At 33.6% G+C, this 72089-nt stretch overlaps 3 protein-coding genes, 2 non-coding genes and 1 pseudogene across 7 annotated transcripts in view; 5 read left to right on the top strand and 1 right to left on the bottom strand.

Moving 5' to 3' along the window:
- Positions 1–1724, bottom strand: part of ArgRS-m (arginyl-tRNA synthetase, mitochondrial) — a 91466-nt gene extending 89742 nt beyond the window's left edge. For 2 of the 3 annotated variants that reach the window (XM_089106154.1, XM_089106156.1), the window contains exon 1: positions 1442–1543. In XM_089106154.1, the coding sequence (XP_088962280.1) occupies positions 1442–1519 (78 nt within the window). In that variant the 5' untranslated portion in view covers positions 1520–1543. Of the gene's footprint in view, positions 1–1441; positions 1544–1675 lie in introns of those variants that run through there. The other variant, XM_089106155.1, reaches the window with a different exon arrangement.
- Positions 1725–23940: 22216 nt separating this feature from the next.
- On the top strand, positions 23941–24104 carry LOC148940225 (U1 spliceosomal RNA). Its single transcript, XR_016143500.1, has one exon. It is a non-coding gene; the product is annotated as a U1 spliceosomal RNA (small nuclear RNA).
- A 668-nt stretch (positions 24105–24772) lies between these two features.
- LOC148940224 (U5 spliceosomal RNA) lies at positions 24773–24891 on the top strand (annotated as a pseudogene).
- A 4822-nt stretch (positions 24892–29713) lies between these two features.
- Positions 29714–30280, top strand: LOC148940223 (uncharacterized). The gene has a single exon (XM_089106101.1). It carries the CDS (start codon positions 29714–29716, stop codon positions 30278–30280), a length of 567 nt encoding a protein of 188 aa, XP_088962227.1.
- A 255-nt stretch (positions 30281–30535) lies between these two features.
- Positions 30536–30958, top strand: LOC148940222 (uncharacterized). Its single transcript, XM_089106100.1, has one exon. It carries the CDS (start codon positions 30536–30538, stop codon positions 30956–30958), a length of 423 nt encoding a protein of 140 aa, XP_088962226.1.
- Positions 30959–32178: 1220 nt separating this feature from the next.
- LOC148940221 (U2 spliceosomal RNA) lies at positions 32179–32366 on the top strand. Its single transcript, XR_016143502.1, has one exon. It is a non-coding gene; the product is annotated as a U2 spliceosomal RNA (small nuclear RNA).
- Positions 32367–72089: the final 39723 nt, after the last annotated feature.

Genomic DNA, 72089 nt, shown 5'->3' with positions numbered 1-72089 from the left:
AACAGGAATTGCATTTTCAGAACTAAGGCCAGAGAAAAAGAAACTGATAACTGAAAATTAAGGTAAAATGTTCTTTTGTCAAAATTTCAGTAGGTAAAGACCTGTCCTGTAGGCAAATTTCAGGACCCTCTAGAGGGAGAAGGATTGGGTAAATCTTTACCAAATCATATTATTGACTTAAAAATAAAGTGAATATACCACTCAATGCCTTTTTTTATGCTCTTTCCAAATATAATAATCATTTTTGTTGGAATTAATTTTACCCCCAACCCTATATACACCAATTCAGGGTATATATTTGCACATTAGGGGGGGGGGGCAAATTTTATTTCTGATGTAAATGGGAGGTAAATTTAAACTTTACCCCTCTCCCCCTAATGTGCAAATATATACCCTGAAATGGTATAGGTAAATATCTATCAAATCATATTATTGACTTACACATAAAGTGAATATACCACTCAATGCCTTTTTGGTAAATTTCTACCAAATCTTATTATTGACTTATGAATAAAATAAATATACCACTCAATGCCTTTTTTTATGCTGATTATGAATATAGTAATCATGTCTATTGGAAATGAATTTCAGCCCCCCCCCCCTATATATGCCAATTCAGGGTATATATTCCTACAACCTAACCTAACCCTGAATTGGCATATATAGGGGGGGGGGGCTGAAATTCATTTCCAATAGAAATGATTATTATATTCACAATCAGCATAAAAAAAGCATCAAATGGTGTATTCATATTATTCCTAACTCAATAATATGATTTGGTAGAAATTTACCACCTTTTTTTATGCTGATTACGAATATATTAATCATTTCTATTGGAAATGAATTTCATCCCCCCCCCTATATATGCCAATTCAGGGTATATATTTCTACATTAGGGGGGATGGTGGCAAATTTTCTTTGTGATGTAAATGGGAGGTAAGTTTAAACTTTAACCCCCCCCCTAATGTAGAAATATATACCCTGAATTGGCATATATAGGGGGGGGGGCTAAAACTCATTTCTGAAAGAAATGATTATTATATTCATAATCAGCATAAAAAAAGGCATTGTGTGATATATTCCCTAAATGCGCAAGTCAATAATATGATTTTGGTAGATATTTACCATGGTATATATACGGGTGAAGGTAAAATTAATTTCCAACAAAAATGATTATTATATTTGGAAAGAGCATAAAAAAAGGCACTGAGTGGTAGCCATTAGCCTATATTCACTTTAGATGTAAGTCAATAATATGATTTGGTAAAAATTTACCAAGGATTACATAAAAATGATGTCATTTTTCTTTTTGATAGATAATCTATCATCCATCCATCCTAGGGCAGAACTAAGGTAGATGGGCATGGAGTAGGCTAGACCTAACAGAATATCAATAACCCTATCAGTTCTAAGACCCATTCAAAGGCAATTAGAGACCAACCCCCAATAAAATGTTTTCTAAAATATATGACTGAAGTGAACATTTCCATAGGACTTGCAGGCAATTGAGACTGTTCATATTATGAGCTTTGCATAGCCTACTGGGAAAGCCCACTGTAATTGCAATGGGAATAGCCAAGATTTTTGGGTTTACTCATGACACAGAATGTGCATGCCAAACGGGGGACTTAATTCGCTTGGACTCGCAGCCGTAAATCCATTTGAATCTGCTTACAATATTCGAGATTTCTGCTCTGAATCGGTTTGCCATAGCAGCTATTAGATGCTAAATCCCTCAAAAATGCACAGGGCATTAACAGTGGAGCCATACAATTCTGGAACGAGCCGACGGACTGCAGTTTGAACTATTAACCCCGTAACAGTGACATACTATGCTCAATCGGCTTTTTATCAATGGTGTTAAAAATTATTATTTATTTGTAAATGACTCTTAGCTTCTAAAACACGCTCAAAAAACATTTACCAACTCTGTACACGCTCACTGGTACCAACTTTGATGGATATTTTAAAAGTAACAATGATACATGCTTGTAATATTTTAATTTAGAATGCATGTTTGATCACGTATTGTCCCCAAAAAAAATCATGAATCAAAAGAGTTGCAACTCGTCAATGAAAATAAAGTTTTAGGGGGTTTTTAAGCTATGTTTCCTAAATTGTTAAGCTATCATGGATCAAAAATGTATTAGTACCTTTTTACCTGTAAAATTTGATGGGTCTCAGGCCCCGTTTCTAGTACTGTAATCGTAGAGATCATAGGGAGCGCGCTAGCGGTGCCTAAGTAAAAACCGATGTGGTCACAATGTGTTTTTTTTTCTTTGACAGGCACTTCGTATCGAAGGAGTTGTCGTAGAAACTTCGAAAACGGTTCATTTGATTGGAAGTTGGGGTGGATAGTGCCCTTTTTAATAGTCGAAAGTGATTGGAGGGCAACTAGCCCTCCCCCCCCCCCGCCCATCATTCCCCCAAACACATCCAATCAAAATTTTGAGATAGCCATTTTGTTCAGCGTAGTTGTTTTCCAGATATAAAATATGTTTTTGAGGAGGATACTCCCTCACAACCCTCAGGGCAAGGGTTATAAGCTACGGCCTGAGGGCATATAAGGTTTTTATAGAAGGCGTTGTCGTAGAAACTTCAAAACAGACTCATTCGATTGGAAATTCAAAGGGCTAGTGCCCTTTTTAATGGTCGAAAGTGATTGGAGGTTAACTAGCCCCAAGCCCACCATTTCCCCAAACATATCTAATCAAAATTTTAAGAAAACCATTTTGTTCAGCATAGTTGATTTCCAGATAGAAATTATGTTTTTGAGGAGGCCACTCCCCCACAACCCTCAGGGCAAGGGTTTTAAGTTATGCCCTGGGGGCATATAATTTTTAAAGAAGGCATTGTCGTAGAAACTTCAAAAAAGCTCTTTCGATTGGAAATTCAAAGGGCTAGTGCCCTTTTTAATAATCGAAAGTGATTGAAGGGCAACTAGTCCCCCCCCCAAACTCATTATTCCCCCAAAAACATCCAATCAAAATTTTGAGATAGCCATTTTGTTCTGCGTAGTAGATTTCCAGATAGAAATATATTTTTGAGGAGGAAACTCCCCCACAACCTCAGGGAAAGGATTATAAGCTATGCCCTGGGGGCATATAAGGTTTTTATAGAAGGCGTTGGCGTAGAAACTTAAAAATAGGCTCATTCAATTGGAAATTCAAAGGGCTAGTGGCCTTTTTAATAGTCAAAAGTGATTGGAGTGCAAGTAGCCCCTTCACGCCCATCATTGCCCTAAACACATTCAATCAAAATTTTGAGATAGCCATTTTGTTCAGCGTAGTTGATTTCCAGATAGAAAATATGTTTTTGAGGAGGATACTCTCCAACAGCCCTTAGGGCAAGGGTTTTAAGTTATGCCCTGGGGAATATAAGGTTTTTATAGAAGGTGTTGTTGTAGAAACTTCAAAAAAAGCTCATTCGATTGGAAATTCAAAAGGCTAGTGCCCTTTTTAATAGTCGAAAGTGATTGGAGGGCAAATAGCCCCCCCACTCCGACGCCCATTGTTCCCCCAAACACATCCAATAAAAATTTTGAGATAGTTATTTTGTTCAGCGTAGTTGATTTCCAGATAGAAAATATGTTTTTGAGGAGGATACTCTCCCACAACCGTCAGGGCAAGGGTTATAAGTTATGCCCTGGGGGCATATAAGGTTTTTATTGAAATATTTGTCGTAGAAACTTGAAAAAGGGCTCATTCGATATGAAATTCAATAGGTTAGTACCCTTTTTAATAATCGAAAGTGATTTTTTTCCAGTGCATTTCGTATCGAAGGAGTTGTCGTGGGGACTTCGAAAGGGGCTCATTCGATTGAAAATAGAAAGGGCTCGTAGAGAGGGGGTCACTATTTCTGGGATAACATGATCACAGCCAATCAGAGGCCTACAGTCCCTGTACGAACAAGACCACATCCTCTTTCTAGGCCAATCATGGGAGTCAGAAATACTGGGAAATTGATTTGCATAATCGACAATGATGAAAATCTGACGGGGAATTTTAATGTATCATGAGGGGAATTAAGAAACAAAAAGGCTTCTCTACTTTAGTGTCAGAGATAAATTCTGGAATTAATATTCTTCCGAAGTCTTTATAACGCGTCTTGGCTCTTGAATTCATCTCTTGGATAACCTAGATTTAAAATATTTCTAAGTGCAATAGATACTGAGGGGAATGATTAAGACTTCACTTAGGGGAGAGATGAAGCATTTAATTTGCAATGTATATGCGATATGTAATTTAAAATTCTTTAGGCATAGAGATACATTCTGGAATTATTATTATTTTGAAGTCTTTATAACGCAACTTGGCATACATGTTAGAATATAAACACTAGTATCAATCTTTGGAGACGGTTAACGGTGACAAGAAGTTGTTGCGACTTAACTTGGCTTTACTTCACGGTTGTGTTCGATATAATACACAAATACCAATCGATCAGTGTTGCCAATATAAAATATGCTTTTAACAATGGAGCATGCTAAAAAGTTGAAACTAATAAAGCTGTAGATGCTAAGAAAAGAATTTCAATATAGAAATTCAGAACAGTCTTTAGAATTCTTAGAAATGAACTAGTGAGATGGTTATGGATTTGAACCATCAAGGACTGCAACCACCAATGACCCTAACCACCAAGGACCTCAACCTCCAAGGGCCTCCTCCCCCAACCTCCAAGGGCCACCCTCCCTCCAACATTATGGGCCCCCTCCATTTTTTTACACTTTTTTAAAGTTTTTTATCTCTTTTTATTTTTTGTAACATGGTATTTTTTCAACTTTTTTTTTGCATGTCTTCGAATGAGAATAAACATACTTAAAACATAAAAATTCACATTTAATATTTTCGAAAATCAAAATGAGAATGGTATAGATGTGTTAGTCATGACTTTTACTATTAGAAAAATAATGCTTGTAGTAGCACTTTTTTTGGACTAAAATTTTCTTGGACTTAGAAATTATTAACATTTTTTATACGTATCTTAAAATAACATGAAATATACATGCAGCTCTACCAATTGTACTCTATGCTTGCTCAAAGACACGATGCAGATTTCCCACTGGTACTCTATGGCCAGTTATCGACACTACCTAGTTTATTGCATGTTTTAAATCAGTATTTTTTACGCACTGGAAGGATAGACAAATAACTCATATCTTTAAAAAGTGAATATGAAGCATTTTAAGAAAGTTTGTTCACATGATAATATTCACATGATAATGTTCACATGATAGCATTGATTAATGACAAAGGAGAAGTATTTGAACTATGAAACAAGTACGAGTGGTAGCACTATTGGAAATGTATGCGTGCCTTGTCATGACAGTAAGGAATTAAATTTCTTTGGAGCACCAAAAAAATTCAACTCTTATGATGGTGGAGATGCGAGATTGAGATCTCCGGAGATGATTACACTCAAAGAGAATATCAACATAAAAATAATAGTTGATGAAAAGGGGCATCTTCTTACTAGTGCTTGTGGTAACATGTTATCTAGTGTTAAACCATATCGTCAGCTTTTGGGTATTAGCATTCAAATGAAAGCAAAGAGGAAAAAAAGGCCTACTCTTCTACTAATATCATAAACTATATCTTATCTACGTGCAGGAACTGTTACCTGTGTAAAAATAATGTGGTAATAGACAGTGAAATTGCTGGAAAAATAAAAAGGGCAATGGCAGAAAATATCACTAAGGAATATAAAGATGAATCGATGAAAAACAAAGTGCTAGCCAACGTTATTGCTACTATTGATCATATAGTCAATGAACCTAATAATGCCAAAGATGAAACGCATATTGAGCATTTAGGTGACTTACCAGTAAAAAGCGTGTATGACACAAAATGGCATAATGATTATTCTATTGATTACAAATTAAGAAAAGACAATAGCTACACTATCAAGAGAGAACATGACTAAGTATTTTATGGAACAGATTAAAAATGTCCAAAGTGTTCAATGACATTAATAATGTATAATAATGTATGTAACATATTTTTATGTCAATATTCTACATGTCATTATTTCAATAAAAATATTTTATGCATTACTTTCATATATTTCCATTATTTTTAGGATATGCTAGAACTTCAAACGTTTAGAATATCCACTAACACATCGGAGATGTAAGAAAAGGAATGTGCATACATCATATGTCGGATAGATAGGTTAACATGGAGAAAATCTAAGTATTAGAATGAATAAATTCATTATCAACACTTTTTGTCGGTTAGATCAGGATAAAATTTATAAAGATCTAAGTATCTGAGTGAATAGTTTCCTTATCAACACCCATTGCCGGATATGTCGGTTAACATTATCAAAACCTAAATGTCAGAGCGATTAAATTCTGTATCAAAATCTATTGTCAGACACATGGGATAACATTAACAAAATCTAAGTATCAGAATCAATAAATGTTACTATCAACATCTTTCTCAGATACATTGGATAAAATTGAATAAATCTAAGTATCATCTTGAACAAATTCTTTATCAACATCCTTTGTCGGATACGTTAGACAACATTTTCAAAATCTATGTATTATAGTGGATAGATTCCTTATCAACTTACTTTTGTCTGATACATCAGATGACATTCACAAAATCTAAGTATCAGAGTGAATAAATTCTTTATCCTCGTCTTTTGTATAAAATGCATGATAAAATTGAGAAAATCTAAGTATCAGAGTGGATAAATTCTTTATCAATGTCTTTTGACATATACGTTTGATAACACTGACATAATTTAAGTATCAAATTGAGCAAATTCTTTATTAGGATTCTTTATCAGTATCATTTGTCGGATGCATTGGATAACATTGACAAAATTTATGTATTAGAATGAATAAATTCTTTATCCTCATCCGTTGTCGGATATGTCATTATGAAAAAATTGTAAGTAAATAACACACTCTTTCTTGTATTCTCCTTTCGGATACACAATACAGACTTTTCATTCAAGAAATTATGAAAAAAATGTAATTTACATGTTTCATTTGCATGCAATATGTACCGAGAGTTCTACAACTCCTCCCCACAATGAATTTTACTGGTTTTATGACTCACCCCCACAATGAATTCAGATGGTATTAGGACTCATTCCCTTAGCCATAAGTCCATTCAACCTTGAGCAAAGGTATAAAAATTTGATGAAGTACTTCTCTACTTAAATACTACATTAGTAGCTTCCAAAATGATAGGACTGTATGACACAGAACTGATCGGTTTGAAAAAATCATCTTGTGGTGTTATATTTGAATGTGCATTTTTACTATTGTCTATGGAACTCAAAGAAATTGAATTTTATCATTGGATAAGAAACTATAATATGTTTGAGCATGATAAAATAATTTAGAGCAGTATATTATGTCGCATAAATAGACTGGGATTCGGCCGGAGTGATTACACAGATTAATAAAAATGGTCAGGAACTGAGATATTTTCAGCAAAAAGTCAATGGAATTTGCAGCCTTTTCGAGGTTGAAGCACTCTATGTAAAGGGTAATGTACCTACAGATAAATTTTGAATTCAAAAGTGTGACACTAGGATTCCCATTTTCAATCTAGAAGAATTTAAGTGTCCTAAATTTTGAAGGGGCTTATCACCGTCCTGAAGACGAGGTTAGGTTCTTCGCACAGTGGATACCTAAGGACAAACCTGATCGCAATAAGTGCATAAGACACGATAAAAACTATTTTATATCATAGGATCCTCGTTTCTGGAATTTTAACAGTGAACTTTAAGTACTATTTTTATGTAAATATATGTTTTTTTCGAAACCTCTTTTAATATGTTTAAAGAATAATATCTTTAAGCTTAACCCGTCTTTATTCTTTAGAACAGTTCTATTCATTCATTAAATTGTGAAGAAATTGTAGGTAATTAACAATCTCTTTCCTGAATTCACCTCTTGGATACACAATATAAAAATTTTATTCGAGAAATCATGAAAAAATTGTATGTAAGTAACAAACTCTTTATTGAATTCACCTCTTGGATAAAAAATAAGGTAATTTCATTCAAGAAATTATGAAAAAATTCTACGTAACAAACTCTTTCTTGAAGTCACCTCTTGGATACACGATGCAGAAATTTCATTCAAGGAATTATTAAACAATTCTAAGTAAGTAACAATCTCTTTCTTGAAATAACCTCTTGGATACACAATACGAAAATTCCATTCAAGAAATTATGAAAAAATTGTACGTAAGTAACAAACTCTATACTGATTTCACCTCTTGAATACACAATTTAGATATTTCATTCAAGAAATTATGAAAAAATCGCAATTAAGTAACAAACTCTTTATTGTTTTTACACCTTGAATACACAGTACGGAAATTTCAGTCAAGACATTATGAAAAAATTGTAAGTAAGAACAAATTATTTCTTGAAGGTACCTCTTGGATACACAATGCAGAAAATTCATTCAAGAAATTATGAAAAAAATTCTAAGTAAGTAACAATCTCTTTCTTGAATTCACGTCTTGGATACACAATATGGAAATTTCATTCAAGAAATTATGAAAAATTGTAAGTAAGTAACAAAATCTTTCCTGAAGTCACCTCTTGGATACACAATATGGTAATTTCATTCAAGAAGTTATGAAGAAATTGTAAGTAGATAAGAAATTATGTCTTGAAGTTACCTTTTGGATACACGATGCAGAAATTTAATTTAAGAAATTATGAAACAATTCTAAGTAAGTAACAAACTCTATATTGATTTCACCCCTTGGATACACAATACAGATATTTCATTCAAGAAATTATGAAAAAATCGCAATTAAGTAACAAACTCTTTATTGTTTTCACCTCTTGGATACACAATACGGAAATTTCATTCAAGAAATTATGAAAAAATTGTAAGTAAGTAAAAAACTCTTTCTTGAAGTCAGTTCCTGGATACACAATGCAGAAATTTCATTTAAGAAATTATGAAAAAATTGTAAGAAAGTAAAAAATTCTCTCTTGATTTTGCCTCCTGGATACACAATACAGACATTTCATTCAAGAAACAATGACAAGATTCTAAGCAAGTAACAAACTCTATATAGATTTCACCTCTTGGATACACAATACAGACATTTCGTTCAAGAAATTGTAAGAAATTATAAGTAAGTAAAAAACCCTTTCTTGAAGTCACCTCTTGGATGTACTATGCAGAAATTTCTTTCAATAAATTATGAAAAAATTCTAAGTAACAATCTCTTTCTTTAATTCACCTCTTGGATACACAGTACGGAAATTTCATTCAAGAAATTATAAAAAATCGCAAGTAAGTAACAAACTCTTTATTGTTTTTACCTCTTGGATACACAATACGGAAATTTCATTCAAGAAATTATGATGAAACTGTAAATAAGTAACAAATTTTTTCTTGAATTCACCTCCTGTACACAATACAGAAATTTCATTCAAGAAATTATGAAAAAATCGTAAGTAAGTAACATACTCTTTATTGTTTTCACCTCTTGGATACACAATACGGAAATTTCATTCAAGAAATTAGGATAAAATTGTAAGTAAGTAACAAATTCTTTCTTGAATTCATCTCCTGTACACAATACAGAAATTTCATTCAAGAAATTATGAAAAAATCGTAAGTAACTAACATATTCTTTATTGTTTTCATCTCTTGGATACACAATACAGAAAATTCATTCAAGAAACTAGGAAAAATTGTTAGTAATTAACAAATTCTTTCTTGAATTCACCTCCTGGATACACAATACAGACACATCATTCAAAAAATTATGACAAAATTCTAAGTAAGTAACAAACTCTTTCTTGAATTCACCTCTTGGATACACGATGCAGAAATTTCATTCAAGAAATTATAAAAATTTCTAAGTAAGTAAAAATCTCTTTCTTGAATTCACCTCTTGGATACACAATACTGAAATTTCATTCAAGAAATTATAAAAGATAGCAAGTAAGTAACAAACTCTTTATTGTTTTTACCTCTTAGATACACAATACGGAAATTTCATTCAAGAAATTATGATGAAACTGTAAGTAAGTAACAAATTCTTTCTTGAATTCGTCTCCAATACAAAATACAGACATTTCATTCAAGAAATTATGAAAAAATCGTAAGTAAGTAACATACTCTTTATTGTTTTCACCTCTTGGATACACAATACGGAAATTTCATTCAAGAAATTATGAAAAATTGTAAGTAAGTAACAAATTCTTTCTTGAATTCGCCTCCTATACACAATACAGACATTTCATTCAAGAAATTATAAAAATAGCAAGTAAGTAACAAACTCTTTATTGTTTTTACCTCTTGGATACACAATACGGAAATTTCATTCAAGAAATTATGAAAAATTGTATGTAAGTAAAAAACTCTTTCTTGAAGTCACCTCTTGGATACACAATGCAGAAACTTCATTCAAGAAATAGTGATAAAATTCTAAGTAAGTAACAAACTCTTTCTTGAATTCACCGTTTGGATGCAAAATACAGAAATTTAATTCAGAAAATTAAGAAAAAAATTGTAAACAAGCCCGTTCTTGAACTCGCTTCCTGGACAAATAATACAGTAATTTCACTTAAGAAATTATGAAAAAATTGTTGGTGACTAAAACACTCTTTTTTTATTTTACCTCCTGGATTAACAATACAGATATTTTATTCAAGAAATTATTAAAAATGGTAAGTAAGTAACAAACTCTTTCTTGAATACACCTCTTGGATACACAATACGAAAATTTCACTTCAAGAAATTATAAAAAAATGGTAAGTAAGTAACAAACTCTTTCCTGAATTCGCCTCTTGGATACACAACATAGAAATTTCATTCAAGGAATTATGAAAACATTGAAAGTAAGTAACAAACTCCTTCTTGAATTCACCTCTGGGATACACATTATACACATTTCATTCAAGAAATTATGAAAAAATGTAGGTAAGTAACAAACTTTTTCATGAATTCACCTCTTGGATACACAATACAGACATCTCATTCAAGAAATTATTAAAAAATTGTAAGTAGGTAACAAACTCTTTCTTGAATTCACCTCTTGCATACACAATACAGAAATTTCATTCATGAAATCATGAAAAAATTGTAAGGTAAGAAAATCATTTTTGAATTCACCTATTGAATACACAATACAGGAATTTCATTCACGAAATTATGAAAAAATTGTAAGTAAGTAAGTAACAAACTCTTTTTGAATTCACCTCTTGAATACACAATACAGAAATGTCATCCAAGAAACTATGAAAAAAATTGTAGTGCAGCCAAACGGCGAATTCAAGAAAGAGTTTGTTACTTACTTAGAATTTTGTCATAATTTCTTGAATGAAATGTCTGTATTGCGTATACAGGAGGCAAAGTTACTTACTTACAATTTTATAATAATTTCTTGAATGAAATTTCTGCATTGTGTATCCAAGAGGTGACTTCAAGAAAGAGTTTGTCACTTACTTACAATTTTTCATAATTTCTTGAATGAAATTTTCGCATTATGTATCCAAGAGGTAAAACAATAAGAATTTGTTGCTTACTTGTGATTTTGTCATTATTTCTTGAATGAAATATCTGTATTGTGTATCCAAGAGGTGATATCAATAAAGAGTCTGTTACTTACTTACAATTTTTTCATAATTTCTTGAATGAAATTTCCGTATTCTGTATCCAAGAGGTGAATTCAAGAAAGAGATTGTTACTTACTTAAAATTTTTTCATAATTTCTTGAATGACATTTCTGCATCGGGTATCCAAAAGGTGAGTTCAAGAAAGAGTTTGTTACTTACTTATAATTTTGTCATAATTTCTTGAATGAAATGTCTCTATTGTGTATCCAGGAGGTGAATTCAATAAAGAGTTTGTTACTTGCTTAGAATTTTGTCATAATTTCTTAAATAAATGTCTGTATTGTGTATCCAGGAGGCAAATTCAACAAAATAATTTTTTACTTACATACAATTTTTTTTTATAATTTCTTGAATGAAATTTCTGCATTGTTTATCCAAGAGGTGACTTCAAGAAAGAGTTTGTTACTTACTTACAATTATTTTAGTTTTTTTCGAATTAAATTTCTGTATTGTGTATCCAACAGGTGAAAACAATAAAGAGTTTGTTACTTACTTGCCATTTTTTCATAATTTCTTGAATGAGATATCTGTATTGCGTATCCAAGAGGTGAAATCAATTTAGAGTTTGTTACTTACTTATAATTTTTCCATAATTTCTTGAATGAAATTTCTCCATCGTGTATCCAAGAGGTTACTTCAAGAAAGAATTTGTTACTTACTTACATTTTTTCATAATTTCTTGAATGAAATTACCGTATTATGTATCCAAGAGGTGACTTTAAGAAAGAGTTTGTTACTTACTTACAATTTTTTCATAATTTCATGAATGAAATTTCCGTATTCTGTATCAAAGAGGTGGAAACAATAAAGAGTTTGTTACTTAGTTGCGGTTTTTTCATAATTTCTTGAATGAAATATCTGCATAGTGTATCCAAGACGTGAAATCAATATAGAGTTTGTTACTTACTTACAATTTTTTCATAATTGCTTAAATGAAATTTCTGTATTGTTTATCCATGAGGTGAATCCAGGAAAGAGATTGTTACTTACTTAGAATTTCTTTCATAATTTCTTGAATGAAATTTCTGCATCGTGTATCCAGGATGTGACTTCAAGAAAGAGTTAGTTACTTAGAATTTTTTCATAATTTTTTGAATGAAATCAACGTATTGTGCATCCAAGAGGTGAATTCAATAAAGAGTTTGTTACTGACTTACAATTTGTTCTTGATTTCTTGACTGAAATTTCTATATTTTGTATCCAAGAGGTGAATTCAAGGAAGAAATTGTTACTTACTTACAATTTCTACATAATTTAATGAATGAATAGAACTATTCTAAATAATAAAGACGGGTTAAGCTTAAAGATATTTATTCCTTAAACATATTAAAAGATTTTTGGAAAAAGAACACATATTTACATAAAAATAGTACTTATAGTTAACTGTTTAACATCCAGAAACAAATTTCCCATGATATAGAATAGTTTTTACCGTGTCTTATGCACTTATCGCTATCAGATATGTCCTTAGGTATCCACTGCGCGAAGAACCTAACCTCGTCTTCAGGACTGTGATAAGCCCCTTCAAATTTAGGACACTTAAATTCTTCTAGATTGAAAAGTGGAATCCTAGGGTCACACTTTTGAATTAAAACTTTATCTGTAGGTACATAACCCTTTACGTAGAGTGCTTCAATCCCGAAAAAGCTGCAAATTTCATTGACTTCCTCCTGAACATTTCTCAGTTCCTTGCCACTTTTATTAAGTGGTGTAATCACTCTATCGTAGAATCCCAGTCTGTTTATACGAAGTAATGTAGTACTCCACAAGCTTTTATCATACTCAAAGATATTATAGTTCACTATCCAATGATAACAGTCAATTTTATCGAGTTCCATAGACAATAGTAAAAATTCACATTCAAATATAACACCACAAGATGATTTTTTCAAACGGATAAGTTCTTTGTGATACATTCCTAACATCTATGAAGCTATTAATGTAGTATTCAAGTAGAGAAGTACTTCATCAAACTTTTATACCTTTGCTCAAGGTTGAATGGGGTTATGGCTAGGGGGTGAGTCCTAAAACCATCTGAATTCATTGTAGAGAGAAGTCATAAAACCCGTAGAACTCATTGCGGGGAGGAGTTATAGAATTCTCGGTATCTATTGCATGAAAATGAAGCCTGAAAATTACAATTTTTTAATAATTTCTTGAATGTAATTTTTTTTATTGTGTATCCAAGAGGTTAATACAAGAAAGAGTTTGTTACTTACTTACAATTTTTTCATAATGACATATCCGACACCGGATGATAATAAAGAATTTATTCATTCTAATACATAGATTTTGTCGATGTTATCCGAAGTATCCGACAAATGATATCGATAAAGTATGCTAATAAAGAATTTGTTCAATTTGATACTCAAATTATGTCAGTGTTATCAAACATATCTGTCAAAAGGCATTGATAATGCCTTTATTCACTCTGATACTTAGATTTTCTCAATTTTATCAAACATATCTGACAAAGCAAGTTGATAAAGAATTTATTCACTCTGATACTGAGATTTTGTGAATGTTATCTGATGCATCCGACAAAAAAGTCGATATAGAATTTATTCACTATGATACTTAGATTTGGTCAGTGTTATCAAACGTATCTGACAAAAGAGATTGATTAAGAATTTATTCACTCCGTCTCTATCAAACGTATCTGTCAAATGATATTGATAAAGAATTTATTATTCTGATGCTTTGATTTTCTCAATTTTATTCATTGTATCCGATAAAGATACTGATAGAAAAAATTTATTCACTCTGATACAAAAGGTGTTGATAATGAATTTATTCATTCTGATACTTAGATTTGCTCCATGTTAACCTATCTATCTGACATATGATGTATGCAAATTCCTTTTCTTACATCTCCAATGTTTTAGTGGATATTTTAAACGTTTGACGTTCTAGCATACCCTTAAAATAATGGAAATATATCAAAGTAATGCATAAAATATTTTTATTGAAATAGTGACAAGTAGAATATTAACATAAAAAGATGTTACATACATTATTACACATTATTAATTTCATTGAACAACTTTGGACATTTTTAATCTATTCCATAGAATCCTTCGTCCTGTTCTCTCTTGATACTGTAGCTATTGTCTTCTCTTAGTTCTTAATCAGTAGAATAATCATTATTCCATTTTGAGTCATACACACTTTTTACTGGTGTGTCACCTAAACGCTCAATATGCGTTTCATCTTTGGTATTATTAGGTTCATTGACTATATGATCAATAGTAGTAATAAAGTTTGCTGGCACTTTGTTTTTCATTGATTCATCTTTATATTCCTAAGATATGGTTAATGATATTAGTAGAAAAGTAGGCCTTTCTTTCCTTTTTGCTTTCATTTGAATGCTAATACCCGAAAACTGACGATATGGTTTAAGACTGGGTAACATGTTACCATAAGTACTAGCAAGAAGATGCCCCTCTTCATCAACTTTTATTTTTATGTTGGCATTCTCTTTGAGTGTAATCATCTCCGGAGATCTCAATCTCGCATATACACCATCATAAGAGCTAAATTTTTTTGGTGCTCCAAAGAAATTTAATTCCTTATTGTCATGACAATGCACGCATACATTTCCAATAGTGCTACCACTCATACTTGTTTCATAGTTCAAATACTTCTCCTTTGTCATTAATCAATGCTATCATGTGAACATTATCATGTGAATATTATCATGTGAACAAACTTTCTAAAAATGCTTCATCTTCACTTTTTTAAAGATATGAGTTATGTGTTTATCCTTCCAATGCGTAAAAAACACTGATTTAATACATGCAATAAACTAGGTAGTGGCGATAACCGGCCATAGAGTACCAGTTGGAAAGCCGCATCGTGTCTCTGAGCAAGCATAGAGTACGATTGGTAGAGCCATATGTATATTTCATTTCATTTTAAGATACGTAAAAAAAAGTTGAATAATTTCTAAGTCCAAAAACATTCAGTCCAAAAAAATGTGCAACTATAAACATTATTTTTCTAATAGTAAATCTCATTACTAACATACCTACACCATTCTGATTTTGCGTTTCAAAAATATGCAATGTGAATTTTTTATGTTTTAAGTATGTTTTATCTTCTTCGAAGACATGTAAAAAAAAAGTTGAAAATACTATGTTAAAAGAAATAAAAACAATAAAAAAAACTTCCACAAAAAAAGTTTAAAAAAATGGAGGGGGCCCATAAAGTTGGATGGCAGAGGACCCTGGGCGGTGGGGGGCGGGGACCCTTGTAGGTTGAGGTTTGTGGTGGTTAGGGTCATTGGTGGCTGCGGTCCTTTATGGTTTAAATCTATAGCCATCTCACTAGTTTATTTCTAAGGATTCTAAAGACTGTTCCGAATTTGTATATTAAAATTCTTTTCTTAGCATCTACAGCTTTAATAGTTTAAGGTTTTTAGCATACTCGATTGTTAAAAGCATATTTTATATTGGCAACATTGTTCGATGAGCATTTGTGTACTGTAGCGTACACAACCGCAAAGTAAAAGCCATTTTATGTTACAAGATACTTTTTTCATCGCTGACCTCTTTTAATGATAGATATTTTTGTTTTTACTCAAATATTTATGCTAAATTGTGATATGTAGGCTTCGAAATAATAATAATTCCAGAATGAATCTCTAAACCTAAAAAATTTTAAATTACATATCGCATATACACTGCAAGCTAAATGCTTTACCTTTCCCCTAAGTGAAGCCATAATCATTTACTCTGTATCTGTTGCACTTAGAAACATCTTAAATTTAGGTTATTTAAGATATGTATTCAAGAGTCAAGATGCGTTGTAAAGGCTTCACAAGAAAATTAATTCCGGAATTTGTCTCTGACACTAAAGTAGAGAAGCCTTTTTGTTTCTTAATTCCCCTCATGATACATTTGAATTCCCCGTCAGATTTTCATCATTGTCGATTATGCAAATCAATTTCCCAGTATTTCTGACTCCCATGATTGGCCTAGAAAGAGGATGCGGTCTTGTTCGTACAGGGATTGTAGTCCTCTAATTGGCTGTGATCTTGTTATCCCAGAAATAGTGACCCCCTACCTACTAGGGCTGATGCTTTTTAATAATCGAAAGTGATTGGAGGGCAACTAATCTTTCTTCCATAACCACCCCCCCCGCCCACCCTCCCTTTGCCCATTGTGTTTAAAAACTAATTGCTGCTTTAATATTAATGCAAAATGCACTGTGTTAATGATAATTCCCAATAAGGCATCTCAGCATTATCCCAAGAACGACTGAGGGCATTATGTTCAAACTTTTGGGGCTACTTCTGCTCTTAAAATTTAACAAAATCAAAATAGCATAAGTGTATACAAGCTATCAAAGAAAGTAAACAGATTTTTTGCGAATGGTATCAAGTTTTCCATTTCATGTCAACTAGAGGAGATATGAAAATAAATTAAAAAGTACTGTTTGTGTCCAGATTTATAAAAGGTTGTATTTTGTTAAAAATTGCTGAAAATTTTTCTCCAGCATACAAATAGCAGGCCAAAACATAAAGTCTTAAAAAACGAAAAGATTTAAGTATTATTTTCTTTTTTCGTGAAAAGACTATGTCAATATAAAACGAACAGAAATTAATAAAAAAAAATTCACAAAATAAGTTTTTCGAAGAAAAGTAAAGAGCTTCATTAAACAAAAAATAAGCAAAAATAAAATCAAATAATCTACCAAGCGTTAAACTACCACAAATCAGCATCGATAAATAAATGAAACCCAAAACGACCAGAAATTAGAATAAATATCCGAATCAAACTCAAAATGAGTAGAAATTAACATAAGTTGGGCGAAAAACCCTTTTGCCTTCACAAGGCGAGAACACAATTTGTACTTTACTGAAAAAATACAAATGTTTTTACTTTTATAACTTTAATAAATCAAATAATATTAATATTTTGATTACTAAATATCAGTATATGTATATTTAACTGACAATGCTCATTCATATATATTTTTTCAGTAAAGTGCAAATTATGTTCTGGCCTTGGGAAGGCATTTCTGCTTGTTTTGAGTTTGACGCGGTTATTTATTGTAATTTCTGTTGGTTTTGGGTTTCATTTATTTACCGATGCTGATTCGTGGTAGTTTCATGCTTGGTAGATTATTTAATTTGATTTTTGCTCATTTTTTGTTTAATGGAGTTCTTTACTTTTTTTTGAAAAACTTATTTTGTGAAAAAGTTTTTTTTTAATTAATAAACAAAAAAACTCGATTCTTCAATAAATATATATGATCAAACACAAAATGAGTAGCTTGCACTTAACACATTTTAATTTAGCCCAGCTACCTGAGCACTGACAACGACTCCGAAAACTATTCCTGAACAGTGACGAGTTGAAAGGGGGCGATTTGTATTCATAGGAAATTGAAAAGGTATGGAGCTCAGGTCCCTGAGCAACTTTTACTAAAGAATTGTGATTAGTGACTTCACAAGAGCTTTTAAATATCAATTTTATCAGAATCGAACATTTTTGTGAACTATTTACTTAAGTCTTTGATTTGAGACACTTGTCTGATCAATCAACACCAGATATCTGAGCCATATCCGGATTGCAGTGGTAGCTAGCAGCCTTGTAAGAGAGGATCACGTCCAATATTGAAAGATATAACAACCCATAACTCCTAAAAACAGAATCAGGTCAAAATAAAAATATACCATTTGAACCGCCTTGTCCGAAAACCCTAAATAGGAATCTTTCTGTCTCTTGGCTTGAACAGCAAGAGAAATATATTGGCTTGAAAATAAAAAAAACTGGCAGCTACTATAGCATTCTACCTAAACGGCATTTTTTTTCTTTTCCACAGATAGTTTGGCACTGAAAAATCGTAGAGAGTCTTTCAATGGCTCATTTTAAAGAAAATTAATGGGGTAAAAACCTTTTGTAATTGAAACAAACTATTTTTTAAATTCAATCAATTTTTTAAGAAAAACTGCATAGTTCATGTTAAAGATTGATCAATGACGTCATAATCGTAAGTCGTCTCTTACTATTCCAATTAAAAAAAAGCCATAGGCTTTTTCTGTTTGTAATTTCACTTCAAACAAAGAATATCTATGTTAGAAAACAATCATCAAACATTTTGTGATAACAAACTATATAGTAAGAGTGACTCGTCTCAATATTAACCGAAACTCTAAAAAACGGAATCTAATACTAATAGATACATCAAAAGAATTGAATTTTTATGCTGATTTTAAATATATAAGTTTCATCAAGTTTACTCATATTTCAGCGTAAAGTTACGAGCCTGAGAAAATTTGCCTTATTTTCAAAAAAGGGAAAAACACCCCCTAAGTCATAGAATTTTAATGAAAATAAAATCATCAGATTCAGCGTAGCAGAGAACCTTACTGTAGAGTTTTAAGCTCCTATCTGTAAAAATGTGGAATTTTGTATTTTTTGCCAGAAGAAAGATCATGGATGCGTTTTCATTTGCCCTTTTTTTTCTTTTTCTCAGGGGTGATCGTACCGCCCCAGAGGTCATAGAATTTTGTGAAAGGGCTTATTTGAACAGAAATTGAAAGTTCTAGTGCCTTTTTTAATAAAAATCACTTTTTACAAAACAAATGTATTTTAGATGTCTCTTCATATTTTCAAATATATTTGATTGTTTAAGTAATCATAACCCTATATGACGTAATAAATGGACATGACGTAATATCTAACACCGATTGTGTACTAATAACCATATATGACGTAATGAGTGACGTGACGTATAAATTGAAAAAAAATCAAGTTTTGTTTTCATAGGCAGCGCAATAGCACTGCCTAAGCAAAGAACGGTGTTGGCACAATGTATTTTTTTCTTGGTCTTAGACCAGGGCACTTCGTATCGAATGAGTTGTCGTAGAAACTTCAAAAAGGGCTCATTCTATTGGAAATTGGAGTGGCTGGTGCCCTCTTTAATAGTCAAAAGTGATAGACGGGCAACTAGCCCCTCCTCACGCCTATCATTCCCCCAAACATCCAATCAAAATTTTTAGACAGCCATTTTGTTCAGCATAGTTTATTTCCAGATAGAAAATATGTTTTTGAGGAGGACACTCCCCCACAACCCTCAGGGCAAGGTTTTTAAGTGATGCCCTGGGGGCATATAAGAACGATGTTGGCAAAATGTATTATTTATCATTTTTTTTTCCCTTTAGACCTGGGCAATTCGTATCGAAGAAGTTGTCGTACAAACTTCAAATAAGGCTCATTCAATTGGAAATTGGAGTGGCTTGTGCCCTTTTTAATAGTCGAAAGTGATTGGAAGGCAACTAACCTTCCACACCCACCATTTCCCGAAACACATCCAATCAAAATTTTGAGATAGCCATTTTGTTCAGCGTAGTTTGTTTCTAGATGGAAAATGTGTTTCTCAGGAGGGCACTCATCCACAACCGCCAGCGCCAGAGCTCTGAATTATACCCTGGGGGCATATAAGAACGATGTTGGCACAATGTATTATTTATTATTTTTTTTCCTTCAGACCAGGGCACTCCGTATCGAAGAAGTTGTCGTAGAAACTTCGAAAAGCGCTCATTCAATTGGAAATCGGAGTGGCTTGTACCCTTTTTAATAGTTGAAAGTGAATGGAAGGCAACTAGCACCCCTTTAACCCCCACCATTTCCCCCAAAACATCCAATCGAAAAAAATTATCAATAGAAATTATGTTTTGAGGAGGATACTCCCCCAAAGCCCTCAGGGCAAGGGTTGTAAGTTATGCCCTGGGGGGTATAAGGTTCTTATAGAAAACGTTGTCGTAGAAACTTCAAAAAAGGCTCATTCTATTGGAAATTCAAAGGGCTAGTGCCCTTTTTAATAGTCGAAAGTGATTTGAGCGCAACTAACCCTCTGTCACGCCCATCTTTTCCCAAAACACGTCCAATCAAATATTAAGATTGTCATTTTGTTCAACGCAGTTGAATGTTTTGGAAATTAGGTCTTTGAGGATGACAACCCCCCACAGCCCTCAGGGTAAGGGTTGTAAGTTATGCCCTGGGGGTATATAAGGTTTTTTATAGAACGCGTTGTCGTAGAAACTTCAAAAAGGCCTCATTCGATTGGAAATTGAAATGGCTAGTGCCCTTTTTAATAGTCGAAAGTGATTGGAAGGCAACTAACACCCCTTCCACGCCCACCATTTCCCCAAAAACATCCAATCCAAAGTTTGAGATACTCATTTTGTTCCACGCAGTTTCAAGTTCAGGAAATTATACCTTTGATTAGAACACTCCCCCCTTAGTCTTCAGGGCAAGGGTTATAAGTTAAGCCCTGGGGGCATGTAAGTTTTTATTGAAACTTTTGTCATAAACTATTGAAAAAGGGTACGCTCGATTGAGAGTTCAAAGAGCCAGTGCCTTTTTTAGCACTCGACGATAATTTGAAGACAATTAACCCCCCTCTCTTTCTCACCTTTTCCCTAAACGTAGCCGATCACTATTTTTAGGCGGTCATTTCGCTAAACGTATTCGAAAGTTTTGGAAAGTAGGTCCTGATGACAACCCTTCCACCCCCACGGGCAAGGGTCATAATTTATGCCCTGTGGGCATATAATGCTTTTTATAGAAAGCAATGTTGTAGAAACTTCAAAAAGAGCTCATTCAATTGGAAATTGAAAGGGCTAGTGCCCTTTTAATAGTTGAAAAGAATTGAAGGGCAACTAACCCCCGTCTCACGCCCACCATTTCCCCAAACACATCCAATCAAAATTTTGAGATATCCATTTTGTTCAATGTAGTCGAAAGTTCTGGAAATTAGGTCTTTTAGGATCATAACCCCATCAGAGCCCTCAGTGAAAGGGTTGTAAGTTATGCCCTGGGGACACATAAGGTTTATATAGAAAGTTGTTCTAGAAATTTCAAAAAGGGCTCAATTGATTGGAAATTGAAATTGCCCTTTTTAATAGTTAAAAATGAGTGGAGAGTAGTTAACCCCCCTCTCACGCCCACCATTTCTCCAAACAAACTCAATTAACGTTTAGAGATAGCCATTTTGCTCCACGTAGATGAAATTTCTGAAAATTATGTATTTAAGGATGACAAACCCCCCAGAGCCCAGGGTTAAGGTTGTAAGTTATGTCCTAGGGGCATATAAGGTTTTTATAGATAGGGCTGTCTTAAAAACTTCAAAAGGGGCTCATTCAACTGGAAATTGAAAGGGCTAGTGCCTTTGTTAATAGTTGAAATTGATTTGAGCGTGACTAACGTCCCTCTCATGCCCACCATTTTCCCAGACGCATCTGAAAATAAACATTAAAATTATAGTAAAATTTTGAACTGATTAGCTTTCAGCAATTAATATCATTGTACATCAAATATTCAGTGTAATTTATTAGTTCTTTCTAAAGTTGTTCAAGACAAATATAGTTTCACCACAAACAAAAGTTTGGGTACTACCCCTTTCCTTAACTGTAAATAAAAACCAAAACCCTTCTACGCCATTGGCGCTTAACTGAAAATAGATTATATTACAAATATGTTCTTTTTCAGTTATTGGAGTATTAAAAATGAAAATAAATCACAGTAAAATAATACTATGAACTGATGATCGTTTAACAGTTAATGGTATTAAATATCAAATGTTTAATTTGATATTGTTTATACTTTCCAAGACTGTTCAAGACGCATATAGTTGAATATTTGTTGCGAGGCTTTGAATTGATTCGTGTATCGTTGCACTATCAGTGGATTCACGAGTGGATTCTAGATCCATATGTCGTTTCTTAGTTTTCCCCATTTAAATTGTTCCCCATTAAATTTTCCCATTTAAATTTTCCCCATTTCCCCAATTTAGCGAAAAAAAAACAGCCGAGGACACAATCACACTAATAGCAATTAGTTTATAACGTCACAAGAGGTATATAATTCAATTACATTTAAGTTATTATATTGATAATCAATTAGTTGTTAATCCATTATCAATTATGTCCATTTAAGTTGTAAGACCAAATTAGCACCATCCAAGAAGATAATCACATTAATAGCATCTAATTTAATACGTCACAACAGGTGAATAATTCACTTATATTTTAACGGGATCGCATGAAACGATGTTATTCGGCTGAGAGCATTGAATGAAATTATAACCTTTGACCTGAGGGATGTGAGGGAGTTGTCATCCTCAAACACATAATTTCCGGACTTTCCAACTACGTTGAACAAAATGGCTATCTAAAAATTTTGATTGGGTGTGTTTGGGGAAATGGTGGGCGTGAGAGGGGGTGACTTGCCATCCAATAACTTTCGACCATTAAAAAGGGCACTAGCCGTTTCAATTTCCAGTCGAATGATTCCTGTTTGAAGTTTCTACGACAACACTTTCTATAAAAATAACTTATATGCCCCCAAGGTATAAATTACAACCCTTACCCTGAGGGTTGTGGGGGGAGTGTCATCCTCAAAATCATAATTTTCAGACTTTGTATCTACGTTGAACAAAATCGCTGTCTCAAAATTTTTATTGGATGTGTTTGGGGAAATGGTGGGTGTGAGAGGGGTGTTAGTTATCCTCCAATCACTTTCGACTATTAAAAAGGGCACAAGCCCTTCTAATTTCCAATTGAATGAGACTTTTTTGAAGTTTCTACAACATTATTATCTATAAAAACCTTATATGCCCCCAGGGCATAACTTAATACCCTTGCCCCGAGGGCTCTGAGGGGGTTATCATCCTCAAAGACCTAGTTTCTAAAACTTTTAACTATGTTGAACAAAATGGCTATCTAAAAATTTTGATTGGATGTGTTTGGGGAAATGGTAGGCGTGAGAGGGGGTTAGTTGCCCTCAAATCACTTTTGGCTATTAAAAAGTGCATTAGCCCTTTGAATTTCCAATCGAATGAGCCCTTTTTTAAATTTCAATGACAAAACCATCAATAAAGACCTTATATGCCCCCAGGGCATAACTTACAGCCCTTACCCTGAGGGCTGTGTAGTAGTAATGACTAAAGCCCCCTTTGGTTGTTAACGAGAAAATAATTGGCATAATCAGTAGAACGGCCCCTGGGTTCTCAGAAATTAAAGTATCGACTTTTCAGTCATATTGATAACAGAGTGAGAAACCCTTGATTTTCTTGTCTCACAAAGGCAAACTTGCATTCACAGGATTAAGACGTTTGCATACGAAAATGAAATGGGGCATTGGCTATTTTCAAAAATAATTTAGAGTCTTGACTCACTGATTTGAAAAAGTTTTGTAAACCTGCATCTGTTTAATAAATCGGAGCTTCTGAGTGGCATTCAATGCAACCAGATTTTTGTCGAAACATATTAGTAAAATGTTTACTAATACTTTTAACTAATATATTTAACAAGACATACTTACCCAGCTGGGGAGGTGCCTTGATCATGAAGGAGGTGCTCCAAGGGTGAGGCCATTCCGTTTTAATTCGGATAGGCTAACCCCTGTGATTACCCCAAATGAGGGTAACTCAACAGCGTAATTTTTGGTAGTGGGGGACTGCGTTTGCACGGACCCCTGGCCACACGCTGAAACGTTTTGTCGTCTGGGCCCCTTTTATATGTCATAAATTTCTTATTTGATAGAAAAAACATGTAAAATTGATCATTGGGCCCCTTGAAAAAATTATTTTTTCTTGTTGAAGTAGAGTTGAGCATATACTCTATAGATTCCAGATGCATTTTTTTTTAAATACTGTGTAATTATTAAATACCGATTTTTTAATTGAACTAGGAATCCAATTAAATTACTGATATTTAGATCAAGTCACAAAGGCAAGTCTTAAAAAGTGAAATGCCTTTGGTCTACACACAATTCATCAGGTCAATTGCGTTGGTAACATATCAAGTTAAATTTTCCATCAGTACCGCTAAGCTTCTCGGACTATTCATATAGAGAGGCCTTTGGCTACAGCAACTGATCGACCACTCAGTTATATTACAATTACTTTTTAGCCTGATTACTGAATATTTATGTTATTTTCTGCGGATGTAGTTTTAGTACATATGCAATTAAAGTTGCACATGAATTGCTGCTGATTGAATATGTTTTCTCATCATAGGATTTTTTTGCCAGTATTTACTTGATTGAAAATTGAATTCTTTATTGCTTTCGAACCTTGTTAAAAAACCGATAAGGATTTACTAGGATTTATTTTTATATACTCAATTCAAATCTAGCAATTTTCATAGCTCTGGCCTCTCCTCATATCGAGTTAATTTTCGCCTTTTACTAAAGATTTCCGTAGCGAAAAGGGACAGTAATTGTGAAATGTGGCATACTTTTCATGAGTTTGTAAATAAACTATGTTTATAGTGAAGTAGACATGATTAGTGTTGTTATTCGCCTAGTTTCATACAGCTTTTCAGTTGACAAGTTACCGGCTAAGTATTTGTTGTTATCTTTTGCAGATTACATCCGGGGAAGCTAATTTTAAGCGGGTAAGGAGGGATCGAAGGCACTCTTGGTTCAGTGCAAAAACGAGCCAACTCCTAGGTGCTCTTGACTCCCCATTCTCTTAGGGCTCTTATTCCTTCTTCGTCTAGGAACAGTATTTCCATTCCAGTTTAGGAGGTTTCTCTAAAATGAGGAGTTTTGAGATCTTATACAGGCAAATCCTTTTATTTGGGGATTCCATGGGTTTTTAGCTTAATACCATCAAAGATTTTAGTCTCTTCGGTTCCTTATCTTGTTTCTAGACAAAATACTTTGTCTGGCGGGAAAACGCCATTCAAGAGACAATGCTCTGTGTGAAGCGAAAAGAGAACCAATAGGCAATTCTCCATGTTAAGGGAGAACGAGAATCAAGAGAAAACGGTCTGTGATGAAGGAGGTACCTGGAGCCTAAATGCAAATAACACAATAACCCTGTGATTTACCATCTCAAAGTTTTTTTTTGGTTGATACATTCGGGGAGTCTGAAGTATGGCATTCTGACAGTTTAACTAATGATTCCTTGGTCCATATATTAGAATCTTTCAATGAAGAATTAATTCATTTAGTGGATGATTACAGTGCATTCTAGAAGATATTTTGGTACAAGGAATTGGTATGGTCAAGGCCGGGCCTGGTTTGTATATCAGGACTTGCTGCAGATCCGTCCAAAATTTTACAGAAGTCATTATTTCTCCAGAAGAAGAAGACTTTGTTTGGGGTCTATGGGCCTGTACGAGATTGGATGGAAACGATTCTTGTATTTATTTCTTAAGCCCTTAGATGGTGTAAAAGCGAGCCATGGTTCAAGCTACATTTAGTCATCTTTTCTTTCGTCTTAGAAAGTAACTATGACTGGATTTGTTATCCTTACAGCATATCCACGTACTTTATTTAGACTAGAAAGTAAATGGCAAAGCATTTCTCAAGAAATTTGAACAAAATTAGCACAAGTCCATACACAAAATTACTCCATTAAGACATTGATCTTCTACACTTGAAAAATCAAAAGATACTACCATCTTGGAATGCAAATTCCCTCGTACTACTTTGTTTCTACTAAGTCTTTCTAGCTCGAGTCCATCTTATACTTTTGTTACATTTTCTATTGCTTTTCTACGGTTCAAAGCTTAGGGTTCTTTAATAAGTTTATACTTAAATTCTACAGTAAAACTGGAATTATACTTTGAGGCCATCTATTCTTCAATACAGTGTTCTGGCTACATTGTTAGTAAAAAGATGGAATTATAGAATTACTCAAGTAAATGACCTATAAAAACGATAAATACTAACAAAAATAAAGTAAGTAATCATTTACCTGATGAAGTCTCACTGCATTGTTCCTGTGTATTTTGCTTGGGTGATTAAAAATTCAGCTTTTGTGTCCATCTTTGGAGCAAATTTTATAATCTGGCAGTACAAGTTGTATTATTATCAAGTAGCATGGTTGAAGAATACCAGTAGCTTCAATGGGGGGGGGGTGTATTTTCCTGCATGATTTTTTTATGCATTCCCCCTTCCAGATTCAATAAAGTCTTTTTGTGGCATTATTATTGAAAACGGGCTTGTTTTTTTTCTTATTTTTGTTAAAGAATTTGAAAAAAAAACGAACTCCCCCCCCTGGATTATGAAAAATACTCTTCTCCTCATGAGAACCGCGTCCATAATTTCGTTTGGAGAGGAGGGGGTGGTTATAAAATTGTTAAAAAAACTAATCGAAAATTTGTTTAAATACATTGCGTTACGTTTTAACGTATCAGACAAAAATATCGGGGGGGGGGCACTGGATATTGCCTAGCGTCTTTAATTTTCGTGAATTGACGCCAATAATCGTCACCAGTGGTCTCGATGGGAAAGAGAGAACATTTTTCTTGTAATATTTGCTCGGCTAGTTTTGAATCTAGTTTTTGTGTTCATGTTTAGAGCAAATTTAATAATATCACAACATAATTTGCATTATTGTCATGTAGGATATATCAACGTAAATGGCTTTTACGTTGGAAATTGAACTAAACCAAAATACACTATTTGTATCCAAGGTTGTCAAAAGGGAGTACATGGGATATTTACGGAAAAGTTCAGAAAGTTAAGTGGAAACATTCAGGGTATGTGGAGTGTAATAGCTGCGTAATATTTGTCTATACTCAACGTTGTAACATGAAAGGGGTTGGAATCCTGCAACCCTATAGAAACCAAAAGATTGTGCAGATTTTCAACTTATTTATATTTGAGTATTTCTTCCCCTACCCACCAATCGAAAGCATTATAGTACAACTTTTGTTAAAAAATTGTTGCAAAGTTTTGGCAAACATATAAATAGTAAGCTAAAATTTGAATTTTTATAGAGACAAACGGGAAAGATGTAAAATATTCTTTTCTTAGCCAATGAAAAAGAATGTGTAAAATAAAAACTGTCAAAAATTGTTATTATATAAATGACAGAAATTTTTTTTAAATAAATAACATCATTTAGCAAGTGATGTAACTAAGGAAAACTTTTTTAGTAGTATTTGTTAACTAATGCACCACGTTATATAGGTACTGTACCGTGTCCTATCTTTCCCTTGTCACGTTTCCCCTATATTTGGGACAATCCTTTTCTATTTGGATTGTCCCCGATCATTGCTTATATACAACAAACTTTGTTGAATAGCGTTAGACATTGAAGAACAGCAAACAAAACTAATTACCTAAATCCTGCAACTCCTTTGGTATATATAATTTTAGAATCAGCAAGTTTAACGCTGCTTACCAATTACCATATAAATCAAAACAAAATTCAATACCTCCTAGCGCAAATGGTTATGCGTGTGGTGAAGTCAATGCTGGAGAAATTGTATGGAGGTTTTTTTTTTTTACAACAAAGATAAAATCCTTGAAAATAAAATATACTGCTGATGTCACAAATCGATGCAATTTTTTTTTGAAAATGTTTTTCTGTGTTAAGATGTTCGTGGCTTTGCCAACATATAACGTTAAATAAGTTTTTTTTTTTCCTGTGTACACTGAGTTACCTTCTCAGTGAGTGCCACCCCCGGCAGCTCAGGCATGTCCCCAGGTGGCGGATAGGGGAAAGTCCTCCAGATATGGGGGATTCCTTTGAATAACTAACAAGAAGGTGCGGACCAAGGGAGGGCAGTTCCTGGGGATCCTTAAATACAACTGGGACCCCTAACTGTGGGGCCAAACACAGTTAAGGAGGAACTAAGGCCCCTTTTTTGGTTCTATGCTGGGCCCACCAGCGCGTGGACACGTCCCGACAGAGTCAAACCCTAGTCCCAGCTATGGGTAAATAGTCGGCGATCAGAAAGCTGTGAGGGCGGAGTACTCTCAAGATGGAGGAAATCGGCCACCTACAAAGGACAGAGAGGAGTGGCTTGCCGCTGTCCTAAAATAACCATGAAACCCTCTTCTTTTAAATGTTATGGATCAGTTGAAAACAAAGAGACGAAACCGTGCTACCGCATCCGGGGTAACCGACGGAACGCAAGATATAATAGCGAATGATAATGATAATTATAATGCTACCGCGTACGGGGGAACCGACGATCTGACGACTTCAGACGAAGATATGCGAACTCGGCAGACGATGACGAATCCCATTGAGGATGATAGCACTCTACCAGGAGAAACCCCTATTCTGACCCAGAAAGCTCCATTCTACCTAGGGACTTTGAATAGGCGAACTCTGGTAAAGAATGGGAAATTAGAGCTAATTGTCAAAGAGCTAAAGAGGTACAGATGGGAGGCTATTGGCCTCTCGGAAACTCACTTACCTGGTTCAGGAGAACAACGATGCGGTGACATCATACTTTAGTACTCTGGTAGACCTGATGGCAAACACCGACAAGGCGTTGCTTTTCTCCTAACAAACAAAGTGAAGCGCGTACTCAGAGCCACAAAGTTAGTCTCAGAGTGCCTTATGATGATTCGGCTGGGAGCGAATGTACGAAACATCACGACCCTCCAAGTGTACGCCCTTAACTCCTCCAGACCTGATGAAGAAGCTAACACCTTCTATCAGCAAATTCAGTCTCTAACTGATGAAGTCCCAAAGAAAGATCTCCTCGAAGTAATGGGTGACATAAATGCTATTGCCGGAGAAGCTGCACAACCTGACAGTGATGTCTTAGGCAGATTCGGTCTTGGGAGGCGAAACGCACGTGGGGAGCGTCTACTTTAGTTCTGCCGGGATAATGATCTCTTTGTTACGAACTCAATGTTCAAAAATAGAAAGAGAAGAAAGGCAACTTGGATATCACCAGATGGAAAGACGACAAATCTGATCGATTATGTCCTCATCTCAAAGTGGTTGAAGTCATCTGTCACAAATACCACCGCTTTGCCTGGAGGAGATTTTGATTTGGATCATGTCCTTCTAAAGAGCACATTGGCATAACTCCGACTCAAAACCCTTCCTGTAAAGAAAAATAAGATCCCAAGTCCCGCACCGATAAACTGAAAGAACCCACCACACGCACCACTTTCCTACAGTCACTAGAAAAAAGTCTTGGTCCTGTTTCTGACTGAAGAAAAAATTCTTCAGTCAGAAACTGAACACAGCACTCATAGATACAGCTAACGAAATATTAGGCCACAAATCTAAAACAGAGAAGCCCTGGATCACAGATGAGATCCTAGATCTTTGTGACCAAAAGCGACGGGTTTGCAACAAGCAGGACCGATAAAGTAGGGACATGTATAAGCGGATACAGCGGACGGTAAAAAAAAAGATTCGGACTGCCCTCAGAAATTACATACGGGAGAAGTGCGAGTCCTGTGAAAAGGACTTCAAATCTGGAAACAGCTACAGAATGTACAAAAGAGTCAAAGAACTCTCCACGAAAAAGTCCACCATCGCTGCTAGCGTCCTGGACAAGGGCGGTAAGCTCTTCAGTGACAGTGAGGCTATTAAAGACAGATGGAAAAGTCACTTCGAAGAGAAACTGAATCCGCTTCTTACCTGCAACCCTACTTTGCTATCAGGATTCCCCAAGTTGGAATGCGACCCTAGCCCATCACCTTTAATTAGTGAAGTAAAAGAGGCCATTCACAGTCTCAAGAAAAATAAAGCCCCAGACCCCGATGGTATCCCTGCCGAGCTGCTTAAAGTTGGATCTCCTCTGCTAGAGGACCTACTACATAAAGTGGCTGTCGCCGTGTGGTCAACAGGCCATTTCCCAAAAGCATGGGCGAGGGCATTCATTGTATCGCTCCACAAGAAAGGCCCTAAAACACGACTGCGAGAATTACCAGCCCCATAAGCCTTACAAGTCATCCAGCCAAAGTCATAACAAGGATCCTTTTAAACTGAATCAGAGCAATAACAGACCACATCATCAGCGACTATCAGGCTTGTTTTTGCCCTGGACGGTCTACCACCGACCAGATCTTTGTTGTGAGGCAACTCGCAGAAGAGGCTTTAGAGCTTTAAGAGGCTACTCCCCCTCTTTAAAAATAAAAACCTATCTATGCAACTGAAACTTTGACTTTTCGACTCTCTAATCATACCTGTCGCCATGTACGCCTGCGAAACTTGGACACTGAAGGTTGAAGATGAACGCAGAATTTCGGCTTTCGAGACAAAATGCCTCCGACGCATTGCCGGAATCACATACCAAGACAGAGTCTCGAACGAAGACCTTCGGAAGCAGCTGAAGCGGGAAACTACTATTCTCCAAAAAGTGCGCCTGCAGCAACTTAAGTGGCTGGGCCACTTACAGCGAATGGAGAACTCGTGCCTGCCAAAAGTTGCCTTCAAAGGAAGGGTGCACGGTAGCCGCCCACCTGGAAGACCTAGGAAGAGATGGTGTGACAACTTCGGAAGTGACCTCTTATGCCTTCTGAGACAAGCTGACGACCGGGCTTTGTACAGGAAACTGATTCAAGAACGTGTGAAGGAGATGGCCCCAACGGGACCCTTGAGGACGTTCGGGACATAAGTCAAGTCAAGTCAAGTTTTAATATAAAAATTTAAAATTAAAATTAGAAGTTAATATAGAACTTCAATGTATTTCTGGGGGGATTTTAAACTAAACGAAAGAAACTTCATGCATTCGGTTTTGTCCAAAGGGCAATACTTCAGGAACGGCTAAGGGTAGGCCTACTACGTTGGAATTGTCAGGACATGTTCAATGGGAAATTGAACCAAACCAAAATATACTATTTTCAAATTATTTAATTTTCTTTGGGAGGGGTCCCCTAGAAGGTCTTTACACTTCTATACTGATATATAAAATGTCTTTTCGTTGTATTTTATTGAAAAAGGGCTTGTTTTTTGTATTTTAGAGTTTTCTGCTAATTATAAAATTCTGATATAGTGAGACTTATTAAAACAAAGAACATATTTTTGTTTTTGTTTTCGTTTGTTTAATAAATTGCAGTCAATTTTTTTGCATCATTTCTGTTTATTGATCTTTTTGTTTCACTTTTGGTTCACTATGTACAGCCATGTAATTTAAATTTTGTTTCATGCAACTTTCAACTAGAAGTTAGTCATTCGCACCTCTCTGGGGCCAGTTTTTTTAGTTGTTTGTTTTTTTTTATTTCATGTTTTTCGAAAATTCTCCAAAATTCCTAGTAATTAGTCATTGTATTCCTGGTTGCTATCGAATCCTGTTAAAAAAAAACTGATATAAATTTACGGTACTGTTTTGCTTAATGTTGCACACCGCTATAGACTCTATCAAGAAAACTAGTTAAACGGGAGAGACAGATACTCGGTTATAATGGTTTATGAAATAAATTTGGGCTATATATTTGCACATTACGGGGGTCGGGGTAAAGCATACGTAACCTAATACGTAACCTAACCTAGGTACCCCCCCCCCTATAACTCAAAAAACAACATTTTTAATATTGTAAATTCAATGAGAAACCACGCTTTGCGATCAATTTAGATAGCAATTACCCGCTTTTTTGTCTGATTTCGGCATTTAAAATGGCAATTTCGTCCAAGTCTTGATTGGAGAATTTTCTATTAGCCATTATAATTTGAGATAAACTGTGATATTACGGGAAATGTTTTATAATGTTTTAAAAAATCTAAGAACAAAGTGAGAAGTTAATTGAATGTTATTTGAGTATTGCAATCGAAATTAAATCTGCGACAAACTTTTTCACTTGTATAAAGTCTTACACAATCCATGTCGAATTATCGATTATCGGGTCTCGGCCTTTTGGCTAAGATCAATGGGCAGTATCTGTTCTTATCAGCTTAATATCTGATACGGTCCCTACATGGGGCCCAGAATATTTAACTGATTTTGGGAAACCGGGGGATGTCGGGGCTTGCTGTCCCTTCACGCGTTGGCCCAGAATTGTAGTACCTCCGGGATCGGCGCACCCCTTTTGAGGGAAAATCAAAGTCCATGAACCTAATCAATTATGTGTATAATGCCCTTTTCAAATTTTCTATAAATCACTCCTGTAGTTTCCTAACCCCTGAATATATTGAAAGTCACTTTTTTTTCATCTGAAAAAAGAAGAAAAATTGTATTTAATTTACCAAATTTAATGGTGAAAAAGCCAATCCAGAGAAGTATTCCCCTTAGTTGTTGGGAAATCGACTAGAGTTTTAAGGTTAGGTGACCTGGACAGCGATTTGCTATCGAGTTCGTTAGCATCTCCTAGCATTACTACTCCAAAATATGGGTGAGTTCTCTGGACGTAATCTGTCGATTCCTGCAGCTTCTCCCAAAAAGCTTTTCTTGCTGCAGCTGGCTCACCAGGTGAATAATAGAAAACGCACACTGCTACGGCAGAGAGTGGCCTAGGGAGTCGCTTAGGTTGGCCTTTGACCCAAGTAATTTCATCATTATCTCCAAGAAAAGGTATATTTAAAAGCTGAGGTTTAAAATCTTCGTGCACGAGTGTCATAATTCCTCCTCCTTTTTTCCCAAGAGGATGGTCATCAGGCCGAAGTTTAATAAAAGAAGAAAAGTTAGGAACCCTCAATAAATTAAGATCTTGCCGGTGGATCTCGGAAACACAGATAACGGAAGAGCCAAGTATTAACGCCGTTATTTACAGATTCGTGTGGAGAATGGTAGGCTCTTAGAAACGAATTTCCAGCTTCTACTGCGTCACGATGGTACTGGGAAGTATCATGTACTGTCAGGTCTCTATCTTTTCCCAGTAACTTAGAAAATTTTGTGACAGGCTTTGTGACCAGCTTTTGTAGGGCAGCCTATTTTTTTGAAAACCCGCTAACCCCAGCTACAAAAAGAGGGCAGTATTTGCAAAAAAGGCCTTTCTGGGCAGCAGAATATACAAGTCAGTGGAAACTCTGCAAAAGAGAATCGTTCAAGTACCTTTTTTCATCTTTCCCCCGCTTTAAATGAACAGAATGTGGTATTTGGTATCCAATCGGCAGTTTCCATAACCTCTCCAGAAGCTCGCACTTTATTCGGTCGTCAATGGCATTTATTGTACCGATGTGGTTTTCAGGAAACAGGATAGGGGGCGGGGTGTTGTTGGATGATCACCCTGAACGCTTACGGGTTTAACAGAAGATTGCAAACTGTCCGGAATTTGTCCATGTTCGCCACTTACAGCAGAACTAATTGAAGAGCTACTTCCAGTTATAGTTACACTATCCGTTCTGCGAGACTTTGAGATGACAAAGCTGTCTTTTCCCGACATTAATTTTACTGAAACGACGAAAGTCCTCTTGACAGACGCACATTCAAATTTCACTATACACAAACGACAAAAGTACGAAAAACAATAGGGAAATCTTTTTGCAAAACAGTGAAGATAACTTGAATGAATATTTCGGCCCTATGTCCAAGGACCGTGCTCAGCAAGACAAAAATATATAAAAGAAAAAAGACTCCCAACAGCATGCGACCAATAAAACCAAAAATTAAATTTTTTTCAAAGCAGTCCTAGCATACTTACTTCAGCGAAGTTCAACCAGGACTGATAAAAAGTAAGGTAAAACAAGGCGATTCAATGAGATGAAAGAAAAATAATTTAAAAACACGTTCTTATTTCTAATCCAGCCTTTTTGGCAGCTAACCTCAAAGGTCTTTTTGTGACCGGTTTTGTGTTAATGTCTATTGGTTTTTAAAAATATTGTTTTTAAATCCGATTCTGCCTAATGCAGAATCAAATGAAACAGTAGAAATATTAGAATTTAGAGCTTTGACTTTATCATCCTTATGCTTTTGTAAGTGTTTTTCAAAGTTATGGTGTGTTTTACCTACATAGTATTTGCCACAATCGCATGGTATTTGATAGACCCCTCTTTGGCGATTAACTGGGGTTTTATCTTTACCAGAATTTAGAAAATTTATGATTTTGAAATTATTTGTGAATACTATATACAGATTATTTTGTGTTCAAACTTTTTTAAGGTTTGCAGTGATTTTTGGGATGTACGGGAGGTAAATTATGTTTGAAGGCTTGTCGGGAATCTCACATAGTAAAATACCATTAATTTTACGGGAGTGTCTTTTTAGTCTACGGTTAAATACACTATTAATAAATAAAATAAGATACCCATTTCCAAAAAGTATGCCCCTGATAAAATTTAATTCTACTGTGACTCGGGAATCAGAACAAATATTTAGGGCACGACCGACGAGGGATACTACGACTGCTCTTTTAACTTGTGGGGGGTGGTTTGATTTAAAATGCTAATATCTATTATTTTGTGTTGGTTTTCAATAAACAGTAAAATTGAGTTTATCGAAGCTACGAATAATTAACACATCTAGGAATAGAATTTATTTGTGATTTCGATTTCTAAAGTAATTTCCAAAATTTCCAAAATTTCTATCGTATGTATAATTGTATTTTCTTTGATATTTACGTTTTTGAGTTTTTGAACTAAATCTACCGAATTACATATGTATGATTTTTGAGAGTAAACCAATAGTTTAAAGGCTGTATATAACCATTTCCCAATATTGGATGTGGCTTTCGTACAAGCTACTATGGGCCTTAAAGGAATGCCTTGCTTATTTAATTTTGGTAGACCATAAAACTTTGGGTAAAAGCTACCGCGGGGGAAAAATTTATTATATAGTTTTGGAGTAATTTTACTATTTTGTTTTAAGCTTTTTAATTCATTTATAATTTTGTTAGCAAATTGATAAGTATGATCGTGGGTTATAGTTGTATATGTGGTCTCGACATTTAGATGAGAATAAATTTTTGTGTCGTAATCTGTCGTATCCATGACAACCAGAGAATTGCTTTTATCTGCTTTAGTCAAACATTTCGTGGTAACGAACTGTAAGTAAGGAGCAGCCCGGCTCAATAGTAACCAAAACTCAATGGTAGAAAACGGCATTTTGATACAAATAGATACATCAAAAGAATCAGATTTTAATGTTGATTTCAAATGTATAAGTTTCATCAAGTTTAGTCCTACCCATCAAAAGTAACTTGCCCGAGAAAATTTGGCTGATTTTCGAAAAAAGGAGGAAGACCCCCTAAAAGTTATAGAACCTGAATGAAAATCACACCATCATATTTCGCGTATCAGAGAACCCTACTGTAGAGGTTTCAAGCTCCTATCTAATAAATGTGGAATTTTGCATTTTTTGCCAGAAGAAAGATCACGGGTGCGTGTTTATTTGTTTTTTTCCCCAGGGGTGATCGTATCGACCCAGTGGTCCTAGAATATCGTGTGAGGGTTCATTGGAATGGAAATTAAAAGTTCTAGGTCCATTTTTAAGTGACCAAGAAAATGGAGGGCAACAAGGCCCCTCCCACACTCATTTTTTTCCCAAAGTCACCCGATCAAAATTTTGAGATAACCATTTTCTTCAGCATATTCGAAAATATTAGTAGTATGTCTTTTAGGATGACTTAAGCCCCCGAAGTGCCCAGGGGGGGGCTGAAAGTTATGAACTTTACCCAATGTTAACATATAGCATTGGTTATTGGGAAGTATACAGACGTTTTCAGGGGAAAGTTTCTCCTGGTAGTGGGGGTAGGTGGGTGGGTCGGGGGTTATGTGGGAGGATCTTTCCATGAAGGAAGTTTTCATGGGGGACGGACATTGCTATGAAGGGGACGCCGGACTTCCCAGCATTATTTAAAAAAGGTCAGAAAATAAATATAAAAAAACAAGTTTTTCAACTGCAACAGCAGAAACATCAAAACTTTAAACGAAAAGAAAATATTACATACAGTATTGATTGGGTTCACCCCATATATATATATATATATATATATATATATATATATATATATATATATATATATATATATATATATATATTTATTTTTTTGTTTTTTTTTTTTTTTTTTTTTCTCTGTCTCTTTCTCTTTGTGTGTCTTCTTTCTGTCTCTGTGTGTGTGTGTCTCTCTCTCTCTCTCTCTCTCTCTTTTTGTGTGGGGGATTGGTTGTGGTTGTGTTTTTTTTTTTTTTTTTTTTTTTTTTTTTTTTTTTTTTTTTTTTTTTTTTTTTTTGTTTCTTTTTTATGTATTTATATTGTGTAATTGTTTGGTTTTTTTTTTGTTTGTTTGTTTGTGTGTGTGTGAGTGTGTGTGTGTGCGCGTGTGTGCGTGCGTGTGTGTGTATATATATATTCTCTCATTTGATCTGCCATTAGCGGTCCAATTACCCAAGAACACGTATTTTGGCAGAAACTTTCTCAAAATGCCTTTAAAACCAACTCGAGACTTCGAAACCTACTTGTAATTCCTATAAACATCTGAACTAATTATATATATATATATATATATATATATATATATATATATATATATATATATATATATATATATATATATATATATATATATATATATATATATATATATATATATATATATATATATATATATATATATATATATATATATATATATATATATATATATATATATATATATATATATGTATATATATATATATATGTATATATATATATATATATATATATATATATATATATATATATCGGCGCGTATAAACAGCTCCTCTCATTTGATCTGCCATTAGCGGTCCAATTACCCAAGAACACGTATTTTGTGAAAACTTTCTCAAAATGCACTTTAAAACCAACTCGAGACTTCGAAACCTACCTGTAATTCCTATAAACATCTGAACTAATTATATATATATATATATATATATATATATATATATATATATATATATATATATATATATATATATATATATATATATATATATATAATGGAAGATCTTGGCCGAACCGGCCAGCCATGACAAAAAACCAACAGAGAGAAAAATCTCTAAAAAAAACAAACAAACGAGACTGTGGCCAGTGGAGAGAAAAGGAAAACAACAGAAACAAAACAACGCGGATATTTCCGCACTGTATACAAACAAGGCGTCTTCAGCACGAAAGACACAAAAAAAAAAACAAGATAAAAACTAAAAAACCAATAAAACCACCACCAAAAAAAAAAACAACAAAAATGTACAATCAGCGCAAACTAATCCACGTAGGGAAAGATGCTAAAATAGAGTTACTTCAGTGAGGACACCAGAGTAACTGAGGAAAAATAAAAAAAACTGTAAATTACTTTAATTATTCAGTTGCGAAATAATCCTTTTGTTAGCTATTACTGAAGCAAATCGTTTTGGTAAAAACGATTTGAAGTATCTCAGACTAGTGTCCTCACTGAAGTAACTCTATTTTAGCATCTTTTCCCCTACGTGGATTAGTTTGCGCCGATTGTACATTTTTGTTGTTTTTTATTTATATATATATATATATATATTATATATATATATATATATATATATATATATATATATATATATATATATATATATATATATATATATATATATATATATATATATATATATATATATATATATATATATATATATATATATATATATATATATATATATATATATATATGCGTTTCCAACGGTAAGTTAATGCGTTTCCAACGCATTAACACCAGCACAAATCATGGTCAACTGACCTCTTTCTGCTGACGTGACCTTCCCTACTTACTTTTGACCTCGCTGTGCAATAATTTTACCAGGCTTGTGGATGTTTTCAGACCTTATTTGTCAAAATTTTCAAATGTCTTGTGGTCTGAACATGTGTTTATATAGGCCTCGCTCCAGGATGTTAAAGAAAGCTCCTACACTGTGATGATTGAAAGCAGTTGTCCGTCATAGGCTTGTACTTTCTGGCGTTCTTACTGATAGATTTTTAAGGCAATTCATAAAACCTCGGTACCAATCTTTACATGTACTTCCTCCACTGTCTCCACTGCCTTTGCAGTTCCGTTATCCGGTACTTTTATACTCTTAATAATGGCATGAGTGTATGCAAATTTACACGCTTCTAGGGGAATACAGTCGAAAGCATTTGAGCTATCGTTTAGAAGTAAGTTTTTAGTCTTTTTTCTTGTTCCTCTGTAAATATTTAACATGTGTTGTAACAAGGTGTAAAGAAAGTCAGGTCCAGAATTTTTAGAGGGATATTCAGCTTCTCAACTTTTTTTTATGTAGTCTTGCAGCGTTCCTCTAGGGACACCCATGGCACTTCCAGAGAACCCAACTAACTTCTTGTAGAATAAGACAGAAAAAACTGCTGTTTTATTTTCTTCTGGATCCCAGTCACCTTCCTTTCTTTTCTCTTCTGTTTTACTTTTAATTATTTTATCTTGAATGAAATTTAACAGGAAAGAATAGAACTTCAGTTTACCTACTGTTCTGACAGGATTAATCAATGCCAGAATTAACACAGTTTTGGGTTTTAAGCTTGCCTTCAACCTTTAAATGTGCTGTTTACACAGCTTTTACAAGCATGCACATTCATTTGCATTTTTCAGTAAAGTGAAAAAAATTTTTCTGGCCTTGGGAAGGTATAGGGGTTTTGCGCCCAACTTATGTTAATTTCTGCTCGTTTTGAGTTTGACTTTGTTATTTATTGTAATTTCTGTTCGTTTTGAGTTTCATTTATTTATCGATACTGATTTTTGGTAGTTTCACGCTTGGTAGATTGTTTGATTTTATTTTTGCTCATTTTATGTTTAATGGAGTTCTTTACTTTTCTTTGAAAAATTTATTTTGTGGAAAAAGTTTTTTAAATTAATTAATAGTCAAAAGCGATTGAAGGGTGAATGCCCACGCCCATCGTTTCCTCAAATCCTTCCGATCAACATTTTGATATAGCCATTTTGTTGGGCGTAGTTGAAGGGTCGGAAAATTATTTCTTTGAGTATGATGACCCCCCCCCAAAAGTTATGCCCTGGGGACATATAACGTTTTTATAGAAAGTGTTGTCATAAAAACTTCAAAAAGGGCTCTTCGATTGAAAGTTGAGAGGGCTATTGCCCTTCTTAATAGTCGAAAATAATCGGGGGGAGAATCACCCCTAACACACGCCCATTATTTTCGCAAATAATTCCGATCAGCATTTTGATTTGGCCATTTTGTTCAACGTAGTTGAAAGGTCTAGAAAATGTTGTCTTTGAGGATGACAACCCTCCCCCTATAGCCCTGAGGACAAGGGTCGTAAGTTATACCCTTGGGGCATATAAAATTTGTATAGAAAGTTTAGTCATAGAGGCTTTAAAAGGGGCTCATTCGAATTGAAATTGAGAGGACTATTGCCTAATTTATTAGTCAAAAATGATCAGAGAGCATATGGCACCCCCCAACATTTATCATTTCCCCAAACACTTCCAATCAAAATTTTAGATAACCATTTTTTCAACGTTTTTGAAAAGTCTGGAAATTATGTCTTTGAGGATAACAAATCCCCCCAGCCCTAAGGGCAAGGGTTTTAAGTTATGTCCAGGGGGCATATGAGGTTTTTATATAAAGTATTGTCATATAAACTGCGAAGTAGACTCATTGGATTGGTAATCAGAGTCTCTACTGCTCTTTTTAAGAATCAAAGTGATCAGGACAGCTACAATCTCCCTGCCCAACACACACACGTCGTATTATCCCAAAATGTATCTAATAGAAATTTTGAGATGGCCATTCTATTCAAAATAGTTTAAATATCATACAACCTGGCGTTTGGGGTTAAAACAAACCCCAGAGATAAGGGGCAAGGGTTGTAAGTACCCAGGGGTATTTAAGGTTCTTATGGAAGGGATGGTTGTTTAACTTTAGAAGAGGCTCAGTCTTTTTCCTTGAAAAAGACTATGTCAATATAAAACGAACAGAAATTAATAAAAAAAAACTTTTTCCACAAAATAAATTTTTCAGAAACAAATAAAGAACTCCATTAAGCCAAAAATGAAAAAAAAATAGAATCAAATCATTTACCAAGCATACAACTACCACAAATCAGTATCAATAAACAAATGAAACCCAAAACAAACAGAAATTAAATTAAATAACAGAGTCAAAGTCAAAACGAGCAGAAACTAATGTGAGTAGGGTTCTAAACTCCTATGCTTTCTAAAAGCCAGAATACAATTTGTACTTCACTGAATAATTTATTAGACCACACTGCTTTTCCATTTACGAAAAATTAAGCAAGAAAAACGGGTTTTAATTTTTTTTTTATAAAGCAGCGAATACAATAAAATAAACACTTATTTAAACAAAAATACTCCTAATATTTCGGCCCCACGTCCGGGAGCCTTTCTCAACGGAAAAAAAAAGAAAAAAAAGAAACAAAGTATGTTCTTTTTAAAAACTTTAACTTACATCAAAATAAAAACATAATAAACACATAAAGAGACAGAAAAAAAACAACGAAAGAAAAAATTATATTTTTTCTTTTGTTGTTTTTTTTTCTCTTTATGTGTTTAGTATGTTTTTATTTTGATGTAATTTAAGGTTTTTAAAAAGAACATTTTTTTTGTTGAGAAAGGCTCCCGGACATGGGACCGAAATATTCGGAGTATTTTTGTTTAATTAAGTGTTTATTTTATTGTATTCACTGCTTTATAAAAGTTGAAACCCGTTTTTTTTGCTTAATTTTTTGTACTTCACTGAAAAAATTCTTTTAAATGTTTTCATTTTTATAATTTGTAGAAATCAAAAATTAATTAAGATTTGAAGGAATAGATATAACTATATTTATATCAAACTGACAATGCGCATTCTTTTCAGTAAATTCATTTGAATTTTTCTCAGTAAATTACAAATTATGTTTTGGCTTTTTGAAAGCATAACTGATACAAATCCACTTTTCATTTTCGAACATCATGGTGTCAGACAAATTTGTCAGTGAAGTACAAATTATATTCTGGCTTTTAGAAAGCATAAGGGATTAGAAACCTACTCTTATTAATTTCTGCTCGTTTTAAGTTTGACTTTGTTATTTATTTTAATTTCTGGTTGTTTCGGGCTTCATTTGATTATTGATACTGATTTGTGGTAGTTGTATGCTTGGTAGATTATTTGATTCTTTTGTTCATTTTGGTTTAATGGAGTTCTTTACTTTTTTTTGAAAAACTTATTTTGTGGAAAATGCTTTTTTCATTAATAGCCATAAGTGAAGGAGTAGTAGTATGTTACCTTATACTTTGCTCGATGCCATAGCAATTTCTACATTATTCTATCGCGCCTCTATACCTTTTCAAAGAGATTCAGAACTCCCTCACATGTCCTAATACTTCTGTACCCTGTATAGCAATTTCTACGTTATTCTATCGCGCCTCTACACCTTTTCAAAGAGATTCAGAGCTCCCTCACATGGCATTATACTTTGGGTAGACTATGTTCCTTCCTTTGCTATTTGGGATTACATTATATGTAAAATGATATCTCATTTGCATTAAACTAACTCAATTTGCGAAAAGGTATTCCATTTGCATAACTCTACTCTGATTGAATTGTCGCCGACAATGGGTCGAAAATGACATGTAATCACTGCTAAGCCTTTTGTTATTGCTAGAGGATTACCCAATTCTTAGTGTTAACTGACAGAGTTCCAAATACGAACATTTTGAAAAGCAGACAGTCTTTTTTTTTATTAAAAAAATGGACACTATAATCAGAATTATTTGATTGACATTTAAAAAGGGGTCGTGACATTTGCACGTTGGAGTGTAGGATTTGCAAATTTGATCCTATTAAGGTGGAAAAAAAAGAAAAGAGTTTATAGGACCATGTTATTCTGAAACCGCCATAGGACCATGTTATTCTGACACCGCCATAGGACCATGTTATTCTGAGACCGCCATAGGATCATGTTATTCTGAGCATGTTATTTGCTTGCCTGTATAGCAATCTCCATGTTATTTGTTTATTTTTTTTATTAAAAATTTGGACACTATAATCAGAATTATTTGACTGTCATTTACAAAGGGGTAATGAGATTCGCAAATTGTACACTATGAACGATATTAATTAATGTTTTGAATAATAGGAGTGTGAATGATTCTAATTAGTGATTGGATTGTATGAAGGTGGTGAAAAAAAGGATTAAACTGATTAGCAGTTAAGGTAACCCCGAAGGAGCAGTTAACTCAGGTAATTTGTTATAAATTTGAAACAACATCAGTCTATGAAAATGGCTAACGACGATAGAATGAAATTGTGACTTGACCTAGCTTTACCTTTCCGATGTGGTCTGTATAATACAGAAGTGATGTTTGATAAGTATTGTCAATTTAAAATAGAATCCAACGTTCCCTTTGTTCCCCCATTTCTGAGGGCAGGGGAGGGGGGGGTCAATTTTGGGGGGAAAATCAAAAATACTCAGAAATCAAAATAAATTAGATCTGCCTCAAGGGGAAGGCTCAGAGGCCCTTCGTTCCCCAATTTCTGAGGGCAGGGGAGGGGGAGGGGGGAGTCAATTGTGGAGGGAAAACCAAAAATACTCAGAATCGAAAATAAAGCATGATCTGCCCCAAGGGGAAGGCCCAGAGGCCCTTCGTTCCCTTATTTCTGAGGGCAGGGGAAGGGGGGTCAATTTTGGAGGGAAAACCAAAAATACTCAGAATCGAAAATAAACGGGATCTGCCTAAAGGAGAAGGCGCTTGAAACTATTGCAGTTTCTATAATAATGAATGAATTTCAAAATCAAATTTAATTTTCATTGAATACTTTTAATTTAAGCTTAAAAAACACTAAAGTATACTCCCCATGAAAATATTTCAGTTTCTATAAGAATGAACGAATTTCAAAATAAATTTAATTTTCATTGAATACTTTTCATTTAAGCTTAAAATACGCTAAAAGATGGTTCCCGTGAAATTATTGCAGTTTCTATAAAAATGAACGACAGATCATTTTTTCAAAATCAAATTTAATTTTCAATTGAATACTTTTCATTTAAGCTTAAATTACGCTAAAAGATGGTTCCCATGAAACTATTGCAGTTTCTATAAAAATCAACGATTTTCAAAATCAAATTTAATTTTCATTGAATACTTTTCATTTAAACTTAAAATACGCTAAAAGAGGGTTCTCGTGAAACTATTACAGTTTCTATAAAAATGAATGAATTTCAAAATCAACTTTAATTTTCATTGAATACTTTTCATTTAAGCTTAAAATACGCTAAAAGATGGTCAAAATCAAAATGAATTTGCATTTAATACTTTTCATTTAAGCTTAAAAATACACTAAAAGATGGTTCCCGTGAAACTATGGCAGTTTCTATAAAAATGAACGATTTTCAAGATCAAATTTAATTTTCATTGAATACTTCATTTAAACTTAAAATACGCTAAAAGATGGTCAAAATCAATTAATTTTATTGAAACCTTTTCATTTAAGCTTAAAATACGCTAAAAGATGGTTCCCGTGAAACTATGGTAGTTTCTATAAAAATGAACGATTTTCAAAATCAAATTTAATTTTCAAAGAATGCTTTTCATTTAAACTTAAAATACGCTAAAAGATGGTTCTCTTGAAACTATTGCAGTTTCTATAAAAATGAATGAATTTCAAAATCAAATTTAATTTTCATTGAATACTTTTCATTTAAACTTAAAATAAGCTAAAAGATGATCCCCATGAAACTTTTGCAGTTTCTATAAGAATGAACGAATTTCAAAATCAATTTAATTGTTCATTTAAGCTTAAAATACGCTAAAAGATGGTTCCCGTAAAACTATTGCAGTTTCTATAAAAATGAACGATTTTCAAAATCAAATTCAATTTTCATTGAATACTTTTCATTTAAACTTAAAATACGCTAAAAGATGAATACTTTTCATTTAAACTTAAAATACGCTAAAAGATGGTTCTCGTGAAACTATTGCAGTTTCTATGAAAATGAATGAATTTCAAAATCAAATTTAATTTTCATTGAATACTTTTCATTTAAACTTAAAATACGCTAAAAGGTGGTTCTCGTGAAACTATTGCAATTTCTATAAAAATGAACGATTTTCAAAATCAAATTTAATTTTCATTGATTGCTTATCATTTAAATTTAAAATACGCTAAAAGATGGTTCCCGTGAAACTATGGTAGTTTTCTATCAAAATGAACGATTTTCAAAATCAACTTTAAATTTCATATGAATGATTTTCATTTCAACTTAAATTACGCTAAAAGACGATTCCTCTGAAACTATTGCAATTTCTATAAAAATGAACGATTTTCAAAATCAAATTTAATTTTCATTGAATAATTTTCATTTAAGCTTAAAATACGCTAAAAGATGGTTCCCCTGAAACTATTGCAGTTTTTATAAAAATAAACTATTTTCAAAATCAAATTTAATTTTCATTTAATACTATTCATTTAAATTTAAAATACGCTAAAAGATGGTTCTCGTGAAACTATTGCAGTTTCTTTAAAAATGAACTGAATTTCAAAATCAAATTGAATTTGCATTTAATACTTTTCGTTTAAACTTAAAATACGCTAAAACATGGTTCTCGTGAAAATATTGCAGTTTCTATACAAATGACTGAATTACAAAATCAAAATTAAATTGCATTTACTACTTTTCGTTTTAACTATTGCAGTTTCTATAAAAATTTGAAATTATTGCGTTTAAACTATTGAAGTTTCTATAAAGTCTCTATAAAATTTTTATCCAACATCGAAATCAAAATCAATTTTCATTTAATTCCTTTCTTTTAAACTTAAAACACGCTGAAAGATGGTTCCCGTGAAACTATTGCAGTTTCTATAAAAATGAACTATTTTCAAAATCAAATTTAATTTTCATTGAAACTTAAAATACGCTAAAAGACGATTCCCGTGAAACTATTGCAGTTTCTGTAAAAATGAACGATTTTCAAAATCAAATTTAATTTTCATTGAATACTTTTCATTTAAACTTAAATTATGCTAAAAGATGGTTCCCATGAAAATATTGCAGTTTTTATAAAAGTGAACGGTTTTCGAAATCAAATTTAATTTTCATTGATTACTTTTCATTTAAGCTTAAAATACGTTAAAAGATGGTTCCCATGAAACTATGGCAGTTTATATAATAATGAAAGAATTTCAAAGCCAATTTAATTTTAATTGAATACTTTTCATTTAAGCTGAAAATACGCTAAAAGATGGTTCCCGTGAAACTGTTGCAGTTTCTATAAAAATTAATGTATTTCAAAATCAAATTTAATTTTCATTGAATACTTTTCATTTAAACTTAAAATACGCTAAAAGATGGTTCCCATGAAACTATTGCAGTTTCTATAAGAATGAACGAATTTCAAAATCAATTTAATTTTCATTGAATACTTTTCATTTAAGCTTAAAATACGCTAAAAGATGGTTCCCGTGAAATTATTGCAGTTTCTATAAAAATGAACAATTTTCAAAATCAAAGAAACTGGTCCATCTTTAACAAATATAGCCTTAGCTAGTTAAAACTGCGAATAAATTCTTGATTTTTTTTGTCGTGTTACTTAGGTAATAATGGAGCATTTAGTATTTTTTTCTAATGTAAGTGTTTTCTTAAGAAAATGGTCCATCTTTAACAAAGAAGTGGGGTCTTAGTCACCCAGCCTGAATGGTTCAAATCCACTGGCTCAGAATTGGGGTCCCAGTCCACCAGCAGGAACGGTGGAAATTCACTAGCTCAGAATTGGGATCTTAGTCCACCAGCCTGAATGGTGGAAATCCAATAGCTCAGTATTGGGGTCTTAGTCCCATGGGCGCCCATATGGGGGGCGGGGGGGGGCTCTTGCCCCCCCTGGCTGAATGATGCTGCCGTATTTTTATATTTTTGTTCTGAGATTTCTATTATATAGCATTAAAAGTAGCAATTAGACGAAGTTTGCCCCCCCTGGAATTCAGCTTATGGGCGCCCATGCTTAGTCCACCAGCCTGAATGGTGGAAATCCACTAGCTCAGTATTGGGGTCTCAGCCCACAAGCCTCAATGGTGGAAATTCACTAGCTCAGAATTGGGGTGTTAGTCCACGAGCCTGAATTGTGGAAGTTCACTAGCTCGGAATTGGGGTCTTAGTCCACCAGCCTGAATGATTGAAATTCACTAGCTCAGAATTGGGGTCTTAGTCAGTGTTCAGATTGGAGCGTTGGGGTCCGACTATTTGGGCTTTTTTTGTCAAGACCTGAATGCTAAGCGATGGATATGAGCTCTATTGGGACCCCATTGTGAGAATGGAAAACAAAAAACAAAAATATATTGTTGGTATGTGTGTAGAGTATGGCATGGTTACCGCTTGGGCAACAGTCTAACCGTTGACGGTTTTAGGTATCCGTGAATAAGTTCTAAGGCGAGAGTGGAAGTTGGGACAAATTTTTGGAAGTGCCCACCTCACCTGCCCAGAGTCAGGTATGTGACCCTAAATTTGAAAAAGTGAAAATTGGCTCAGATTTTCTAAACTGACCTGAAACAATGAATAGATGAAGATGCTGATTGAGACAATCAGTGAATATATTGAGACAGGAAAGTGATTGGAGACGCTGGGCATCCATGAACAAGTGCTAAATTGAGAGAGAAATTTGGGGCAATATTCGGGAGCGCCCACCCGCCCAGAGTCTCCTGTGGGTGACCCAAAAATTTAAAAAACACACAGAGACGATAAACACACAGAGATGAGACGCATAGAGAGACAACACACACACAGAGACAACAAACACACAGAGACGACACACACACACAGAGACAACACACACACACACACAACCAACTCACGCAGAGAGAAGAAAACCACACAGAGACGACAGACACAAAGAGACGACTCACACACAGAGAGGACAAACACACAGAAACGACACACACAGAGACGACACACACACAGAGACGAAACACACACAGAGTCATAGTGAGAGAAATATCCAGAAAGTAGGGTTGATCTAGGTTCACTTAGAGTGGCGTACCACTCTAAGTGAACCTAGATCAACCCTACTTTTTGGATATTTCTCTCACTATGACTCTGTTTGTGTGTCGTGTCTGTGTATGTGTCGTCTCTGTGTGTGTCGTTTCTGTGTGTTTGTCCTCTTTGTGTGTGAGTCGTCTCTTTGTGTCTGTCGTCTCTGTGTGTTTGTCCTCTCTGTGTGTGAGTTGGTTCTGTGCGTGTGTCGTCTCTTTGTGTGTTTCGTATCTGTGTGTGTGTGTGTGTGTGTATGTGTGTGTATGTCGTCTCTTTGTGTGTGTGTTGTCTCCGTTTGTGTTGTTGTCTCTGTGTGTGTGTCGTTTCTCTATGCGTCTCATCTCTGTCTGTTTATCGTTTCTGTGAGTTTTTTAAATTTTTGGGTCACCTGCCGGAGACTCTGGGCGGGTGGGCGCTCCCAAATATTGCCCCAAATTCCTCTCTCAATTTAGCACTTGTTCACGGATGCCCAGCGTCTCCAATCACTTTCCTGTCTCCATCTATTCAATGATTGTCTCAATCAGCGTCACAATCTATTCATTGTCTCAGCTCAGTTTAGAAAATCTGAGCCACTTTCCACTTCTTCAAATTTAGGGTCACATGCCTGAGACTCTGGGCAGATGAGGCGGGCACTTCCATAAATTTGTCCCAGCGTTCATTTTCGTTTTAGAACTTGTTCACGAATGCCGACAACCGTCAACTGTTAGACTGTTGCCCAAGCGGTAGCTATGCCATACTCTACACTCATACCAACAATATATTTTTGTTTTTTGATTTCCACTTTCACAATGGGGTCCCAATAGAGCTCATGTCCATCGCTTAGCATTCAGGTCTTGACAAAAAAAGCCCAGATAGTCGGACCCCAGCGCTCCAATCTGAACTCTGACTAAGACCCCAATTCGAAGCTAGTGAATTTCAATCATTCAGTCTGGTGAACTAAGACCCCAATTCCGAGCTTGGGAATTTCCACAATTAAGACTGGTGGACTAAGACCTCAATTCTGAGCTAGTGAATTTCCACCATTGAGGCTTGTGGGCTGAGACCCCAATACTGAGCTAGTGGATTTCCACCATTCAGGCTGGTGGACTAAGACCCCAATACTGAGCTAGTGGATTTCCACCATACAGGCTGGTGGACTAAGATCCCAATTCTGAGCTAGTGAATTTCCACCGTTCAGGCTGGTGGACTGGGACCCCAATTCTGAGCTAGTGGATTTCAACCATTCAGGCTGGTGGACTAAGACCCCACTTCTTTGTTAAAGATGGACCATTTTCTTAAGAAAACACTTACATTAGAAAAAATACTAAATGTTCCATTATTACCTAAGTAACACGACAAAAAAAAAATCAAGAATTGATGCGCAGTTTTAAATAGCTAAGGCTATATTTGTTAATAATGGACCAGTTTCTTTGATTTTGAAAATCGTTCATTTTTATAGAAACTGCAATAATTTCACGGGAACCATCTTTTAGCGTATTTTAAGCTTAAATGAAAAGTATTCATATGAAAATTTAATTGATTTTGAAATTCGTTCATTCTTAGAGAAACTGCAATACTTTCACGAGAACCTTCTTTTAGCGTATTTTAAGTTTAAATGAAAAGTATTAAATGCAAATTAATTTTGATTTTGAAATTCATTCATTCTTATAGAAACTGCAATAGTTTCACGGGAACCGTCTTTTAGCGTATTTTGAGTTTAAATGAAAAGTATTCAATGAAAATTAAATTTGATTTTGAAATTCATTCATTTTTATAGAAACTGCAATAGTTTCACTGGAACCATCTTTTAGAGTATTTTAGGTTTAAATGAAAAGTATTCAATGAAAATTAAATTTGATTTTGAAAATCGTTCATTCTTATAGAAACTGCAATAGTTTCACGGGAACCACCTTTTAGCGTATTTTAAGCTTAAATGAAAAGTATTCAATGAAAATTAAATTTGATTTTGAAAATCGTTCATTTTTACAGAAACTGCAATAGTTTCACGGGAACCGTCTTTTAGCGTATTTTCAGTTTAAATGAAAAGTATTCAATGAAAATTAAATTTGATTTTGAAAATCATTCGTTTTTATACAAACGCAATAGTTTCACTGGAAACATCTTTTAGCACAGCTTAATTTTAAATGACTATCATTCAAGGAAAATTGAATATGATTTTGAACTTCGTTTATTTTTATAGAAACTGCAATAGTTCCACGAGAGCTATCTTTAAGTATCTTTTAAGCTTAAATGAAATGTACTAAATGAAAATTAAATTTGATTTTGATGATCGTTCATTTTTAAAGAAACTGCAATAGTTTCACGGGAACCGTATTTTAGCGTATTTTCAGTTTAAATGAAAAGTATTCAATGAAAATTAAATTTGATTTGGAAAATCGTTCATTTTTATAGAAACTGCAATATTTTCACGGGAACCATCTTTCAGCGTGTTTTAAGTTTAAAAGAAAGGCATTAAATGGAAACTGATTTTGATGTTGGATAAAAATTTTATAGAAACTTTATGGAAACTTCAATAGTTTAAACGAAATAATTTCAAATTTTTATAGAAACTGCAATAGTTTAAACGAAAAGTAGTAAATGCAATTTAATTTTGATTTTGTAATTCAGTCATTTTTATAGAAACTGTAATAGTTTCACGAGAACCTTCTTTTAGCGTATATTAAGTTTAAATGAAAATTATTAAATGCAACTTCATTTTGATTTTGAAATTCAGTCATTTTTAAATAAACTGCAATAGTTTCACGAAAACCATGTTTGAGTACATTTTAAATTTAAATGAGAAGTTTTAAATGAAAATTGAATTTGATTTTGAACATCGTTCATTATTATAAAAATTACAATAATTTCACGGGAACCATCTTTTAGTGTATTTTAAGCTTAAATGAAAATTATTCAATGAAAATTAAATTTGATTTTGAAAATCGTTCATTTTAACTGCATTAGTTTCATGGGAACCACCTTTTAGTGTATTTTAAGTTTAAATGAAAAGTATACAATGAAAATTATATTTGATTTTGAAATTCGTTAATTTTTATATAAACTGCAATAATTTCACGGGAACCATCTTTTAGTGTATTTTAAGCTTAAATGAAAAGTATTCAATGAAAATTAAATTGATTTTGAAATTCGTTCATTCTTATAGAAACTGCAATAGTTTCATGGAGACCATCTTTTAGCGTATTTTAAGTTTAAATGAAAAGTATTCAATGAAAATTAAATTTGATTTTGAAAATCGTTCATTTTTATAGAAACTGCAATAGTTTCACGGGAACCATCTTTCAGCGTGTTTTAAGTTTAAAAGAAAGTAAATAAATGGAAACTGATTTTGATGTTGGATAAAAATTTTATAAAAACTTTATGGAAACTTCAATAGTTTAAACGAAATAATTTCAAATTTTTATAGAAACTGCAATAGTTTAAACGAAAAGTAGTAAATGCAATTTAATTTTGATTTTGTAATTCAGTCATTTTTATGGAAACTGCAATAGTTTCACGAGAACCTCTTTTAGCATATTTTAAGTTTAAACGAAAAGTATTCAATGAAAATTAAATTTGATTTTGAAAATAGTTCATTTTTTTAGAAACTGCAATAGTTTCAGGGGAACCATCTTTTAGCGTATTTTAAGGTTAAATGAAAAGTATTTAATGAAAATTAAATTTGATTTTGAAAATCGTTCATTTTTATAGAAATTGCAATAGTTTCACAAGAACCATCTTTTAGCGTATTTTAAGTTGAAATGAAAAGTATTCAATGAAAATTAAATTTGATTTTGAAAATCGTTCATTTTGATAGAAACTGCAATAATTTCACGGGAACCATCTTTTAGAGTATTTTAAGCTTAAATGAAAAGTATTCAATGAAAATTAAATTGATTTTGAAATTCGTTCATTCTTATAGAAACTGCAATAGTTTCATGGGGACCATCTTTTAGCGTATTTTAAGTTTAAATGAAAAGTATTCAATGAAAATTAAATTCGATTTTGAAAATGGTTCATTCTTATAGAAACTGCAATAGTTTCACAAGAACCATCTTTTAGCGTATTTTAAGTTTAAATGAAAAGTATTCATCTTTTAGCGTATTTTAAGTTTAAATGAAAAGTATTCAATGAAAATTGAATTTGATTTTAAAAATCGTTCATTTTTATAGAAACTGCAATAGTTTCATGGGAACCATCTTTTAGCGTATTTTAAGTTTAAATGAAAAGTATTGAATGAAAATTAAATTTGATTTTGAAATTCATTCGTTTTTATAGAAACGCAATAGTTTCACTGGAACCATCTTTTAGAGTATATTCGGCTTAAATGAAAAGTATTCAATTAAAATGAAATTTGATTTTGAAAATCGTTAATTTTTATAGAAACTGCAAAAGTTTCATGGGAACCATCTTTTAGTGTATTTTCAGCTTAAATGAAAAGTATTAAATGAAAATTAAATTTGATTTTGAATTTCTTTAATTCTTATAGAAAATGCAATAGTTTCACGGGAACCATCTTTTAGCGTATTTTAAGTTTAAATGAAATGTATTCAATGAAAATTAAATTTGAATTGGAAAATAGTTCATTTTTATAGAAACTGCAATATTTTCACGGGAACCATCTTTCACCGTGTTTTCAGTTTAAAAGAAAGGCATTAAATGGAAACTGATTTTGATTTTGATGTTGGATAAAAATTTTATAAAAACTTTATAGAAACTTCAATAGTTTAAACGAAATAATTTCAAATTTTTATAGAAACTTCAATAGTTTAAACGAAAAGTAGTTAATGCAATTTAATTTTGATTTTGTAATTCAGTCATTTTTATAGAAACTGCAATAGTTTCACGAGAACCTTCTTTTAGCGTATTTTAAGTTTAAAAGGAAAGTATTAAATGCAAATTAATTTTGATTTTGAAGTTCAGTCATTTTTAAAGAAACTGCAATAGTTTCACGAGAACCATCTTTTAGCGTATTTTAAGTTTAAATGAGTAGTATTCAATGAAAATTAAATTTGATTTTGAAAATAGTTCATTTTTACATAAACTGCAATAGTTTCAGGGGAATCATCTTTTAGCGTATTTTAAGCTTAAATGAAAATTATTCAATGAAAATTAAATTTGATTTTGAAAAACGTTCATTTTTATAGAAACTGCAATAGTTTCACAAGAACCATCTTTTAGCGTATTTTAAGTTTAAATGAAAATTATTCAATGAAAATTAAAGTTGATTTAGAAAATCGTTAATTTTTATAGAAACTTCAATTATTTCACGGGAACCATCTTTTAGTGTATTTTAAACTTAAATGAAAATTATTGAATGAAAATTAAATTGATTTTTAAAATCGTTCATTCTTATAGAAACTGCAATAGTTTCATGGGGACCGTCTTTTAGCGTATTTTAAGTTTAAATGAAAAGTATTCAATGAAAATTAAATTTAATTTTGAAATTCATTTATTTTTATAGAAACTGCAATAGTTTCACAAGAACCATCTTTTAGCGTATTTTAAGTTTAAATGAAAAGTATTCATCTTTTAGCGTATTTTAAGTTTAAATGAAAAGTATTCAATGAAAATTGAATTTGATTTTGAAAATCGTTCATTTTTATAGAAACTGCAATAGTTTTACGGGAACCATCTTTTAGCGTATTTTAAGCTTAAATGAAAAATTAAATTGATTTTGATATTCGTTCATTCTTATAGAAACTGCAATAGTTTCATGGGGACCATCTTTTAGCGTATTTTAAGTTTAAATGAAAAGTATTCAATGAAAATAAAATTTGATTTTGAAATTCATTCATTTTTATAGAAACTGCAATAGTTTCACGAGAACCATCTTTTAGCGTATTTTAAGTTTAAATGAAAAGCATTCAATGAAAATTAAATTTGATTTTGAAAATCGTTCATTTTTATAGAAACTACCATAGTTTCACGGGAACCATCTTGTTGCGTATTTTAAGCTTAAATGAAAAGGTTTCAATGAAAATTAAATTGATTTTGACCATGTTTTGGCGTATTTTAAGTTTAAATGAAAAGTATTCAATGAAAATTAAATTTGATTTTGAAAATGGTTCATTCTTATAGAAACTGCCATAGTTTCATGGGAACCATCTTTTAGCTTATTTTAAGCTTAAATGAAATGGTTTCAATGAAAATTACATTGATTTTATCCATCTTGTAGCGTATTTTAGGTTTAAATGAAAAGTATTCAATGAAAATTAAATTTGATTTTGAAAATCATTCATTTTTTATAGAAACTACAATATTTTCATGGGAACCATCTTTTAGCGTAATTTAAGCTTAAATGAAAAGTATTCAATGAAAATTAAATTTGATTTTGAAAATAGTTCATTTTTATAGAAACTGCAATAGTTTCACGAGAACCATCTTTTAGCGTATTTTAAGTTTAAATGAAAATAATTCAATGAAAATTAAATTTGATTTTGAAAATTGTTCATTTTTATAGAAACTGCAATAATTTCACGGGAACCATCTTTTAGCGTATTTTAAGCTTAAATGAAAAGTATTCAATGAAAATTAAATTGATTTTGAAATTCGTTCATTCTTATAGAAACTGCAATAGTTTCACGGGAACCATCTTTTAGCGTATTTGAAGCTTAAATGAAAAATACTCAATGCAAATTAAATTTGATTTTGAAATACATTCATACTTATAGAAAATGCAATAGTTTCACACACCTACCCCTTTAGGCAGATCCCGTTTATTTTAGAAATTCGTTAATTCTTATAGAAACTGCAATAGTTTCATGGTGAACAGCTTTTAGGTTATTATTATTTTAAATGAAAAGTATTCAATGAAAATTAAATTTGATTTTGAAAATAGTTCATTTTTATAGAAACTGCAATAGTTTCATGGGGAACCATCTTTTAGCGTATTTTAAGCTTAAATGAAAAGTATTTAATGAAAATTAAATTTGATTTTGAAATTAATACATTTTCACTGAAACTGCAATAGTTTCACGGGAACTACCTCTTAGTATATTTTAAGTATAAATGAAAAGCATACAATGAAACTTAAATTTGATGTTGAAATTCGATAATTTTTATAGAAACTGACATAGTTTCACGGGAACCATCTTTGAGCTTATTTTAAACTGAAAAGATAGTTAATGAATGAAAATGAAATAGATTTTTAAAAGCTTTCATCCTTATACAAATATCAATTCTTTTATGGGAACCAGCTTTTAATTAGTTTTATTTTTAAATGAAAAGTGCTAAATGAAAATACAATTTGATTTTTAAATTCATTTATTTTCTTATGAATTGCAATAGTTACACAGGAACCGTCTTTTAGCATATTTTAAGTTTAAATCAAAAGCATTCAATGAAAATTAAATTTGATTTTGAAATTCGTTCATTTTTATAGAAACTGCAATAGTTTTACGGGAACCATCTTTTAGCGTATTTTAAGCTTAAATGAAAAATTAAATTGATTTTGAAATTCGTTCATTCTTATAGAAACTGCAAAAGTTTCATGGGGACCATCTTTTAGCGTATTTTAAGTTTAAATGAAAAGTATTCAATGAAAATTAAATTCGATTTTGAAAATGATTCATTTTTATAGAAACTGCAATAGTTTCACGAGAACCATCTTTTAGCGTATTTTAAGTTTAAATGAAAAGCATTCAATGAAAATTAAATTTGATTTTGAAATTTATTCATTTTTAAAGAAACTGCAATAGTTTCATGAGAACCATTCATTTTGAAATTCATTCATTATTATAGACACTGCAATAGTTTCACGCACCTTCCCCTTTAGGCAGATCCCGTTTATTTTCGACTCTGAGTATTTTTGGTTTTCCCTCCAAAATTGACCCCCTCCCTGCCCTCAGAAATGGAGGAAGGATGGGCCTCTGGGCCTTCCCCTTGAGGCAGATCATTCTTTATTTTCGATTCTGAGTATTTTTGTTTTTCCCTCCAAAATCGACTCCCCCCTCCCCCTTTCCTTCCCTTATTCTAGTGTTCCCGCCGGGGCACTGAGCCGTAACCTGTCGGAAAATACAATTTATTTTGGAATATTAGTATTTTTTATTTTACCTCCCAAATTGACTCCCCCCCTCCCCTGCCCGCCGAAATGGGGGAACTAAGGGAACGTTAGATCCTACTTTAAATTGACAATACTTATCAAAAATCACTTGTGTATTATACAGACCACATCGGAAAGGTAAAGCTAGGTCAAGTCACAATGTCATTCTATCGTCGTTAGCCATTTTCATAGACTGATGTTGTTTCAAATTTATAACAAATTACCTGAGCTAACAGCTCCTTCGGGGTTACCTTAACTGCTAATCAGTTTAATCCTTTTTTTTCTCCACCTTCATACAATCCAATCACTAATTAGAATCATTCACACTCCTATTATTCAAAACATTAATTAATATCGTTCATAGTGTCCAATTTGCGAATCTCATTACCCCTTTTTAAATGACAGGCAAATATTTCTGACTATAGTGTCCAATTTTTTAATAAAAAAAATGAGCAAATAACATGGAGATTGCTATACAGGCAAGCAAATAACATGCTCAAAATAACATGATCCTATTGCGGTCTCAGAATAACATGGTCCTATGGCGGTGTCAGAATAACATGGTCCTATGGCGGTGTCGGAATAACATGGTCCTATAAACCCTTTTCTTTTTTTTCCACCTTAATAGGATCAAATTTGCAAATCCTACACTCCAATTTGCAAATCTCATTACCCCTTTTTAAATGTCAATCAAATAATTCTGATTATAGTGTCCAATTTTTTAATAACAAAAAAAACTGTCTGCTTTTCAAAATGTTCGTATTTGGAACTCTGTCAGTTAACACTAAGAATTGGGTAATCCTCTAGCAATAACAAAAGGCTTAGCAGTGATTACATGTAATTTTCGACCCATTGTCGGCGACAATTCAATCAGAGCAGAGTTGTGCAAATGGAATACCTTTTCGCAAATTGAGTTAGCTTAATGCAAATGAGATATCATTTTACATATAATGCAATCCCAAATAGCAAAGGAAGGAACATAGTCTACGGAAAGTATAATGTCATGTGAGGGATCTCTGAATCTCTTTGAAAAGGTGTAGAGGCGCGATAGAATAACGTAGAAATTGCTATACAGGGTACAGAAGTATTAGGACATGTGAGGGAGTTCTTAATCTCTTTGAAAAGGTATAGAGGCGCGATAGAATAACGTAGAAATTGCTATGGCACCGAGCAAAGTATAAGGTAACATACTACTTGAAGGTGTTTCATCAAGTGAATTCATTGGATTTCATCAGCCCATATAAGACATAGTAACACAAATCGTATCTTCTTTCTCGAACAGCATGGTGTAGGGGCGTTTAATCGCGGACGTAGCAGCTAGAATTTGTTCCGACTTCCAGCAGGTATACGACTAAATTCAATTAATCACGTATTACACCAGTAACTAACGGTGTTTCGTCATATTCATTCTTTGTGTGTGATTCAGCCCTGTAGGAAATAAGTAACTGATACAAATCCACATTTCATTCTCGAGCATCATGGTGTAGGGGTGTTTCACCACTGAAGTAGCAGCTAGGATTTGATCTGGATTTCAGAAGACATTAGACGATGTCAACAGCACGGTCTGCTGCTCCATTTAAAAAGATACCTGACTAAATTTAATTTGTTCAGATATATAGCCATGAGTAAAGATGCTTCATCATTGTAATTCATTGCATCTAATCAGCCCCCATAAGACATAATAACACAAATTGGAGATTCTTTCTCGAATCAGCTTTTCTTTCCTGAACAGCAAGTTGTAAGGATTTTTAACCTCTGAACCAATAGAAAACATTTCGTATTAACAATTTGTTAATTCTATCCATTTCATTAAACGTTAAAAAAAGTAATACGAACCAAATAAGACTTACAAAAGACTGCTTAAAAGCAGTCAAATGTTTTTGCAACACAGATTGTGCAGCTGGGCTCATTTTTGAAATAATATTAGGATAGAAACAAGGTTTGGCTTCACAGGCTTTTCTTAAAAGCATTATAAAATTGGCAGTAGCGTTAGGTGCTTGAGGGACGGGATCCTCTTCGAGTTTTGCAGCATTCTCAAGTTTTACAAAGTTTTAATTAATATGTATAATTTTTATAGCCCTCCATCAGCTTCGCCTGCATTAGGTGGAAGTTATCATCTTTCGATTCTTTATCTCCCTCCTCTAATTTTAAGCATTCTTTCTCAATAACTTATGGCACTTATCGCCCTCTTCAAAATTGTGGTCTTCTTTCTTTTGGTATGTGGCTGAATACTGAAGATTGGTCCGATATTTATAGTTTAAAAAATCTTGATGAGAAAATGGCTACGTTCCCCAAAAAGCTAATTGATAAATATCATATTTGTTTCCCAGAAAAAAGGTTTAAAAAGTGGCCCAGTGATAAACCCTTTATTAACCAAATTATAAAAACACTATTTAGAACTAATAAACTAATAAACCAAAAAATTGGGATTCTGAGGTTAAAAAGCTGTGTGACAGGAGGCTTGAATAGCTTAACTTAAATCTACCCGAGTCCCCTGATATTACGACCAATAATCTAAATAAATTCCTCGCTTCCATTTTCCAGAGCCTTCCACCATTGTCTGATCAATTACCATCAGGAGCCCTTTCCCCTTCTTTACCCACTGTTTCCCCGTCTGAGATAGGAAGAAGAATCCAAAAATTAAGAAAGACAAGTATTTGTCCTTTGGATATCCCCTTTTCTCTTATTAGTGCCTTCGGTAATTTCCTTTCTAAGTCCTTGTCTTTCCTGTTTAATGAGATTACCGAGTCTGGGCAAATTCTAACAATTTGGAAACAGGGTTTCATAACCCTTTTGAAAACGAAAAACGGAAATCCTGGTTTTGAAGGCGTTCGTCTTTTTACTCTTACTCTTATTTTCTCGCAACTTTATGAAGGATTCCTTGCAGATTGGCTAAAGGAAAACATCCTACCTCTTACTGACTTGAAGCAATTCGGGAACCTAAAATCCACCTCTACTTCCGATTATCTCGTTTCTCTTATTGACTAAATCGGGAAAATCCTTGAAAAGCCTTATTCCTGGCTAAATTTAATTTTCATCGACCTTCAGAAAGCATTCGACCTTGTTAACCACAATATTTTAATTGAGAAACTTGTCAGTGACTTCAATATTGATCCTTTACTGGTGAAATTGGTTGCCTCTTTCTTAACAAGTAGATCGCAAGTTGTCAAAACCAAAACCATTGTTCAAATCCTCTTCCTGTCCACAATGGCATACCCCAAGGTGCTCTCCTAGGTCCCCTCCTTTTTTCAGTCATAATTAACAGCCCCACGAAGGAATTTCCTGACCGATGGAAATTTGTTGGTGACCTAACGGTGGTTGAAACTTGCGTATGAAATTTAATAAGTGACCCTATGAGTATCCTCAATGAAATTTGAGACGAGGCTTTGGACTTAGACATGACAGTAAACTCCTCTAAGTCAATGATAATGCCCATTTGTTTCCTCAAATCCTCGCCCTATTTTCTTAATCCTATCCCTCCTGAAATTTATGTGTCCTCATTTAAACTAGTTGGCGTCACAATTTCTTCAAATTTATACTGGGATATCCACGTTAAAGACATCATTCATAGAGCAAATATGTCTATCACCCTTTTTTAAGCTCGTAAATAAACTTAGTGTCCCTCCTGCCCATTTCTTAAGGATTTGCACGTCTTTTGTCCCCCCGCATGTAGAATATGCTTGTCCATTTTGTCACCCTGGTATTTCACGCGAAGAATCGGAAAAAATTGAATCTATCCAAAATAGAGCTTTGCGAATAATTTTCAAAGAAGGCAAGGTGCCATACTCTCTGCTCCTAGAAAAAGCTCGTTTGGAAACCCTTGAGCGAATTTCATTGTGCTTCCGTTTTGCAAAAAAATGCAATAACAAACCCTCGGACAGCAAGTATTTTCCCAAAACGTCACTTCCCATTCAGATTACGGTCGCCTCAAGCTGTTTCTGAGCCCATCCTTATTTTGTCCCCCATTCGTTGCGTTACTTCCAGATATGGAAGAACTTTTGTCCCCTTCATTACAGAAAAAACTAATAAAATATCCCACTAGTTTCTCTTTTTTCCCCTCCCTTTTTTTATTAGCTGATGGTGCTGCCCAGGTTCTTGCACTCATTTGCTTGTCCCCCCTCTCTTTTTTTTAGTTCCCCCTGTAATTTTTATGTACTTATTTTTCGGTCTTTTTTTTTGGGGGGGGGAGGGTATTTATTTATTTTTGTCCCCACCCCCCCCCTTTCTTGACCAGTTTTTATTTTTTTTAAACTCTTTTATTGATTTAGTGTAGTTGAATTATTGACACTTTTTAGTGTCCCTTTTAATTTATATGTATTTATGTCTCGCTCTTTTTTTTTTTGTATATTCGCTTATTCCCCACCCCTTTTTTATGTACGTTATATTTATTTTTATGATTTTCATTTGTGTAAGTTTATTTTTGACAGTTTGTATATTTTTAAATTTTTAATTTAATTTTTAAAGTTTTAATTATTTACTATCAAATGATTGTTCATTATGATTTTTCTATTTCGCTGTTGTTTTTTGCATGTTTTCCTGTTTTAGTGCAACCATTTATATTGTCGTCTCCGAAGTCCAAATTCGGTCCTTTGTGGGCTTGTGATAGTGATCTTTTTGAAATAAATATCTTATCTGATGTCCATATCAAACACAAGTGAGATTTCATCATATCGAAAATGACAACATGTTTGTTGCCCAGCTATGACGTTTATGTAGGAAATGATGTTACTCTTTATGCGCAACCATGATGTTTATACAATTTTAAATGGCTATAAAACTAAAATGACGTCATACTGACAATACTGCAATGGTGTATGCAAAAGCAGAATTATTTTAATCCTTCTGTTGCAGTGATTGAGCTCTTTCAAAGCGATTCCAAGTCGCTTTTGTAGATACTCAATTTCAGCAATAAATGCTTCCTTAGTAACTGTAAAATCACTTGTATTCTCTTGGTTGTTAACACTTCCTTGTTCTTCCGTTCTCCTTTTCCTCTATTCAAATATAGCCTTCCTCTGCCTTTCTTAAAATGTTAGCCTTGTACTTCGTCTGCTAAACCCTGACCGCCCTCGACCTCTAGTCTCTTTTTCGGTAACACTGCCTCTGTTCATCCGTTCTCTTTTTCGGCTATCAGAATATGGCCTTGCTCTGTCAATGTTAAAATCTATCCTTTCAATGTCTCTACTGAACATTGACCATCTTCGCTACTAAAATATATTATTAAAGTCTAGCATTTTCCTACCTCTGTCAAACCCTGAGCTTCCTTGGAACCTAGTTTCTTTGTCACTAATTTTGCCTCCGTTTATCCGTTGTCGTTCTTCTGTACTTAAATATGACCTTTTTCTGCCAGTGTTAAAGTCTGGCCTTATACTGCCTCTGCTGAACTTTGAACATCCTCAACCTCTAGTCTCTTTGTCGCTAACAGTACCACAGTTCATTCGTTCTCTTTCTCCGCTATTAAAATATAGCCTTGCTCTGTCAATAGAGTCTTACCTTTCGCTACCCCTGCTAAGCCCTGACCTTTCTCGGCCTCTAGTCTCTTTGTATCTAGGGCTGTCTTTTTTCTTCTGTTCTGCTTTTCCTCTATTTAAACCACAGTTTATAGAATTATCCAGTAAGTTTATCGCAGATCATATCTTGTCTTCATTCTCGGTGCGAACAAAAAGCTCCTCCCACTTATTTCTGCATTAGCGGGTTAGTGTGTTTTCGTCAATCAATGAGAAATGGTTACGAAGTGCGTTATTCGTAATTGCGAAAGCAGAAAAAAACTTGGTGAGCCAGCCAAGTGGTTTGCAAGTGTCCCATCTCACAGGTATGACTTAATTTATATATAAATTATGACTTAATCTATTATTTACATACAGTGGACTCAACTGATCGGCCTATGTTGGATTTGATAATAAAGCTGGCGGGGGTTGATGAAATTTGTGAAAATAAGGAATTTTTCCTTCTTCTAATAACTGGTGGAGTAGGTGTAATGGTTTCAGGGGCGGATCCAGGATTATTTTAGGGGGGGGGCGCAAAATAGGTTAATCCGACAAACTTACGTTAGGAGCAAGTTTAATAAATACAAACTTGCGTTAATTAGGTAAATTACGCTAGTTTAGACTAATATAGGGGGCACCCCTCGCCCCCCCCTCTGGATCCGCCACTAGATGGTTTATCATTTTTTTTTTCACGTCGTGATGTTTATTTTTTGCGATAATTATTTTCTATATAAGACTACTTTCATTTTCGATCAGTGTTTTCGTATGAAATATCCATAACATTACTGAAATTCAAACGAATAAAACCTCTGTTTTAAAATCTTTGCACTTCGTGAATTTTGATAGCGATAAGGGTTTCTGATTGAGACCAATTTTAGGACTTGGGTTCTAATTATTGGTTGCTGTGGTAAAAGTCGCCATAATAGCCCTATCCAAGAAAATACCAAACGTCTGTTAAGAAGTGTTTTTCGTAAAATTCATAGGGAACTTTCAGAAAATTTTATTTCTACTGATCTTAAGTTTAATATGGCCTTTACTTTTACTTTAAAAAAAACTTTCTTTTTCGTAAAGTTTTCGTAGTATATATATATATATATATATATATATATATATATATATATATATATATATATATATATATATATATATATATATATATATATATATATATATATATATATATATATATATATATATATATATATATATATATATATATATATATATATATATATATATATATATATATATATTTATATCGGCGCGTACAAACAGCTCCTCTCATTTGATCTGCAATCAATGGTCCAATTACCCTGGAGCATGTATTTTGGCAGAAACTTTCTCAAAATGCCTTTGAAACCAACATGAGACTTCGAAACCTACTGTTAATTCATAAAAACATCTAATAACTACATTGCACAACTAATTACCGATTTTCATTTATGTATTGGAATAAATTAAATTAAAATTAAATTCTTCAAAATTAGTTTTCCAACGTTGAAGCCAAGTTTCGCGTCCAAGAGAAATCTGACTTGTCTACCCGTGAAAAGATCTGATGCCGCTTATGTTTATATCTGCAAAAACGTTCTCTGGTGCAATCGCACCTCGGTCTGGGTTTTTATAATGGGTGAGGTAGGGAATGATCATACTGCTAATTCTATTAACTGTGATTTAAACATAGCCTTTCTCTGCCAGTGTTAAGTCTGGCCTTCTGCTCACCCCCCCTTTCCAACACTAGTTGCTTTGTCGCTAGCGCCTATTCTTTTCATCTATTCTCCTTCTGAACTCAATAACAACACCAGAAATTCTTAGGGGGCATTAATGGTAAAATTCCATCACTGTAAGTATCTTGATTTTGAATATTTTAGTCTCAGAATTGTAATCACTGACCTAAGAACTCCTCAAACACTAACTTTGGTGGATATTCACAAGTAACTATGATATATTTCTTTTAATATTTATATTTAGAACACTTGTTTCATCACTTAATATTGTCCCCTGAAAAATCATGAATCAAAAGAGGTGCAACTTGTCCGTGAACATAGAATTTTTGGGAGTTTTGATGCTCTGTTTCTCAAATTATTAAGCTATCACTAGTCAAAAATTTATTAACACGCTTTTGCTCGTAAAATTGGGTGAAGCTTGAGCCTCATTTCAAGAACTATAATTGAAGAGATAAAAAACCTTCGATGGTTCAAGCAACGTATATGATCAAACACAAGATGAGCAACATGCACTTACCGTGTTTTTAATTTATTAGAGCTATCTGATTACTGGTGACGACTCCCAAAAGAACTCCTGAACAGTCCCAAGTTGAAAATAGGAGGGAGGATATTTGCATGCATATAAAGTTGGAGAGGTGTGGAGCTCAGGCCCCTGGACAACTTTTGTCCCGGAATTATGATTAAATAATTGAAAAGCTAATAAATGCCATATTTCCCTGCACCATGTGGGATTGAACCATAGGTCTCTCGAACTCGAAGACTCGGTTTGTTCCACTACACCGGTACAAGGTGACTGTTTATGTCATTTTTGGATATTTTGATGTAAACTGGTAGTAATTATATTTTAAATATATATGGTCTTGCTCTTGCATATAGTGGAGTAATCAGGCCTTGTTTATTTTACTTATCAATTTTGTAACACATTCAGCCAGTAAAAAGAAGTGGGCGTATCCATAAATTAACTCTAGTGGGTAGGGGCTAGGAAGCTAAGATGAAAAAAGTTGTTATGAAGGGATTTCTCATGCCTTTATTGTTTTTTTTTTCAACTCTGCTGGGATTGGCAGTCCTTCTATAAAGGTTCGTAATTTCTTAGACCCCAGTGACTTCCTTTTAATATAAATAACATTAATAAATATGTAAATTTTGGGTTAAACTGTTAACTAAGACAGCGAAAAACAAACTAAAAAAGGCCTGAATATTTTAGTTTCACATTTTGATGCCTTTATTAACATGGAAAAAAAGAACAAAAACTACACTAAGCCGCTAAAAGATAAAAAATGGAAAAAAGGAGAAAAAACGAAGAATTAGCAAACTATGTAATTTTTTTTTGGTAAAAGCTTTAAATAATTCCAACGTTAGGTTAAAAAAACTCCAATTCCATCAGATAGAGGGGGGGGGGATCCTTCACTCTTGTGATGGTTTAAAACAAACCTTGTTCCATGAAAGTTTCAAAATATCTACCTAAAAATTCACCATTTATCCAATTTCAACCCCCTCGCTACAGCTCTGAACCTTGATGAAACAAATTTTTTAAACGTCATGAGTTATGAGAGAGTTTACAAATACTTATATAATCCAATCGTAAAATTTAATTCTGGTTCATATCTGAATGAGAATAGAGTTGACCGCAAGGTCCTCAGTCTTGCGGGTACCCCAACAGGGTCGAGGAAGCTCTTTGCAGAGGCTGGTGTCCATAGGTCTGGATCTTATGCCCTGCTGCAGTTAGTTGTCTTCCTATAGAGGATCCTCCCACGATGGCGTTCCGCGTCGCCATCCGATTTAGCCTGTTACTGAGAAAAGTTTTATAACTCACAGGACGTGTCCACACACCGGTGGGCACTGCGGAATGTATATTACAATTTTGTTAAAATTTTACATATTTAACTTCATGGAAATTTAAATAATTTTATTTACTTTAATTGTACCCCTTCATTTTGATCAGGGCAATATATTTTATCCAGCTTAGGCTAAAGTCACAGAGACAATTTTTTTATCATAGACAGCTCAGTAGCGTTGCCTAAGTAAAGAGCAATGTGGGCACAAAATATTTTTTTTTTTTTTTTTTTTTTAGACCAGAGCACATTGTATCTAAGAGGTTGTCATAGAAACTTCGAAAGGGGCTCAATCAAATGGAAATTTAAATAACTAGAGACACTTGGAAATGTCAAAGGTGATTGGAGGGCAAGTCCCCCTCCCCCATGCCCATCGATAATTTTATCGCCATGCCCATCATTTCTCCAAACACATCCAATCAAAATTTTGAGATAACCATTTTGTTCAGCGCAGTTTAAAGGCTCGGAAATTGTGTCTTTGAGGATGACACCCCCCCCAGCTGAAATTCAGTTTCTTCAAAAATCTTCTCAAGGCTAAGATAAACCTGCATAATTCAGAGAAACGGGCCAGTTTTCTTTAGTAGTTCTTTGCATTTATTGTACTATAAGGCTCTTTTTTTATTTCTCACTGACACAAAAATAACAATATTTCACCCTTGTGTATATAGAAGCTTGAAACTTCTACAGTAGGGTTCTCTGGAACGCTGAATATGATGGCGTGATTTTCATTAAGATTCCTTGAATTTTAGGGGGTGTTACCCTCTAACTTTTGTTACGTAGCTCTAAGCTTACTGAATATATTTATATATCTACAGATATATTTAGAATCAGCATAATATCGGCTCATATATTTAGAATCAGCATAATTAGCTGATTCTTTTGATGTATCTACTGATATTAAAACTCCGTTTTTTACAGTTGCGGTCACTATTCAGTTGATACTCACTATTGCCCGTTACCACAAACTGTTTGATTCCGTTGCCAGATTTCAGGTTCTGGACTATATGAAGATATATTTTTTTGTCATTATTTTTTCTTCTCTATTAGCTTTTGGAACACCCTTCTTTTATTTGAGTTGGTAAAATGGTTTGAGATTAATGATATCAAACCAGTAACTTCGTCAAGCATTTTTTTTTTTTGAGGATTCAAAAGGGCATGTTGGATACAGGAAGACGAATAAGAGAAATAAATTTAAAATCTGTTTTCTGTTACGCAAAACCAATCAGAGTGCTCAATTGTTTGTGTCAGTACGTCAGTGAATATAGAGGTCAAAATAAATAAGTATTTATTTTATATGTTTTTTTTCGAAGGTTGAAGGTTGCATCATTAAAATTCTTAAGATTGAATTTAATTTCTGTTCAAATTTAATTTCTGTTCAATTTAATTTCATTTCAATTTAATTTCAAATTCAGTTTAATTTCTGTTTATTGATTTAATTTCTGTTCAAAATTAAAACATACTAGATTAAATTTTAACTTTTGTCAAAGCTGATCAATTCTCTTGCTTGGTGATCAGTCCTGATCACTAGTTTGAGGATTATATATCCAAGACGTCCAGTATAAACTTCCGAAATCAAAACACGTGTAAATGCTTTAAAATTGTTGTAAAATCTTCAAAAAGGGCTCATTCGATTGGAAATTGAAAGGGTTAGTACCCTTTTAAATAATTGAAAGTGATTGAAGGGCAACCAACCCCCTTCTCAAGCCCACCATTTCCCCGAAAACATTCAATCAAAATTTTGAGATATCCAATTTGTTTAACGTAGTTGAAAGGTCAGAAAATTATATGTTTGAGGATAGCACACCCCCCACAAACCCAGGGCAAAGGTTGTAAGTTATACTCTGGGGGCGTATAAGGTTTTTATACAAAGTGTTGTCGCAGAAACTTCAAAAAGGGCTCTTTCAATTGGGAATTGAGAGGATTAGTTTCCCTATTAATAGTCAAAAGTGATCGAAGGGTTAATGCCCACGCCCGTCATCAACCAGTTCGTGGTAACGAACTGTAAGTAAGGAGTGACCTGGCTCAATGGTAACCAAAACTCTAAAAAACAGAATTTTGATACAAATAGATACATCAAAATAATCAAATTTTAATTTTGATTTCAAATATATAAGTTTCATCAAGTTTAGTCTTACCCTTGAAAAGTTACGCGCCTGAGAAAATTCGGCTGATTTTAGAAAAAGGGGGAAAGACCTTCTAAAAGTCATAGGACCTTAATGAAAATCACACCATCATATTCACCGTATCAGAAAACCCTACTGTAGAGGTTTCAAGCACCTATCTACAAAAATGTGGAATTTTGCATTTTTTATACTAGAAACCCAGTGGTCCAAGAATATTGTGGGAGGGCTCATTGGAACGGAAATTAAAAGTTTTATTGCCATTTGTAGTGACCAAAACAAATGGAGGGCAACTAGACCCCCTCCCACGCTCATTTATTTCCCAAAGTCACCCGATCAAAATTTTGAGATAGCCATTTAGTTCAGCATGGTCGAAGATATGATAAATATGCCTTTTAGGATGACTTAATCCCCCGAAGTCCCCGGGGGGAGGGCTGAAAGTTATGAACTTTACCCAATGTTAACATGTAGTATTGGTTAGAGGGAAGTATACAGACGTTTTCAGGGGGGATTCTTTATGGTTGGGAGGGGGGGGGGTTGGGGGGCAACTTACAGTTAATTACACTGTTAATAAATAAAATAGGATACCCATTTCCAAAAAGTATTCCCTTGATAAAGTTTAGTTCTTCTGGGATGTGGGAATCAGAACAAATGTTTAGGGCACAATCGACGAGGGATATTACGACTACTCTTTTAACTTGTGGGGGGTGGTTTGATTTAAAATGCAAATATCTATTATTTTGTGTTGGTTTTCTATAAATAGTAAAATTGAGTTTATCGAAGCTATGAATAATTAACACATCTAGGAATGGGATTTTATTTGCGATTTCAATTTCTACAGTAAATTGTAAATTTCTATCGTATGTATTAAGGTGATCTAAAAACCCTTAAGTTCATTTTCCCCATAGTTCCAGAATGAAATTACGTCATCCATGTAAGGTCCCCAAAAGATATGTTTCAAGAAATACGAATCTAATGCCCAATTTCCAATAAGTTCCACATAAATATTCGCCAGTAACCCGGAGAGGGGCGCTTCCATCACTAAACCATTAATTTGCTGGTAAAAAGAATTACGGAATTGGAAATACATTGAGTACTTCTTACAGAGTTTAACCAAGGTCATTAAGACTTCATAATGCTGCTGAAGCTTCTATTAAGTGATAATTTGCATTGATTTTATTTTCTAATAACTGTTCAGATACTGCTACATCAATATTTGTATACATTGAAGCAATTTCAAAGCTACTTATAATTGTATTTTCTGAGATATTCACGTTTTTGAGTTTTTGAACTAAATCTACCGAATTACATATATATGATTTTTAATTTTAACTTTTTATATATGATCTTTAACTGAGATATAGTTGACTGCATCTAATGTTTAGTTGAAGTTTTGTCTCCATTTTATCCAAACGTTTTGAAAGGAATACAACAGGTCCAAGTTACTAGTCGTGAACTATAGCTGACTTCACTGTAGTCAAATCAAGTACCGTAACCTAGCACAGCGGAAAAAAATGGAAGCAGAAACAAAACAGGTTTATTAATTTTGTAAGTTAACTAAATGGAGTTGCCCATAATACACCTACGAAAATAAAAATAATAAAAGTCAAATACAATTTTCAAGTTTGGAAAGCATTCTTTTTCACGGGGGGAGGGCGTATTTTCTGGTGGGGAGGTATTTACCGGGGGTAAAGTATTTGGATATTTTGAAGTAAGAAGAAAAATTTTCTAGGTATATGGCAACTAAAAAATTACAGAAGAATAACGAGATGTCTGGAAATTTTGTTAACTAAAAATAAAATAAAATTAAATTAAAAAAGAGGTCCCAGTATAAAGTAAACGTAATGTTTCATTTAAGTGTTCTTTCCAAGTGTTAAGTATTTTTTTTTTTAATGACCGTTTTTCGAAGTATTAAGTACTATTAAAAGGTTAATGTAGTTTTTCAATTAAGTATTTTATGATGATCGCTGATCAAAGTTTATGTTATTTGTGCCTTTCATGTATGTTATTTTACTGTGTTCATGGCCGTATATTTGGCTTTAAAATACACTTATTTATTTATCTATCATAATATGCAGAATAATTGAACCAAACATTTTTTGCAGGCAGACTCGCTATACTTTACCCCCCCCCCCCTAATGTACAAATCTATAGCCCAAACTTATTTCTAAAGTAATGAAGAAACTAAGAAAAAACTGTTGTTTTCTCAAATTTTATAAAACGTAAACTTGAGTGAGTGGCGCATAATCCACAATTACCGGAATTCCTTCCTCCTGCGGAAGTTAAAAAAATCAAATAAAAATAAAATTCTCAAATTTGGAAAGCCTTATTTTCCACGGGGGGGGGGGGGGTATTTTCCGTGGGGGGTGGGATATTTTCCGGGGTGAGTATTTTTCTTGGGGGTATTTTACTGGGGGGGGGGGTAATTGCTGGGGGGTAAACTTCTAGAACCCCCAAAATGATTGGAGTAACCAAAGGGATTGGAGCGCAAATAGCTTTACCAAAATCGTAATAAAATTTGGCCACTGTTTACGCATAGTATTTTATTGCATAATATAAAGATATTTTTCAGAGGGGGGGGGGATTGTTTGCTCAATTTGAGTTTCCATGGGGATAAATTTCCGTGTAGAGCAAAACCTTCCAGGAGAAATTTTACACTTGGGGGATTTGATGGAATTCCTGTTCGAAATTATTTTTATTTGTCTTACTTTCCCCTTGCCTACTCGATTTTACATGTGGGGATATTCCACGGGAAGTGTCCTGGAGGAATCTTCCGTGTTTCTGGATTTCTGTGAAATAGTTTCTACGGAAAGGGGGATATCCGGAATGATCATAAAAACGATTAGAACTACAATTTTTTCAAATGAAAATATGCTGCGGAGATTTTTTCATGCTCAATCTTCAAAAAGAATTTTTTTTGAGGGGGGGGGGGGGGTTAAGAGAGGATTGAATTATCCGGAAGGAATTTTAGGGGGGATTATTTTATGTTGGAGGAACTTTCTACGGAGGAATTTCCTGTGAGGGGAGGGGATTTCTTATGGAGGGTGAGCCAGACTTGCCGGTTTTATTTGAAAAACGATTAGAAAATAAAGAAGTAAAAAAGTTTCAACTGAAAGTATTGAGCAACGTTAAAACTTAAAACAAACGGAAATTATTCTGTATATGAAGGGATTGACCCCTTTTTAATACCTAGCTCTTTAGATTAAATTTTGATTGTTTGTCCTAATTTTTAAGAACGACTTCTGAAACACCAGGACTGTTTAATTACAATAATAATAATTTATTTTTAAACCACATCATATAAAAAAATTATAATTGTGGAGTATAACGAAAAAAGTAGATAATACACTACATACGTACATAATACTTAAAAACTTCACAAGAGCCGAGTAACCAAAGAGAAGAAAAACATTCAAAAAAGAAAAAAAAACTATTTATGACAAAAGACTGACCAAGACTAAATACAGCAGACCAGGAAAGAATGAAGCATCATTTAAGAATTTAGACCTTCATATTTGAAATGTTTGAATATTACCTTCTCATGAATGCAACGATTTTAAATTACTATTGCGGAATAAAAAATTACACAATAAACAACTTCAACAACACTTCAAACAGCAAAAAAAGAGAACAAAACTAAAGCAAACGAGTAGGGCCATTTTGGGCTGACAGATACTTATATGTACACTGGGGTACTTTGCCGGCAAGCGGCAAGTTCCATAAGCCTTGACCCAATATCCAGAAGACCGTAAACAGATATAAGATTTCTATTTCTATACCATGGAGAAAGCGGGAAAACCATACAATAGAAAGTGGGAAAACCGGAAATAATATGAATCAACTGTTCTGATGTCTTTTTTGTGAAAATAGGGCAAACTACAGACAAAAACAAAACCGAGTGATTTGTAAAAACCGAATTTAATTTAGCAAGAGACTTTCTATCTTGTCTACCTCGATTTGCAACAATTTTAGAATAACTTAACTGAATTTTCCTTTTGTAATCAGCGACGACGAGCTTTCGAAAAGATTTTAGTGTTTTACTAACATTGATACCCAACCACCGGAAAGAAGGAACCTACGGGACAGAAAAAAATCCGCAAACTAGAGGGGTTATATTATTAATTTTAAATGAGAGATATTCACACTTTGAAATATTAAGAGAATGTCCAAAGGTATGAAGTTTAGATGCTATTGTTGAGACAGACTAGGAAAGTCCCTTTTTAGTCCTACTGATCAAAAGGATATATCTGCTTTTATATAAGTGCTAAGAACTTTAGAATGAAGAGCAAGGTACTGAGGACAAGCACGGATCAGGATCCTTATTTTTTTTTTAGGGGGGGGATGGTAGTTCCAAAAGGAAAAACTGTAACACCTCCCCCCTCTACAATTTTGTTTAAAATAATTGAATTAAGGCCGGGTTAGTATCGACGTAACGTAACGCAACGGGAGATCAACTAACTCACTTTGCCGCTTGTGCAAGGCATTGGGGAACTTAGTCGAGGACGTGATTCCCACTAAACATCGATATCCGTTGGCCAATCAGAGGCGACCCCAGTCAAAGAAAAGGTTACGCACTCGCTCCCTATTGCATTTGGTGAAGTTTAATATTTTCGATTTCTCTTTGATACCATCACGGTGTTGAAAGTTTGCAATATAAGGTGAATGGACAATCTAAGCGTCTGGACACTAACCTGAAAGACTCCTATAGAAATAGGATATAAAAATATACGCCGCAAAAGATTGGCAGAAGATAAACAGTGTGTTTTGATGCAGTGGACAACAAACTCTGTAACCAGTTTGATTGTCCAAAATTTCTCTCTATAAGACTAGAAGAGAACTTAATCGAGTTCAGAATATGCTGTCAAGAAAAACAGGACAAATGAGTACAGGGGAGGATAAATAATGCTAGTATACTTAGCCCTAGTAGCAGGAAATGCATCTTCCAAAGAATATCACTGTTCAAAGGACCAAAGGATAGTTGGCTTTCAAGTCTCATAGAGAAAATTTTTTCTATGAGACTAGAAGAGATCTTAATCAAGTTCAGAATATAATGTCAAGAAAAACAGGACAAATGGGTACAGGGGGTGATAAATGGTGCTAATATACCTAGCCCTAGCAGTAGAAAATGCATCTTCTAAAGAATATTACTGCCCAAAGGACCAAAAGATAGTTGGCTTTAATGTAGCCCTGCAAATGGTTCCACATGTGGGGTCCCATGTTCCATTCTTTTTTTCTGTTTCTTCTGAAAAACAGAACAGCAGGCCTACCCATCCTTAAAGTGACAGTGTTCAGGAAGTTAACAATGGCAACACTCGTGAAAAAAGTCAGAGGACGGTTAGGTGCACTCTAATAGTTTTAGAGCGCTTCAAAAATTATAAAAAGATTTAGAATCATAGTTTTTCTTCAAAGTACTTGATGAACTTCATGGCACTAAATGCAATTTTACATAAGAAAAGTATACGAATAAGCAAATGCCATTTAAAGATTATTTAAATCTTTTATTATTAAGTTTTTATGTATTTTGTCATTCAAATATTTTTGAAATCTTTATTATCATCAAAAATATATTTCAAGTTGCTCAATAATATATTAAAAGCATCTAACTGTTAAAACAAACTTTTTTGATCTCCAATATTATGCAAGGCAGGTGACTTGTCCTTGGTTTCCGTATTTGCAACAAAACCTTCCACAAATTTGTCTGATTTATGTATGACAA

Source organism: Artemia sp. Qi Xiang Cuo, chromosome 20 (assembly GCF_049724085.1).
Source record: "Artemia sp. Qi Xiang Cuo chromosome 20, ASM4972408v1, whole genome shotgun sequence".
Classification (NCBI taxonomy): Eukaryota; Metazoa; Arthropoda; class Branchiopoda; order Anostraca; family Artemiidae; genus Artemia; species Artemia sp. Qi Xiang Cuo.
This window is presented reverse-complemented; position numbering and strand designations above follow the sequence as displayed.

Bases quoted from the DNA above. Each gene is read 5' to 3' on its own strand.
- LOC148940222 (XM_089106100.1), top strand. From the start codon at position 30,536: ATGTACGCCTGCGAAACTTGGACACTGAAGGTTGAAGATGAACGCAGA.
- LOC148940223 (XM_089106101.1), top strand. From the start codon at position 29,714: ATGTATAAGCGGATACAGCGGACGGTAAAAAAAAAGATTCGGACTGCC.